At 36.5% G+C, this 72,089-nt stretch overlaps 3 protein-coding genes across 4 annotated transcripts in view; 1 reads left to right on the plus strand and 2 right to left on the minus strand.

The window, feature by feature from the left end:
* Positions 1–17,943: 17,943 nt before the first annotated feature.
* Positions 17,944–40,030, plus strand: LOC110800530 (valine--tRNA ligase, mitochondrial 1). Of its 2 annotated transcripts, none has more exons than XM_022005845.2 (21): positions 17,944–18,110; positions 18,555–18,614; positions 19,096–19,158; positions 19,309–19,478; positions 19,558–19,630; positions 19,826–19,891; positions 20,005–20,088; positions 21,823–21,900; positions 21,998–22,081; positions 22,183–22,262; positions 22,953–23,010; positions 23,085–23,387; positions 23,528–23,698; positions 25,440–25,639; positions 26,323–26,725; positions 27,792–28,043; positions 28,139–28,639; positions 28,798–28,904; positions 37,173–37,272; positions 39,148–39,293; positions 39,565–40,030. In XM_022005845.2, exons 1-21 carry the CDS (start codon positions 18,108–18,110, stop codon positions 39,749–39,751), a joined length of 3,189 nt encoding a protein of 1,062 aa, XP_021861537.1. In that variant the 5' UTR covers positions 17,944–18,107; the 3' UTR covers positions 39,752–40,030. The 2 variants fall into 2 exon arrangements, with proteins under 2 accessions (XP_021861537.1, XP_056695958.1); XM_056839980.1 differs by lacking the exon at positions 17,944–18,110 and adding an exon at positions 18,296–18,394.
* Positions 40,031–44,829: 4,799 nt separating this feature from the next.
* On the minus strand, positions 44,830–49,824 carry LOC110778190 (uncharacterized). The gene is made up of 11 exons (XM_056841249.1): positions 49,447–49,824; positions 49,133–49,348; positions 48,778–49,047; positions 48,273–48,665; positions 47,907–48,167; positions 47,490–47,814; positions 47,231–47,410; positions 47,034–47,138; positions 45,422–45,491; positions 45,210–45,308; positions 44,830–45,108 (listed from the first exon to the last, which is right to left on the minus strand). The coding sequence occupies exons 1-6, from the start codon at positions 49,729–49,731 to the stop codon at positions 47,506–47,508; spliced, it is 1,734 nt and encodes a 577-aa protein (XP_056697227.1). The 5' UTR covers positions 49,732–49,824; the 3' UTR covers positions 44,830–45,108; positions 45,210–45,308; positions 45,422–45,491; positions 47,034–47,138; positions 47,231–47,410; positions 47,490–47,505.
* An 11,455-nt stretch (positions 49,825–61,279) lies between these two features.
* LOC110800542 (chromatin structure-remodeling complex protein BSH) overlaps positions 61,280–72,089 on the minus strand; it is an 11,809-nt gene continuing 999 nt past the window's right edge. Inside the window, exons 3-10 of the mRNA XM_022005860.2 lie at positions 70,067–70,161; positions 68,315–68,386; positions 68,181–68,228; positions 67,999–68,082; positions 62,964–63,002; positions 62,794–62,876; positions 62,638–62,700; positions 61,280–61,675 (exon numbers count right to left, since the gene is read on the minus strand). Of these exons, the coding sequence (XP_021861552.1) occupies positions 61,576–61,675; positions 62,638–62,700; positions 62,794–62,876; positions 62,964–63,002; positions 67,999–68,082; positions 68,181–68,228; positions 68,315–68,386; positions 70,067–70,161 (584 nt within the window). The 3' untranslated portion in view covers positions 61,280–61,575. The remainder of the gene's footprint in view (positions 61,676–62,637; positions 62,701–62,793; positions 62,877–62,963; positions 63,003–67,998; positions 68,083–68,180; positions 68,229–68,314; positions 68,387–70,066; positions 70,162–72,089) is intronic.

The raw sequence follows: 72,089 nt of genomic DNA on the forward strand, positions 1-72,089 counted from the left end.
TAGTTTTAGGCTATATTGCGGTTCTCAGAAACTAACCACTTATCTTTACCCGTTTTCGTTTTACGCAACGTACTTTCCTTGACTTAACTAGACTATTGGGCAAGATCCAGGCTTAGTTTGAGTGATTATACGGACAAAGGTTTCGCTTATCAAGAGTTAACACGGAGGAACTACGAAGAATCCGGGATGATTATAAGGACGTATTAAGGCTTAGACTTAGGCTTAACTTGGATATAGTATAGAGATTCTGATTTGGTGGCTTTAATCCGGAGGTTTAAGGTCCTATATATAGTGAAAAGTGCCGTAAAATATAGAGATTTTTTTGCAGTTCCAAAACTTGCTAAAACAGGCCTGTGGGCAAGAAAATTCTTGCGCACAACACCTGGGCGTGATAAATTTCTCGCGCACAAGCGTATACGCCAGATTTGTCAGGCTGGCATTACATGAGATTTCAGAGTTTGTATTTGGATTGGACAGAAATAAGGGCGTGAGAATAATTCTTGCGCGTGGATGTTGGCGCGAATATTTAATTGCGTTGGGCCCTGTGCGCAAGAAAAGTCTTTCGCATGTTTCCTTTCCACACGTTTTATCCAATTTAATCCTGTTTTATTCCGGATTAAAACTCTTTTTTACGCTTCTTAATCTTATTTCGATTTATTTCCAACTAAAACTCTTTTTATGCTTTTTGATCTCCTTTAGGGGTTTAGGTGGAGTGCAACTCTTCCCCTTTGACGTAAATCTTTCTTGGACGGTTTACTATATTTAGCAGATACTTAGAATGGCATCTACTATAAATAGCAGTTACTATAAGGGGAAATATGGGTTTGGGGAATGAGCAAGTCAGTCTTAGAACGTTCGTTGCTTAATTAGGAATACGTTGACAAGTGGATGTTTTGTTTCATCAGTGAACTTATCGCTTCTAGCTTGTGGTCAAATGTAGGCGTCTGCAATTAGCCCCCACTTTGATTGACTCTGATTAAGACGAAGATCAAAGTATTTGTAGACGGAGTGCGTCTAATGAATCTAATTTTTGGGAAACTGATTTGGGTGCGAGGGTCTTACGATCCCCCGGGTGATAACATTTGACTTAAGAGTCGTCACTTGGAATGTCAACAATTTCTCCTCACGAGTCATTGTAGATTTGTTGACTGAAATTATACCTCCTCACAACTCTATTGAAGGTGTTCATAGAGACGGAACTTTTCGAAAACAGATATGTAAACTTGTTCAAACTAAGATAGATCGAAAACTTGACGATCCTGCTTTTTGAGAAAGAAAGCGAAAAACTTACTTGACGGTTCTGATTTTTGAGAGAGAAAGCGGAAAACTATACTTGATTGTCCTGCTTTTTGAGAAAGAAAGTGGAAACTCCATACCTTATTTTTTAGAGAAAATGGGGAAAAATCGATTTTCTCTCTCGCTTTTAGAAGCGGAAAACTTTACTCTCGCTTTTTAAGAAGTGGAAATTTGGTTTAACTCTCGTTTTTTAGAAATGGAAACTTGAATCTGGCTTTTAGAAGCGGAAAACCTGGTTTGACTCTCGCTTTTAGAAGCGGAAAACTTTAAATTTTGAACTTTGACTCTTGTTTTTGGAAACGCACATCTGGACATGGCTCTCGTTTTTTGGAAAATTTAAATTTAACTCTCGTTGGTTTAGAAAACGGAAGCTTTAAACTTAACTCTCGTTTTTTAGATAACGGAAAAAAAATTTAAACTTAACTTTCGTTTTAGAAAACGAAAACGAAAATTTTAGTTTTAGAAATAACCTGGGATTTATTTTTACTTTTTAGCACACCTTGACACAACAACGCAGACCACAGAGGAGGCCACCATTCTTGAAGAACATAACTTTTTTTTAGTTTCTTGCATGTTTATGATCGATCTTTCATTGTTGAACTTCGTCCTTTTGGAATTGTGGAGGAGGCGAGTTGTCCAATGCTTTGGAGTCAGTCAAGGAGGAGGTGTTGTCTTTGTTGCAGCCTTGACAGTGCTACGGTTTATCGCCTTCACTCTTACGTATACTATCCTTATTGTTCGATCATACGAAGACCGGAGATGGAGTTGTTTGAAGACACGGTGGAATAACAACCTAGTGGGGACCAAAACTGAATCATCGCCGTCATCGAAGAGTCTGATAGGAGCTGTTCGTTTGTCCGATAGGAGCTTGTCGAAGACACGGTCCTACTCGCGGAGACCTGAGTTGCCAAGCACTGCTTAATGTCCATGGGACTGTCCGTGAGTAAGTCCAAGAAGATTGAGTTGTCCTCGAGTCCAAGTAGCTTGATCGTGTAGAGGCTGGAGAAGGTGTTGTTCTTGAGTAATTATCCTGGTCTCCGGTGTACTATCCTTGTTCTTGGAAGATCCTAGAAAGAACCGTTTGTGAGTCCGAAGATCTTTCCTTTGAGTTCCTATTTGAATACACGACGGAAGAACGACCTAGTGGAGATTAGCACCGAGCCATCGCCGTCGTCGAAGAGTCCTCTACCGTGAGATACACTCGGCATAGTATAGTCTTAGGTACGTCTTTCTACGCCTATTTTTTTAGAAACCTCGAACTTTCAATTTGATTTCCATGGCTGCTTGTTCGTACCCATTACTAATGAAAAATGATGGATGATAATGGCGGACCCCGCACCTCTTTTGTTTTCTCTTTTCTTCCTTATTCACGTGAATGTACTCTTTTAATTTTTTTTAATTTTTTTTAAGAAAGAATGAACAAGATGAATGATGATTGGTAATATGCTCATCTCTAACTTCAATTGCACCTTCTTCCATGATGATACGAAACTGATTTCTTTTTTTTAATTTCATTGTACCATGCCCCCTATCGAGTCATATTGTTTACTTAATTGACCGCAATTTTCTTATTAAGCTTGATCGTACTTGAATTAAAGCGTCTTACACTTTTGCGTTGTCAAGAATGCAAAAGTCAATCCGCAATTGATGGGAGACACTTTCGTTCATTTCCTCTTGTGGCTGGTCCTTTTCCAAAACTCAATCCTCGTAAGTACAGAGTTCTCAGGCCTTGTCCTTCCATACGCTTCCTATGCATTTGTCCCGCAAAGAAACAAAATGGAGTCCCAACTCATATCCTTGATGTCGATGAGCGATTTGGTGCTTAATTGGAAGCTTACTCTAAATTTCAATGTAGTTTTCGCAAACCCCTGGTGCTTGGAGGCTTTCTCCATATCTCTGGTTCGAGGTGTTTGGTGCTTTTGTCCAAGAAATTTGACGAATATTTCAGGTCTTCAAGAAAATTTGATGAAGTTTTGGTCCTTTTTATTCGTGATGGTTCTTGGAAGCTTTCTCCATCCTTCAATTTATCTCTTTTAAAAATTTCTGGTGCTTGGAAGCTATCTCCAGATTTTAATGTAGTTTTCGGGAACCCCTGGTGCTTGGAAGCTTTCTCCAGATCGTGGTTCTAGGTGCTTGGTGCTTTTGAGCTTTCTCCAAACTTTGAATAAATGACGACAAACTTTCATGGTCATTATTTTACAAAAATAGTTTTTGAAGAGAAAGTAAAACATTTTTTTTGTTTTTTTGTTTTTGCTAATTCCCCCGCTGCGTACTTTGTTTTAAAAACATTTGGTGTTTAAAAAACCTCTGTACCCATTTGAGTTTTTTTATGGAATATATATTTCCAAATTATACTACAAAATTATTTCATTTTTTTTTTGATGTGGCTGGCCTTGAATTTTTTTTATTATCCAAGATGCCTACGTACCAAATAAAGTGATGATTTTTTCACTTTTTTGGATCAAGCCAAACGTAGTTCAAAGTTTTTTGCAATTTTTTTTAATGCAGTTTAGGCTTGTGCTTAGGAGCTTTGAGGACAGTATTTCTCACCTTTGCCCTCAGGATCATTTTTGAAACTCTCCATTTCATGAGCTTGAGTTGCCAAATCCTGGAATGTGTTTAGGCCTGATTCCTTGCAAGATGTAGACCAAGTCCCAATGCATGCCTTGGATGCACATGTCAATTGCAGAAGTTTCGTGCAAATGATCCTTGCATTGAAGACTTAATGTCCGCCAACGATTGATGTACTCCACGATCGGTTTATCCTCCAACTGGCTTGTTTGTGTCAACTCCATCACGCTGACAATACGACGAGTGCTTATGAAGAGATTCAAGAATGATTCCTCCATCTGGTCCCAGCTATCAATCGACTCAGGTTCTAAATCGTTTGCATACCAATCAAAGGCAACATCTTTTAGCGATCGAACAAACTGCTTCACGAGCAAGTCTCCTTCGGTGCCTGCGTTGTTACACGTTTCGATAAAATGTGCCACATGTTGCTTCAGATTGCCTTTCCCATCAAACTGCATGAACTTTGGAGGTTGATAAGCGTTTGGCATCTCCAAGGCATCAATCCTTTTCGTGTAAGGTTTGATGTAATGGCCACTTTCGTCAGGATTTCCATCAAGTTGGTGTTTGATAGTTTTTGCTATCATATCTTGAATTTGTCGGAAGCAAAATGAATCACCATGTGGATTTCTTCTCCTTCTTGGCTTGGACTTCACTGTCGATTTAGACTCATCGCTTTTGCATTCACTTTCGGTTTCACCATTTTTGTATGATTCGCCAATGAGACGTTTTTCCAGCTTCTTGGTCAAATTGGTAATTTTTTCTTCTTGCTGTTTGATTTGGGCTCCCTTTTCTTCACCGTCCTTGACAAGTTTTTCAAGTTGTTTCTTCATGCTCGTCAATTCTTCCTCAATGGTGTTTGCTTCAATCGCCATGACATTTACAACCACGACGTTTATTGCTCCATTGCTAGTCTCATATGACGAACCTTGGACCGCAGCATTGCGTGCCTTCTGTGACGGACGTTTGATTGATTTTGGAGAGAAGAACTTGTTGTTGTTGTAGCCACCTTCTGAGTTTATGAGCGATGGTAAAGTTGCATCAAAATGAATGGATATTTTCTTGGCCACCATGATTGGATCTTCTTTCTTTATCGTCATGCTTTTGTGGCTCGGAAGTGCTTCGGTATTTTGATTTGGGAGAAAGAGTTGAGAGGTAGAAATCGTCCCACCGAGCGTGCCAAATTTGTAAACACAAATTTCAAGTCTGCAAAATAATAAACTCAAAATAACGTGAACAAAATAATTTTATTGATTTTTAATGAATTTGGGTACAATCTCTAATATTTGCTCATCTGATTCGATCTCCACTTTGAATTTGACTTGGCTGACGGACTGTTTTGATTTGGTTCATGAACTGGTTTTATTTGTACTTGAATGAGGGCATTCGGGCTTGATCTCGTCCAAGGATGTTGATGTAGAATAGAATTGCACGTCAGTTTTGTATGCTTGTTGCTCTTCTTCCACCGGGATGATTTGATGTTGTTCACGAACCAATTTGATCTTCTCGAATAAGCGCCTCCAGGCTTGATCTCGTCCAAGGTTGATTTTCTAGAATGGAACGACATGTCGATTTGAATGCTTGATGTTCTTCTTCTAAGGAGAGAGTTGTGATTTGACTGGCAGGGAGAGATTTGAGAGTTTTAGGTTTTGCCGTCCGTTTCTCCTCTCCCCCAAGAATGAGATGAAAAACTTGTATTTATAAGGTGAAGTAGGCTTTTAGAGTTTGATGTACATTGGGCTTTTTTTTTGAAACTTGGTAGACAAGACCCATTTATAACAGTTTACCCGTTTTGTTGGGTTTAACCATTATAAATAAAAGAGTTCAATAAAAATAACTAAAATGAGCTAAATTATTTTGTTTACCCAAATTAATTTAATTAATTTTCATTGACTATTGAATATATACCGAGCCAATATTTTAAATTTTGACCCAAACAATATCCAACGTGGCCCAATAATAAAATTTTCGTGCCTCCATAAGTATTTGCGTAATAAGACATTTTCATAGGATTTTGACAATTAATCGATCACGTGCATCGCCCTAGTAGTCCATAAGATTTGCATTCATTCTAATCCAAAGATAAGTGAATATAATCTATATAATATATTAAAAGGCGTTGTGAAAAATGTATATGTGTCACATAGTACTCTCCCCTTTACGCCACATCATCCACTCACCAAGTGTTATGCCATGTCATAGACAACCAAAACTAATGCAATGAGATTTGAACACAAGACCTCATGTGTAGAAGTGAAGTTTCATTACCATCTTAACCAACCACTAATTGTTGTTTATCCATGCACGTTAATTTATAATACATGTTAACATGAAGTCTAAAACAACTAAATTTTTATGTTACTTCTTATTTCGTATGGACTATATTAGAATGAAAAAAACAGTTACATATTAGGAAAGCCGTGAATTAAACAATTAAAATATTAGAAAAATTACTTTGCATGATGAAGGTAATGTACATGTGTAGATGATGAACTTAATGAATCTTTTCACTTTTATGGTCTACATGTATCTTAGTCAAATATTGAGTTGAAAAAAAAAATCGAATTTTAAATTATTCAAAGTAGCAACCGGGGCATCGCCCGGGCTACACACTAGTTATGCATTAATCGATTGCAAACCACTACTCTCATTTAATTGATTGTTGAAACATAAAAGTAATGCATATAATCAATCAAAATTATTAACACAAAGGGCACGCTTTGTAACACCCCGACAATTCCCTTTTTCTAAAACAACCCTTTTATAAATATAACTATAGAGAATTATCAAGGCATTATCGCCCGTGTGAAAACGTAACGGCTTATTCAGAATTTTTGCAGCGGAAAACATAAAACTAACTTTTAGGTTCATAAATAATCGATTACATATTAATATTAAGTCCAAAACCAATTAACGGAAATAAGGAAATACGAATAGTACGACAACTTTCAAATCTAAGTTAACAAACCAAATCACTTAATAAAACAAATATAACTACGAGCTCTCTAATCCCGATCCCAATGATGTATCATCTTCAAACCTGCAGATGGACAATGCTTATTGATCCTTAGAGAGTGCTCACCAAAGATTGGGTCATCACAGGATCAATAAGGCATAGCCATGATCAACATGCACAAGCAAAAGCACGTAATCAGCAAAGCTGAGTACTACATACTAAATCAATAATAATCCTAACATGATTCTATTAAACGAACAACCCTAACATGATACTAATGAACATAATTAAGGGCAGACAAAACATGATAATTTGACGACCATACTTGACTAGACTAGGCTAGACTTATAACAATAATATTATTTTAGTTGAAATAGACAATGGACCGAGTTTTCTAGCTAGAGGCTTCACTAAGGAAGACGAGGTACGGGCGCGACTCCGTAACCTCAGTGACCTGCGATATCGAGGAACGTTTGAATAAAATAGGACACGGTGATCAATCCGGTCCGAATTAAAGGCCATGGGCTACCACCATGAACCCCAACTCCTGTTTGTCCGTCACTTTAGACGTGCACAGTCTAAAGCTATTGCTACTCAGTTTCACTTTACATGATTTACAAATTAAGACCCTGTTATGACTCAACAATCACATAAGGCATACAAACCACATGTATTCACAACTGTTTTTATCTTGGAATTAAGTAAGTGATCATAAAGGGATCAAACAAGACTCATTCCAATTAAATCCAACCTTTCCTTTAATACTGATTAACCCTCTATATGGGTACAAGGTTTCAACTTACTAAACAAGGTCCTCGGCCCTCATAAAGTAGTGAAAAGCTAAAAGGGAACAACAATCAACTGATCTGAATCAATATATACAAAGTAATCTAGTGTCCCCAATCAAACATGTTTGCATCAATCATCCATACTAACATGTTATAATTCTCATTATGCAATATAGGATCAATAGGTCCATGCAACAGTATTAAACATGCAATTTCAACCTGACTAAGTTCGTCAATAATATCAACATCACCGAGTTCAACAATACTATCAACATAGTTTCAACAATTAGCACACATTCCAAGCACACAGGTATGTACGTACCTTGTATAAATAACTAATAGGCCACTTTAACACTTTCAAATATCGCCTAAAGAAAATTCTCCGCCTAAAACAACCAACAAATAATCCCAATCAATTTCTAATCATTCGCAACCATAATAAAGCATTCTAAATGCATCCTAAACATATTTACAACTTTCCCCAATATCAAAACTTAAACATTTGCTTTCCTAGCATCATAGTTATTGAACTAGTGATTGAAATTCGTTGAAAACTTTTTGCAAACATCGTACTTTAAATTTTCAGCAATATAAATTCATTTAAAAGCTTCACCAAGGTCAATCTACGTTCCCAGTATCCCAAAACAACCAATTCAATAATCCATACTCAACCTACCATGATTAATAATTATAAAAACCTTGAATTTCATACTTTAAACAATCAAAAACCAATATTTCAATGTAATTAGATAATCTGAAAATTAATAACTTTATTATAAAATTCATATAATCTTAAATTTATAATTTAAATCACAAAACCCATAACTTTAATTCAAGAAAACATAATTCAAATTAATAAATCGTGATAAAGCCCTAACTTAATTTTAATTACTCAAAACTAAAAATTAATTCGTTTTTAATCTCAACATCAAATCTGAAAATCATATTCACCATAAAAATTATAAATTTTATTTAAGAACATAATCTAAATTACAAATTTTAATTTAAAATAATTAGTTACTTAGGGTTTAAGAAAGTAACCAATTCAATAAGGAGGATAGAGGGTTGACCGGCGGACGGTGGTGGCTCGCGGCAAGGGCTGGGCACGGTGGTTGCGTGCGGTGGCTGCTGTGCGAACCGGGGTTGCGTGCGTGGTGCTGCGCGAACGGGGTTGCTGCGAAAACGCAAGGATTAAGGGAAGCTCGAAAACAAACAGAGGGGAAGGGGAGAATCGAAAGAGGATGAGGAGAGGACAGGGCTTACCGGCGGGAGCGGTGGTGGTCCGGTGGCTGGGCAACAGCGAGGGCGACGGCGTGGAGGAGAGGAAGGAGAGATGGCTGAGTTGTGCGTGAATTGAAGAATGAGGGCTTCTCTTTTTTTTTTTTTTTTTTTCTTCTTTTGGTTTCACGTAAGAGTAGAGGAGAGAAAGGAGTATTTGTTGGGTTTATTGGTTTGGGCTATGCCCAATTGGGCTAGGAGTAGGAATTTAGGTGAATCCAAATATTTAGTACTTGTTTTCTAATTTCAATAGAACGTGGTTTCGTAATTCGAAATCGTTTTAACGTACAATTCGAAAATACATTTTGATTTCGTAAATCATTAAAAGTATTCCAAATGAAATAAAATAATTATATTTTAATTACATATTCATTTCTAAAATCTGCAAATTATATTTAAATATATTAATATACGTTAAAATATATAAACAAAATGTATAAAATTACGGGGATTACAATCTACCCCTCTTAAAAGAAGTTTCGTCCCGAAACTTGACACGAGAAGTCACGCATTTTTCAAGAGTTTTCAACTTATTCTTACTAGGGGAGTACTTGTGCCACTCATGTGCACTCTTTTGCCAACTTGAAGTTGCTTGTGTTACTCATGAACACCTTTTTCTTATGCGGAGAACCTATTTACTTTGCATCAACATGTAAAGGTTGCTAAAAATAAGCATAAAATGCATAAAAATACCATAAAAATAGGTAAAAAGCGCGAATTTCTATCGCATTCTACCCCCTTAAAGAAAACGAGTTACGCCCTCGTAACTCATCCCAGGGAATAACTTTGGATATTTCTACTTCGACGAATCATGCCCCAAAGCTATATTTCCACTAAAATCATAGCAAGTGGGATTTCTACACTTCTATCCACACAATGCCTCAATAGGTTCCATCTTAAAGCTCGCATAGTAACTATTGTTGAAGAAGTTCAATCACTCTAGTTGGTCTTTTCAATTACCCTTAAATTCAATAACACAGGATCTCAACATGTATTCCGTTAGTAATCTCAATCTGTCTATCGGTTGCAGGGTGGAAGGCAATATTCACTTTCAATGTTGTCCCCAAGATTCAACTGGACCTTATTGCAAAAATTTTAGACTTTTGTTCCCGGTAAGGATCTTACATGTTGCCCTATAAAGGTAATGTCTCCAAATATTCGTAGATAACACCATAACAGCTAACTCTAGGTCATGGGTTTGGTAATTAGCCTTATAAGGTTTCTATTGACGCGACAATAGCTAAATCTAGAAAGCTTCCTTACATTTCTCACTTCACTTGAATTTCGATTCCCTTTTCAACAAGTTGGTCAATGGTTTTGCTCTCTTCGAAAAGTCTTTCACAACCTCCCATAATGGTCATCTAGGCCTAGAAAACTTTAGATATCAGACACGTTCTTGGAATAGGTCACTCACTCACCTCTCTAATCTTAGCAGGATCTACAGAGACTCCTTCTGGTCAATTTTTCCTTTTTACCAAACCTCATTATGCCTTTCATGGATATGTATAACTTTTGGGCACAACTCCTAGCTCTTTCACCAATTCATATATTTCTTTTCATCTTTTTAAGACGCCAAATGATTTCTAACGATCTTGGACCACTCGAATCTTCTCTTAATTTTATTCCCTTAAGTAACGTAGTTTTCAATCAATTCAGTCATTCACTTTTCCGCCAGTGTCACTTATACTCACCTGACATCCAGATTTGTATACTTCATTCATATAAAACTAGATTCTTTCTAAGCGTCTCCAAAATAACTCTCAAGTGTTTACCATGCTCTTTCTCATTCCTTGCTATACGGTGTTTCAGATATAGGTGTCGTCTCAGGATTTAACTCTATAGTGAACTCAAATGCTCTAGTTGGTGACATACTCGCAATTCCACTCGGAAACACATCAATGAATTCATTCACACTGGGAACATCCTCGATCTTCACTCCAACTTATTTACTCCCAACTAGCACACTACAGAAAAAAAATAGCTCACGCTCTCTATTCGTCCATTTCCTCACTCGCATTACAGAAATAACTAAAGGTTCTTGGACTTCTCAAAACATCTACATGAGGTCAATTTCCCAACAAGGTTCCTTAAAATTACTCTCTAAATTTCACAGTCCATCTTAGCCTTGTAAAAACTTAGTCAATCCGTCCCTGGAATTACATCTAGGTCCCTAAAATTAAACTTTTGTCAAATCATAAGGGAAAACGCAATCTTTTGTCTTCAAAGGCAAGTTCTTAAATAATCTTATACACCTTATGGTTACACCGGTGGGCATAATAACAGGTAAATGATACATTCAAAATCTACTAATTTCAGACTTTTAATAACAAATGACAAAATGAAAGAATAAGTTGCTACCGAATCAAATAATGTTTAACTAGCACAAAATTAATTAAAAAAAAAAGTACCATGAACTACGTCTGCAGAACGTTCAGCTTCATTTCTACTCATCACGAATAGTTTGCCCGGAGACTTATCCTGGTTGTTGTTATCATTTGCAGGCTTATTATAGTTCTCTTGATTGTTTTGTGCCCCTCCAGGCTTTGAATTTTGATCTCCAGACTGGTTAAACCTCTCTTGGTTCCCACCTCCATTACTATTTTGTTCCTTTCTGTGCTTAGTGAAGCACTCAAACTCTCTATGCCCCCTTTTCTGACAATAGTGGCAATTCACCAATTTCCCTTTACAGTCATTCCCAGGGTGGTTATTGTTGCACCTCTTGCAGTGATACACTCTCTCGGATTTACTCCTATTGTTGTGCCCCTGACTGTTTCCTCCTCGAAAATTTCCATTTCCATTTTCATTCCTATTCTCATTCATATTCCTCTTGAAATTCCCTTGGTTTTCCTGGACATTAAACTCTTTTCTTTTCTCCCCAACAACATTTTTCTCGTCCCTTATGGACTGCAAACCGTAAATATGAGCGGTTCTTTCATACACATTATCTAAAGATGTAAAGGTTTCTCCACCTAATCCCAACTGGATCTCATCGGTCAACCCTTGCTCAAACCTCCGAGCCTTTATCTCTTTTGTGGCTACAACCTCAGGTGTGATCCTCGACATCGCTATAAATTTGCTATAATATTCAGCGATGGTCATACTCCCCATCCCAAGGTTTATGAATTCCTGCGCTTTTCGTTTTGTTATAAAAGGAGGATAAAACTTTTCCCTCAATGCAACAACAAATGAGTCCCAATTAAATCCTTCCACAACACTTAGCTTAGTTCTATTTTCTTTCCACCATAGATCGGCCTCATCTTTTAGGTAAAGGACAGCTTGACCTACTTTCATATTTTCAGGACAATTTACCGCCCAAAATAGTTTTTCAAACTCCCTAATCCAGTTTTCTAGGAAGGTCGGGTCTGCTTGCCCCTTGAAGTATGGTGGCTTAACTTTCGCAAACCTTTCAAACATGTCCCCTGCAGAATCGGGGCGCTCAGTTCTTTCCTGGGCTAGTTTTTCCGCCAAGAGGCGAATAGCAGCAGCTAGGTCATTATTGTTGGCCATCCTAAAGCGCGACCTGTAAGTAATATATTCTATTTTAGGTTCGAAACTTCACTTAACATTATCCTAGCAATGTAATATCACACCAGCATCTAGAATTCACATACCTAAACAATCATTTATGAATGATATTCGCATACATGACATTCAACTGAGAAACAAGGAACAAATTCAATCATCACGAATAATAAGGCAGAATAAAAGAAGAAAACATTCTCTTGCGTGCCCAAAATAAACTCTTGATCCTTTGGATAATCAATGATCTAACTCTATTCCTCAAAAGAATGTTAATAACAATCCTAAATATCCACAACACACCTGTCCTCAAAATAAAATTAAAAGTTCTATGATATAAACATAAACTATTGTTGGCGAATTATGGAATTTCACATTGGAGACGAATACTTTAACTTTTATTGCTAATTCCATAAAGGTTTAATACATCCTTGAAAAGAATAAAGAATAACTCAAACTCCTATTGCTTTAACTTTAAACTGTTGTAGCTTTGCTACTTATTCTCCAAAACATTTAAGAACAAACTAACTATTACAACTTCAAATGTTTAAGGCATCTTGTCTATCTGTTCTTTCCTTGGAAATTTGTAAAGTGAAATCTAGATCCTCAGTATTCGTCGATCTTCTCAAAGGATCCTATGTTGGTGTACTTGGAAAGGAGCGGTTTATTCATGAAACAAACAACTTAAGATCTTACTAACGATTTCCCAACCAAAGCATAATCAGAATTCAATAAAACAATAAGTTTGGTGGAATCAAACAATTTCTATGCACATTTACATGCAATAGTTAAACATTTAACACATGCACATAGCAATTAACTTCTTATGCTAGCAATTAACTACTAATGCACATATAATTCTATCCTATATGCCCTTTCCTATATTACCCATCTCTCATAATAAATCATAATAGGTCAAACATTGAAGAATTTAAAGAATAAAACAAGAACGATTAGTAAGAAAAAGTTTATTAAACGAATTAATAATAAACGAATAAATAAAATAAAGAAATTTTATTATTATTATTATTTTTTTTAACGAATAATTAATAAGAAATTTTTATTAAACGAATAAATATTAAACGAATAAATATACTTAAGGAATAAGATTTTTATTTTATTTTTTTTCGAATATATTTAATTTAATTTCGAAAATAAAGAAAAACGTACTTAATTCACATAAACGAAAAGTTTCGAATAAATAAGTTAATCCCGAACTTAAATAAGAAATGTTAATATACTTTCAAACAAAATAAAATGAATTTGGTCCCCAAAAAAAAAAAGTACGCATTTTTGAATGATATAATAAGTAGAAGCTCAATTCTAGGAAATTCGTTTTAGGAAACTAGCTAGTTTAGGCGCCTAAAAATTTATTAAAGTAAAACCTTAGCTCTGATACCACTTTGTAACACCCCGACAATTCCCTTTTTCTAAAACAACCCTTTTATAAATATAACTATAGAGAATTATCAAGGCATTATCGCCCGTGTGAAAACGTAACGGCTTATTCAGAATTTTTGCAGCGGAAAACATAAAACTAACTTTTAGGTTCATAAATAATCGATTACATATTAATATTAAGTCCAAAACCAATTAACGGAAATAAGGAAATACGAATAGTACGACAACTTTCAAATCTAAGTTAACAAACCAAATCACTTAATAAAACAAATATAACTACGAGCTCTCTAATCCCGATCCCAATGATGTATCATCTTCAAACCTGCAGATGGACAATGCTTATTGATCCTTAGAGACTGCTCACCAAAGATTGGGTCATCACAGGATCAATAAGGCATAGCCATGATCAACATGCACAAGCAAAAGCACGTAATCAGCAAAGCTGAGTACTACATACTAAATCAATAATAATCCTAACATGATTCTATTAAACGAACAACCCTAACATGATACTAATGAACATAATTAAGGGCAGACAAAACATGATAATTTGACGACCATACTTGACTAGACTAGGCTAGACTTATAACAATAATATTATTTTAGTTGAAATAGACAATGGACCGAGTTTTCTAGCTAGAGGCTTCACTAAGGAAGACGAGGTACGGGCGCGACTCCGTAACCTCAGTGACCTGCGATATCGAGGAACGTTTGAATAAAATAGGACACGGTGATCAATCCGGTCCGAATTAAAGGCCATGGGCTACCACCATGAACCCCAACTCCTGTTTGTCCGTCACTTTAGACGTGCACAGTCTAAAGCTATTGCTACTCAGTTTCACTTTACATGATTTACAAATTAAGACCCTGTTATGACTCAACAATCACATAAGGCATACAAACCACATGTATTCACAACTGTTTTTATCTTGGAATTAAGTAAGTGATCATAAAGGGATCAAACAAGACTCATTCCAATTAAATCCAACCTTTCCTTTAATACTGATTAACCCTCTATATGGGTACAAGGTTTCAACTTACTAAACAAGGTCCTCGGCCCTCATAAAGTAGTGAAAAGCTAAAAGGGAACAACAATCAACTGATCTGAATCAATATATACAAAGTAATCTAGTGTCCCCAATCAAACATGTTTGCATCAATCATCCATACTAACATGTTATAATTCTCATTATGCAATATAGGATCAATAGGTCCATGCAACAGTATTAAACATGCAATTTCAACCTGACTAAGTTCGTCAATAATATCAACATCACCGAGTTCAACAATACTATCAACATAGTTTCAACAATTAGCACACATTCCAAGCACACAGGTATGTACGTACCTTGTATAAATAACTAATAGGCCACTTTAACACTTTCAAATATCGCCTAAAGAAAATTCTCCGCCTAAAACAACCAACAAATAATCCCAATCAATTTCTAATCATTCGCAACCATAATAAAGCATTCTAAATGCATCCTAAACATATTTACAACTTTCCCCAATATCAAAACTTAAACATTTGCTTTCCTAGCATCATAGTTATTGAACTAGTGATTGAAATTCGTTGAAAACTTTTTGCAAACATCGTACTTTAAATTTTCAGCAATATAAATTCATTTAAAAGCTTCACCAAGGTCAATCTACGTTCCCAGTATCCCAAAACAACCAATTCAATAATCCATACTCAACCTACCATGATTAATAATTATAAAAACCTTGAATTTCATACTTTAAACAATCAAAAACCAATATTTCAATGTAATTAGATAATCTGAAAATTAATAACTTTATTATAAAATTCATATAATCTTAAATTTATAATTTAAATCACAAAACCCATAACTTTAATTCAAGAAAACATAATTCAAATTAATAAATCGTGATAAAGCCCTAACTTAATTTTAATTACTCAAAACTAAAAATTAATTCGTTTTTAATCTCAACATCAAATCTGAAAATCATATTCACCATAAAAATTATAAATTTTATTTAAGAACATAATCTAAATTACAAATTTTAATTTAAAATAATTAGTTACTTAGGGTTTAAGAAAGTAACCAATTCAATAAGGAGGATAGAGGGTTGACCGGCGGACGGTGGTGGCTCGCGGCAAGGGCTGGGCACGGTGGTTGCGTGCGGTGGCTGCTGTGCGAACCGGGGTTGCGTGCGTGGTGCTGCGCGAACGGGGTTGCTGCGAAAACGCAAGGATTAAGGGAAGCTCGAAAACAAACAGAGGGGAAGGGGAGAATCGAAAGAGGATGAGGAGAGGACAGGGCTTACCGGCGGGAGCGGTGGTGGTCCGGTGGCTGGGCAACAGCGAGGGCGACGGCGTGGAGGAGAGGAAGGAGAGATGGCTGAGTTGTGCGTGAATTGAAGAATGAGGGCTTCTCTTTTTTTTTTTTTTTTTTTCTTCTTTTGGTTTCACGTAAGAGTAGAGGAGAGAAAGGAGTATTTGTTGGGTTTATTGGTTTGGGCTATGCCCAATTGGGCTAGGAGTAGGAATTTAGGTGAATCCAAATATTTAGTACTTGTTTTCTAATTTCAATAGAACGTGGTTTCGTAATTCGAAATCGTTTTAACGTACAATTCGAAAATACATTTTGATTTCGTAAATCATTAAAAGTATTCCAAATGAAATAAAATAATTATATTTTAATTACATATTCATTTCTAAAATCTGCAAATTATATTTAAATATATTAATATACGTTAAAATATATAAACAAAATGTATAAAATTACGGGGGATTACACGCTTGGATTGAGTGTAATGAATTATGGGGTAATAAAAGTCAAATCACCATAATAAAAGGACAATAAATGTGAATTGAGGTGGTTGCAAGGGGGGTGGTGTGGTGGTATTGTGATGAAAAGTTGTGGTAGTGGGTGTTGTGAGGAGAAGGGAGGAAGGGGGAAGTAATTACCCCCAAATGAGGGTAATAATCACCCTAGTGGGATGGTGGGTAACTATTCCCCCCATGATGAGGGTATTTGTTCCCCTTCCCTTTTACTTTCTTCTTGCCAACACTAGCTTGTTCCCTTTGCCACCACTTCATCCCCTCATCATCACCTTCAATTACCTTAGTTTGACTTTTACTACCCATTTAATACATTACTCTCAATCCAAGCATGCCCAAAGTCAAATTAATACGGAGTATATTATTTTGATATACCTCTGTTTTTGTTGTATTACCGGAAATTCCTTGTCCGAATCTTGTTATTAACCAATGCTAAATCTCCTTCAAAGCTTGCTTCCATTAATTCATGTTACCATCATTTGTATGAAAAAGGATAAATTGTTTTCTACCACCTAAAAAAATCGAAAATTTATGTTTTTTTTACCACCTAAAAAACTAAAACTTGTATTTTACCACCTAAAAATAATAATTAAAAACTTATTTTTTACCACCTGAAAAATGGAAAAATAGATGAAAATGTCCGGCGGCCCACCATAACGGTAATATTTCTGTTATGTTATCTTCTTCCATAATTTCATGTAGTTAACTCTCTTTTCTCCCCCCACTCCCTTATCTTCCCTAAATTCACATAAATTTTCACCACCATTAATTTTCACAAATTTAATGGAAGTAAAGAGAGAAGGGTGAAAGAGTTAAAGAAAATCACACAGGGAGTGTAAAAATAAAGAGGAAAATTATTAGGTAGCCAGACATAAATGTTTCACCTATTTTTTCGTTTCCAAGTGGTAAAAGCAAGTTTTAATATTTTTGTAGGTGGTAAAAAATAATTTTTTGATTTTTATAGGTGGTAAAAAACAATTTGTCCTATAAAAAAATATTGCCTATTTTTAATATTCATTGAAAACGTTGTATCTATATAACCCTAACTCCTAGGATGCGGTGTTGACGTAGAACACATTCAATATTCAATATTTTTTTTGGGTGCAAATGAGCCACAAGGGTGGGGATGAGAATCGATCCCAGGATCACCAGGAATCGGGATTGAAACTCTAACCAACTGAGCTATCCATCACTCTCACGTAGAAGACATTCTTCGTTTAATAATTTCTTTATTAATAATTTAATTTTCTGCATCAAGTAACCCATAGATCAAACTAGATCGGAAAATATTAGACCAGATCACAAATTTTAAAAAATAAACCAAATCAGATCAGGGCCATCAGGCGAAAAACAGAACCTAAACGGTACGGACTACGGAGTGAATAGTCGAGTAGTGGCAGAGTCCAGTATACAAGACTACAAGCTAAACCAAAGTTCTGAAATTAAAAGTTCTTTCGAACAGCCGCTTTTCTTCATCGTTCCTGAGCCGATAGCAATGGTAAGCCTCCACTCTTTCGTCGTCTTCTTTCTCCTCTGCTATTGTTCTTCTCTCTTCTATTTTATTTTTGGTAATCTCAATCTGTTTATACGGACCTTTTGATTTGAAGTTTTGCTTTCTAATTAGGGTGCAGTTTTTTCTCAATTTTTAGTGTGAATATACTTTTAATGTTCCAGCATATTGAGTTGAAATGGATTTCGATGATGTTTCGAGCTCAAAGAAAACAAACACAGCTTCGAATTATACCCTTTTGGACGCCCACATCAATAAGACTTTTTTCAAATGTATATTTTTTATTAATTTATAATGTTTCCAATCATAACAAAATGTTTTAGTTTATCCGTATTCAGTTGTTAGTTTCTGGTGGAATACAGTTTGATTATCTGGGGTGTGAATTGTGTGTTGGGATATGAACTTTTTGATCGTTGAACTGGATAATGGCAGGATTCCGGGGTACCTCTTTCGGCCGAAGAACTTGAGAGGAAGAAGAAGAAAGAAGAGAAGGTTGGTTGTACTCGCATATTTGGTTATGTGGTCAAGTTTTTATTTTTTTCTGAATTTTTAATGCCTGTTAATGTATCGTAGCTTTTTGAAGCCATAAAATCTTAATTGTAGATGATATCTGTCTGATGCAAAAAGTAATTTGGGTATGATGTTTTTGCTGAGTTAAGGTATACCATTATGTGCATGCTGTTGAATGTCCCTCTCGTTTAAGAGAAATAGCAAAATAAGGGGGTTATGGTGGCATTTGAGGGTGAGGATTAGCGTATTTTTTTGTCATAATTTTCCCTTCTATTCTTCATCTTTCCACTGCTCTTCTTCGTTTTAGCGTTGCCTCATTTGCGTTTGTATATCCGCTGCCGAGTGTGTTGATTTGTTCCAGTCTCTCTCCCTTTGTCTTTTTCCTCCTTTTAAGAGTTGGTCATAGTTGTGATCTTTCATTGTGGTATTATGCTGATTTGCAATGATATTTTTCCTATTGCAGGCAAAAGAAAAAGAATTGAAGAAACAGAAGGCAGCGCTCAAAGCAGAAGCTGCAAAACTTCAGGTATACACTTCTAGTTGAAATTGTATTCATGGAAAATGTCAAATTGCTGCAGAAGACAAGAATTATTTATAACTTCTAAGGGCCTAGGTATGAATTCTATGGTAAATTTATCTGGCTAGCCCTCTTAATCATGTAATTCAATTGTGCTAGGCACAACAAGCAAGTAACACCTCTAAGAAGACTGAAAAAAAGAACTTGAAGAAGGATGTAAAGGAAGAGGATCCTGTGAACTTTTTAGATCCAGAGACGTCACTTGGTGAGAAAAAACAGCTTTCACATTTGATGGCAAAACAATATTCTCCTGCCGCAGTGGAGAAATCGTAAGTATCAGTTTTCAAGGCTTCAGCTGAACAAGCTTTGCTCTTGCACTGACCTCTCTTCTGTGAATTGTTTGTGCAGATGGTATTCTTGGTGGGAAAACTCTGGCTTTTTTGTGGCAGAGTCCAATAGCTCAAAACCACCTTTTGTGATTGTGAGTGGCCTGAGTGCTCATTAACTAGCTGTTTGAACTCTTTGCTACTATCTTATAGATTTGGATTTCTATTAAAGCATTATGGTTTGCCACGCCAGCGCTTTGTTGGTGGAGTCGCCCTTAGGCAGACTTACCAACATATTTTTTTGGAAACCTAATTTTTGAACGTCATTTATTTGATTTTGTGTTTTGCAGGTTCTTCCACCGCCGAATGTGACAGGGGCGCTTCATATTGGTCATGCTCTTACTGGTGCAATTGAGGTTCATCTTTTATATCTTTCTTCTCTCTATAGTTTTCTTTTTTTACCTGAGATTTGTCAATTTTCCGTGGCTGTGTGTTTTGTTAATTGAGGGAGTAACCTAATTGTATGCAGGACACAATTATTCGCTGGCGGAGAATGTCTGGTTATAATACATTGTGGGTTCCTGGAATGGATCATGCTGGGATAGCAACACAGGTTAATTTTGTGATGCTGTCTTTTTGTTCGATAAATTTCTTTATGAGCTACTTGGAAGAGGTTGCCTTATTAGTTTATGGAATAATGTGATAAGGAAGTTGTCCCAATTTATTTGTGGTTTTCTTATAACGGTCTCTTTCTGTTGCTGCTGGATATCTTCTTCTTATTATATGATATCAAACTGGTAGAATACTGTCTACTCTTCCTTGTGTGTGTGTGTGGGAGGGGGGGGGGGGGGGGGGGGAGGGGGGTTCGGGTTTATCTTACCTGCTTTTATGAAAATATTTTTTACTATGTTCGGAAAATAATTTTTTTATCAGCATATAAGTGTTTACGGTTGGTATTTTGAACTGTAACTGGTTGATTAGCGATGAGGTGAGGAATAAGGGGTACAAGTTTGCACTCTCTTACAGTGAAGTTTCAGATATGTGAAAGAGTAGGTTAATGTCCGACCTACTGTCTTAGATAGGTCCTTCTTCTTTGGCTCGTTCATTATTTTCCTCTTACTTACCTTGGTCTTCATCTTTGGGTAATTCTTGGAGGAGGAGTTTTGGGACTTAGTTGTAGAGAATGATCCTGAAAAGTTGGATGATTGAAGAGAGTCCCTTGTAATTGGATAAAGGGATGCCCAAAATCTGAAATTTGGAATAGGGCTTGTGTTTTTCCAGGTGATCTTATGAATCTCATTAGATTTCAATGGCTGGACAAGTGGACATAGTAGACTGGAGTGGCTTATAGGGGTTTTTTGTTGTCCGGAGTAGGTGAATAGAAGAGGGATTATTTTGTGAGATGGAGTGCATGTAAGTCAAAAGAGGAGGGACCTGGATTTTGGTAATTTGGTGTTTAAAAGCATCACTTAGTGGGGAAGTGGTTGTGCGTTTCTCCCAAGAGCCTGGTACAGTGTAATTTGGACATGGTATGTTCTTCAACCCTCTGTTTTCTTTACAAACTTGGTGAGAATCCTCCATTCTGTTTCTTTGTCAGACTCCCTGGACTGGAGAGTGGTTTCCCTTAGCTCAATTTATGATAACCTACTGTATGTCTTGTACGTGGGGAGACAGAGACCTTTTGTTTTCGCATTATTGCGCGATGTTTAACTCTTGGCTCTAAGCCTGTCTCTTTTCTTTGTCGTCTTCTCTTCTGCTGTTTCTTTGGCTCAAATACTTCTGATTTTCTTAAATTCTTCCGGTTTCACTTTTTATATCACAACAGCTTCCTTCTAACTGAGATACGATTTTATCTAAGTCACTATTTGCTGTATTTTCCAATATATACTACTATTATAAAATAGGAAGTTTACATGCCACATGTGCTGTCCTTGAAAACGCCTTCGATTTTTTTTTTCTTTTTAAAGAAAAAAACTCTGCCCCATCTTGTGCGCTCTCTCTTATTTCCTGTATTTGTTCACTAAATATTTATTGATTTAAGGAGACTTGGGCAAACCACACTTATGGCTCAAACAGCTAACCTTTCGGTTTCCCACATTTCTACCACCGAGACGTCAAAGAAATTTTAATAATTTGTCATTTCATCACTTAATTTTTTTTTACGATTTTACTATAAACAGGACGTGCGTCGAACAAGCCAAAAAACTAGTTAAAGAATGGCAACTGTAGTGCATTGTGAAGAGCAATTTCCATGATTGGTGCACAACTTTATAGTTTAAAACATCTGAGTTTGTATGGTCTTCATGTTTTCGATGAAGCTTGAATTTTGATTTGTTAATTTCTGTAGGTGGTTGTCGAAAAAAAAATTATGCGTGAAAGAAAACTGACCAGGCATGATCTTGGACGAGAAAACTTTGTCACAGAAGTGAGATTCCTTCAATTTTTTTCCCATCTAAACAGTATCATTGTCCATATGAATCAAGGTTAATTTTTGTTCTTTCTTTGTTTTATTGTTGTAAAAGGTTTGGAATTGGAAAAATGAGTATGGTGGCAAAATCTTGAAGCAGCAGCGTCGCCTTGGTGCATCCATGGATTGGTCCAGAGAGGTGTGGTTGTACTTTGTTTTCTGATTTTCATTTGTCTAATGCAATTAATATACTATGGTTGTTCATTTTGGTTTTTCTTTTCCCTTTCCTTCCGTCTTCAGTGTTTCACAATGGATGAGAAACGATCAAAGGCAGTATCAGAAGCATTTGTGAGGCTGTACAATGAGGGTCTTATTTATAGGTATGTTTGACTTAGATGATTCACTTGGCATCTATGGTGCATTGTTGACTCCTCATTTTGAATGATAAGTAGTGGTGGTTGTTTCTAGTTGAAACACTAGCCTTGATGTAGAAATCACTTAGTTGAATGTGAGGAAATCTTAAATTGGAGCTTGAAGCCAAACTATAAGATGATTATTGTTTATTGAGTGTTGTAATGAATTAGCCTAATAGTAAGGGCCTAAGGGGTAGTAAAGGTACTGCGTAATAAGTTTGTTAAGGGTAGCTTGAAGAGGATGATAGCTCGTTAATTTTAGGGAAACGTGAATCAGTATTCTATAAATAAGGGAGAGTAGGAAAAGAAAACTATAAGAGGGCATCCACAATACTGAGCTTTTGTTATGCTAGTTTATAACAAGTATATGTTAGAGAATATAATTTGTAAAGAAGTCCTTTGGTTAATGATTGGAGATTGGATCACCTGTTAAAAGTCTGACCTAAGGTTGATCCAACTGAAGATTAGGGAATTTAATTTGTTAAGAAGCAAATGTTGATGATATTTCAATGGCCTTAAATCTAAATAAACATTAGCTCTCCGCCTTCTACGAGCTCAGTACTTTTGGGGTCTTTCATTCATTTGGAAATGAACCAGTATGAATATTTCTTCCCCCTCTTTTTTTTTTTCCCATCAAGTGTCGTATTTTTCTTGCAGGGATCTTCGATTGGTAAACTGGGATTGTGTGTTAAGAACTGCAATATCTGATATTGAGGTCTGTTCTCACATTAATGATTTAAAAATTTGGACATGCTCAGCCAGTTTCTGAAAGATGTTTGGTATTTGTAGGTGGACTATATTGATCTAAAAGGAAGGGAAGTTAGAAAAGTTCCTGGATATGAAGATCCAGTGGAGTTTGGTGTCTTGACATCATTTGCGTATCCATTAGAAGAAAATCTTGGTGAGATTGTTGTTGCCACTACTAGAGTGGAAACAATGTTGGGTGATACAGCAATTGCTGTACATCCAGATGATGCGAGGTACAAGCATTTGCATGGAAAATTAGCTATACATCCTTTTAATGGAAGAAGGATCCCGATTGTTTGTGATGCAATACTTGTTGATCCAAAATTTGGGACCGGTGCTGTCAAGGTATGGAAGTCTTTTCATCTTATGTTTTCTACCTTAATCTTCTCTACCTCCCTACACCACCACACCCCCCCCCCCCCCCTTTCCCCTCTCCTCCAACTGATTTCTGTGAATTTGAAATGCTTCATTTCACGCTTTTGCAGATCACGCCTGCCCATGACCCTAATGATTTTGAGGTTGGAAAGCGCCACCAGCTAGAGTTCATCAACATCTTCACAGATGATGGGAACATAAACAGCAACGGGGGCCCGGAATTTGCAGGAATGCCAAGATTCAAAGCTCGTGTAGCGGTAACTAAAGCATTGGAAGAAAAGGTATTGTTACTCTGATCTCTTACAGGCTTATCGTGGCTGCTTCTATTGAAGTGTTAATGTATGTGTATAACATTTGGGAAAGTTTGTCTTACCTTAATGCCTTCTTTGCACTAAGCATTCTCAGCAAGCTTTTTTGAGAACTGGGCGGCTGGGCCTGACATCTGAGATGTCACGTTTTGCATCATTTTTCTATTTATTTATTTATTTATCTGTAAATGTCTCTGCCTACTGTGAAGCAATATGGGCAGAACACAATGGAATTGGTTTCCCTGAGGTTGTGTTGATGTTTTGGTGTCCTATGTTGCTTGAAAACTGCAGAGACATGGCATATGTCATATCTGAAATGTTTCCAAATTGGAAATTTGAATAGACCATTAAGTGGTACTTATAGAAATGTCCTAGTAATGTTTTCCTATTCAGTAAAATCTTTGGGAAATGGGAAACAGAAAGATCTCATGATATATGTACGGAGTGGAAGTAAGATGTACAAGGACATTCCAACTTCTTCCAAAAGAGAAAAGTAAAAGAAAGAATAATCAGACCACCTCCTCCATTCTCATCAAACCCCAAACATCTCCTACGCGAGCCAAAGCAACCCAATTTCTTAATGTTGTTTTCCCATTTATGTCTGAAAGCCAGATGCTATTAGGTGAGTAGGAAGTGTGAAATATAGATTTTGATTCTTTTAGGATGGCGACATCTTTCTCAGTTCAAGATTCCATGCCGCCTCTTCTCTCTACTTTGTTTGTGAAACAAATCTAATAATGAAGTGAAGTCTATGTTTTCAAACTATTATAGCCAATGTTTTTTGGACTCTTCATTCTACCTAAGTACCTTTTTTTATGTACACTCACCGCTTTGTCTTTGGGCCAAAGTTGTAATTTTATCATAAATATCCACGTTTGACACCTAAACACATATCCATAGTTGACACGGCACTAGCAGGCTAGCAGCCATGCATTGATGTGCTAAATCTTTGTTCTCTGTTTTCTCATGTAAAATCTTTAGGGTCTGATTTTGTGAGAGGTAGGCTGTGAGGTTCCTCATTGTATTGTACTTCCTAAAATAAAAAAACCCGAACATCTTTGTTCCCTACATCTGAATTTGTCTGATACGAAGATATTGCTAATATCAAATTTCCATATATTATGAGTGTTCCCTTATTACTCGATACAAAAGTTCGAGGTATAAGTATATGTTTGTTAAAGCTGAGACTGAGATAAGAACTATTGGTTTAAAACTTTTAAAAAACCTTTGCAAACTGTTTCCAATGTATTATTGTGGTATGGTGAACATTCTGTATTTTAGTGTAACAGTCATCAAAAATCTACTCTGAAAAGGAATTAACTGTAGCAGCTCTCTTATCTGCTTCTTTGTAGTCTTTCCATAAGGGTGAAACGTAAAAGATCGCTAACATTCTAACTAAAACATGGAGCAATGTGGCAATTTTTCTTTGATGTATTCTTAAAGTACTGTTCTGCCATATCAACGTGAAGTTTGCAACCATCTTATGGTGTTTATCATTTTAACATGGTTTGAACGTCTGCTAACTCGTGTTATTATTCATTTGTCTTATTGCGATTCTTCCTTTTATCTTGACCTGTAGTCTGCTCAGCATATTCAGTTGGATTTACTATACTTCCCAGTGTCAACTGCTGTCTTCTTGCATGAATTTCACTTGAATATATTTTGTGGATACATATTTTAAAATTATCATATCTTAGATTTCTATGTATATCAGGGATTATATAGAGGTGCTAAGGACAATGAGATGCGTCTTGGCATTTGTTCAAGAAGTAATGATGTTGTGGAACCATTGATAAAGCCGCAGTGGTATGTCAACTGCAACACTATGGCCAAGGATGCTCTTGATGCTGTTATGGATACTGAAAACAGGAAGATTGAGATTATCCCAAAAGAATATGAAGCTGAGTGGAAAAGGTATGCCGAATTTCTTTCTCTGTGATGTTGTCAACAGAGTGACTGCAATGATCTCATGGGAGGTGGTGGTCGTACCATGATCTCAATCTAGGGACTGCAATGGTCTTTTGTTGTTTCCTTGGTGCAACATTATGATTATGTACAATATGTTAGGCAATTTATTTAGTAGTCACTTTTTGTCCTTTTCTATGTCAGATTTGGACGGCCTATAAGCTTTAAAACTTGCTAGTAATCTATCTCTCCTGCAAAACTTCTGCAGAACTTTCTGTATTCCCAAAAGTACATTCTTGACAAGGTGTGTAAATGATCAAATTTTGCACCAAAAAAAAAATTGATCAAATTTTGTTTTCAAGAAATAGAAAAGGGAAGCATTGCATTAAATGGTCTCTTAAAATCCTTTCTAAGAATTAATAGAGGGGGAATGAAGGAAAATAATACTTCCTCATTCCGTTTAATTACAACCTTTTGACTTTCAATATTCACATACTCAAGTTTGACCATATCAATGATATCCTCAACGTGGCGTAGACTGGAACCACGAACCTGGTATCATGGTGAAGCTGAAACTTGTTTATGATATGTCATCATCGTAATGCTGGTGCTCTTACTTTCACTACATTTTTTGTTTCTTTGTGGGTTTTCTAGTTTCTATGTTTCATAATGGGTGAAGTCGAAATTTGCAGGTGGCTCGAAAATATTCGAGACTGGTGCATCTCAAGGCAACTTTGGTGGGGCCACCGTATACCTGCTTGGTATGTCACTTTGGAGAAAGATCAACTCAAGGAACTGGGTGCTTATAATGACCATTGGGTAGTCTGTCGAAGTGAGGAAGAGGCACAAGCTGAAGCTACCAGAAGATATTCTGGTCAGAAGTTTCAGATTAATCAAGATCCTGATGTCCTGGATACCTGGTTTTCCTCCGGCCTCTTCCCGTTGTCTGTTTTGGGCTGGCCAGATGAGACAGATGATTTGAAGAGTTTCTACCCAACTTCAGTTCTTGAAACTGGACATGACATCCTTTTTTTCTGGGTTGCTCGGATGGTGATGTTGGGGATGAAACTGGGAGGTGACGTGCCGTTTAGAAAGGTAAACCTGGTTTATCTGGTCATGCGTAGTGGACAATTACGCTGCATGTTGACATGAATTCCCTCTTTGTTTAGCATTTAAATTTAATAAAGCTAGAACTTGTATTTGGTGCTTTTTATCTTCTTCCTGGAGGAGAGGAATAGGTTTTTTTTGGTGCATAGGTTATAAATCTTCCACTATAGTTCCTGCATTCATCTCTGCCATGCACTTTATAGAAGACTGATTCCATCCTCAAACTTTAAGTTCTAGACTTGTAGGCTTGTAGCTGCACCACTTCATGGTCAAGTATATATGACGAGGATTTCTAGGATGTGTGAAAGAAGAAAAGAAATACATGAGAGTGGAAAGAGGGATAAAAGACATTAACTTTTCATCTTCTTCCTGGAAAGGAAGAATAGGTTCTTTTGGTGCATTGTTTATTAAATATACCACTATTGTCTCTGCATTCAGCTCTGCCATGCATTTTACAGAAGACTAATTCCATCCTCAGAGTTTGTTCTAGACTTGTACCTGCACCACTTCATGGTCAAGTATGAATGTATGATGACGAGATTCCTAAGATGTGAAAGAAAAAAAGAAACAAATGAGAGTGGAAAGACTGAAAGAGGGATAAAATACATTTTTTTTAGAAATAGTGGAGTTCCTATAGTGTTTTCTTAATATTTTTAATTGACACAACTTCTGCTTGTATCTTAAGTTGTTCTGTTTCAGGTAACTTTATGTTGATTTTTTTCTTAAGATGGGAATGAAGGTAGAAACTACTAGGAAGAAATGTGAATATAGGAAATTAGTTGGTCTGTATCTATGTTATTCTAAAGAATACCGTTTGTCTTATTTTAATATGTTGTCTTATTAAATCATTTATTAATGGCGGAGCTTGGATTTCAGTGTTGTGGCGTTGTTCTGTTTTCTCATGATAAGGAACTAAACATTTGCACATGACGTGTTTGTTTTACACTGATCATAGCAGATTGGTCTCTTGCTGATTGATCCAGCAATGACATGATTTGTTGTGTTTTTTTGTAGTTCTGACTCTATCAAGATTATTCATTTTAACTTTTTGCAGGTTTATCTTCATCCTATGATCCGTGATGCACATGGGCGTAAGATGTCAAAATCATTGGGGAATGTTGTAGATCCTCTTGAGGTTATAAACGGCATATCTTTAGAGGATCTTCAGAAGAGGCTGGAGGAAGGAAACTTGGATCCCAGTGAGCTTTCCAGAGCTAAAGATGTACAGAAGAGAGACTTCCCTAATGGAATTCCAGAATGTGGTGCCGATGCTCTCCGTTTTGCGCTTGTTTCATATACTGCTCAGGTCTGGGCAAAATGCCATATTCTATCGTAGAGATTGAAATTTTGTTTAAAAGGGGATTTTATTATTTGATTACTGATTATATGTTTTTGTTTCAGTCCGATAAAATAAACTTAGATATTCAACGGGTCGTTGGGTACCGTCAGTGGTGCAATAAACTATGGAACGCTATCAGGTTCGCTATGAGCAAACTTGGAGATGATTATTCCCCTCCAACCAGTGTAAATCCCAATGTGATGCCATTCAGTTGCCAGTGGATACTCTCTGTCCTGAACAAGGCTGTTGCTAAAACCGTGTCCTCACTTGAGGCATCTGAGTTCTCTGATGCTGCTACTACTGTTTACTCGTGGTGGCAATTCCAACTTTGTGATGTTTTTATAGAAGTAATCAAACCCTATTTTTCCAGCAACGTGGAGTTATTTGTTTCTGAAAGAGGTTTTGCTCGCGATGCATTATGGGTTTGCCTTGATAGTGGGCTTCGACTATTACATCCATTTATGCCATTTGTGACAGAAGAGTTATGGCAGAGACTTCCTCAACCAAGAGGTTCTACTAGAAAAGCATCTATTGTGATAAGCGAGTATCCTTCTGTTATACAGGTAAGGTCTAATGTATTTCTGGCTTCCTAGTTTGGTCTTAACTAATTAACTAGTTGCATCCTTTCGTACCTGTAAATATTTTCTAATAATCAGTTTCATCTTCTGTCATGTGACTGGTTTTATGTTGAGCTGCTTTCTTATGCAACACAATATTGCAGTCCTGGACCAATGAAAGTGTCGAGCGGGACATGGAGTTGATTGAGTCTGCTGTAAAATCTCTAAGGAGTCTAAAATCATTATTGCCGGCTAAAGAAAGAAATGAGAGGTAGGTAACTTAAGAGAATTTCTGGTTCATTTTTCTTCATTTGTTGGTAGAATAGTGCTCATTCAAGTTGGCTACAACTTCCTTTGTGATAACTAATAAAAGATTTCAGGAAATTATGTGGAACGCTCTAGTTGTCTTACATTGACCATTTTGAAAGAACACATAAATGTGGACATGCTACACCATAATCCTCCGTTCTAGTCTCTTTCAAACTTGTTTCTGTAATTGTTTATCGACATGTATCATCTTTATTTTTATCATCAAAATTTTATAAGGTATTGGTTAGATGAATGGGACTTATCCACTAATCTTTCGTAATCATATGGCTTCTTTTCTCAATATCAAAGAAACATAATTAGCAGGGGCGGATCCAGGAATTTACAAATGCGGGTCCAAAAAAAATTATAGAACATCATTCTTAACGCTTATGGGGCATTATGCTATTATATACGAAGGAATTAATTAAGCCTCTAAGTCTAAGAAAACATCCAACTATAAGTCTATAAAAGTGGAGTATAAAAATACATTACTATAAGTATATCTTATGAAAATTACTAAATCTTTTTGAAGAAAAAATAACATTACTACGTATTTTTTTTGTGTTTTTGTAAACGCAAAATCATGAACCATTATAGGAAAAAGAAAAAGCGATGAAGGAAAAACGACTTGCAAAGGAAAAAATAAACATGCATGAAGAATTTAGATGATCAACAAAGGACAAGTGAAGGACAAAAAGACGGGGGAAAAGTCATATTTAACGTCCTTTTAGGAGGATTTGAACCCAAACAACTTGTGTAGTATAGTATTCAAGCAACCATTATGCTACAAGTGTATTTCATTGTCATCAATATAAGTTAATTACGCATAAGTTAACTATTCAAGTGCAATTAATTACCCCAATATCAATTGTACAAATTTTTTCCAAAAATAATGGGGGTCCCTTTGGACCCCTCCGGTCCTATATAGGTCCCCTGATAATTAGTATTTAATGGAAATCACGTATTAAGAAATAGTGATTTAAGTGAAACTCCCTCATTCCCAATTTAATCGTCACACTATGCTTGTCCCATTTTAATCGTCACACTATGCTTTTCACAGAGTTTTATGCGATAAGTTGTTGTAGGCTTATCTATTATAGTTTAATAGAAAAGTAGGTGGGGTAGGAGATAATGAAAAAATATTTTAATTGAATGTGAGAGGATGTTGGATCATAATTTTGTGTTTACGGAGTTGGATTATCATTTTTTGGGTGAGCAACACTATGTATTTAGCATCCATATTGTTTGAAAGATATGTCTTTAGTCATGTATTAACTTTTTATTACTCCTTTTTGCAATTTTGTAGGATCTTATGATCCATACGATCCTATGATCTGATTCCGCCGATTCGAACCTACCCCTTCACCGATCCAAAGTGGGATCCCGATCCTCTTGTTTACCTCAGATATAATTTGACCACAACAATTGTCCAAAACTCACTAAAATTTATTCATATTATGATTTAAATGAATAATAACTTAATAAAAGATACTTCCTTCATCTTTACTAAATTTAGATCACATATAATCTAACCACAACAAGTATCTTAAACTTGCCAAATTTGGGACACACAACCCTCGGAGCATTGGGCCAGTCACTAGTGTATTTTTTTATTTCTATTGTTTGGGTCTTAAATTTTAGTGCCGTAGAGACTATATTTTCTCTACCAACCTCTTGTTAAATCTTTCTCCTATCCTTTTATAACAACATCAAAATCATTTGAGAAAGGTTTCTCTATTCAATACCATAGTGGGGTACCATGTGGTATGCCCCCTTTCTTTTCTTCCCTGCTCCACTATGTTCTCTTTCACTGCAAGTCTGCAACATCCTTGTATACCAAATTTCAAATTCGTATACCAGTACCAGCACTCCTCCATTATTCTGTTTCTCCAAAACCGAAACATATTTGTTGATCAGAGGTCGTTTTAATCAAATTGCAGATCTCATACCCCTAATATCTTATGCTAGGTCACATGTTGTCATTCCTATCAATGCATTTCATACTGGATTGCTTGTGTTCTGCGATGAAGATTTGGGTTGAGTATAGGTCATTTTGCGATCCCTATGGTCCTCTATAGCTTGGGGATGTGTCTCGATCTTCTACGTGCGAAATCAGAAGGACTAGTTCCTACTTGAGATACCCTTGGTAAATGAGGGGTTTGTGAAAATTGAGGAGGAAAGAGAGAGAAGTTGGTTGGGGAAGGGGTTGGGTTAGGAGAGACTGATAGAAAGGAGAGGTTAGGGACACTTGTGGAGCTGTGTTGCCAAGCGCCACAATGTGTCGGAATCTGGGGGACTCGTGTATTGTTCTGCAGACTGGAGTAGTAGGTGGCAGTGTGGGTAATCGGTTGAGGAATTGATAGGAAGAGAGCAACAGCACTTGCTGCCGCTGCATTCTGAGCATTTTTCTCTTTAATTCAAAGGGTATGTGACTCCAAACATAAAACAGATTCGATTATTAGGTCTAGCTATGAATACTGTCGAACGGTAAAAGAATTTAGTGAAAATTGAGAAATGGTCACATGGGCTAAGATAGGGTCCGTCTGACAAGGTTGTTGTACTTCTGTAAAATTTTGTTAAAGGCAATAGAATTTTGAGCAAGTTTCAAAAGAAATAAAGTAAGACAATCAAGTGGAGCTCAATGGTTAAGCTGTCCTCTAGGTTTGTAATTGGGGTATTGTAGATTTGTCGTGGTTTATTTTTGGGTTAAACTTTGGGTTCTAAGGGGTCGTTTGGTTCGTTAAAATTTAATGGAGTGGTATGGAGTCTCATACCAAGGAGGTATGGATTCTATTTCCCATACCACTATGAAACTGTTTGGTTTGATATAAGAATGGATTCTATCTCCCATATATTGTTTGGTTCATTCTTGGAATGGATTATGTATCTGATTTTTTAAAATATATACTTCATATGTTAATTATACTTTTATGTATTATAAGAACTATATATACAAATAACTAGTAATATATCATTATCAAATTTGAAAACTATGATGCCACATCGAATAACCAATAATTATACAGATAGATGTGCGTAACTAAAAAAAAAAAGTCCAAAAATAAACCTTTCCACAAGCACAGAATCAATCCGAGATCCAAAATTTCTATGGTTACGCTTCGAGATATACCAAAGAGACATAAGAAAGAGGAAGATAACAATGGCGACACCCACTGAAACACCAACTGTAACCCATAACCGTATCCCGAAAATCGAAAGTTGCTAGAAAGAATGTTACCGGTGTTGGTCATCCGATTGAAGGTCGCCAATTATGGTTGCCGGATCGAAAGGTCTTCGTGATGGTGGTCGGTTGAAGATGGTGGGCGGCTGTCTCCACTTTCTTGTATGAGTTAGGGTTAGTAAGTTTGGTGGAATGGATTGTGAATCCTAGGGTAAGAGGTGGGTATCAAATTCTAGGGATATGACTATATGAGGGGGAGATAGGACCCCTTTGGTATGAGACTCCATTCCAAAAAAGCCCAACCAAACAGTTAAAATAGATGGAATGAATTCCCAACCCATTCCAAAATGCCCAACCAAATGACCCCTAAATGGTTGAGGTTTCCTCTGGCTGGATTCCTCTTTTAAAAAGAGAAAGAAGAAGGAAAGCAGTTTGAGTACCTATAAGTCAACTTTGTGTTATCTAATTCGCTAAACCCCTTCATGAACCACAATCCGAAACGTGTGAACTGGTAGACTTGTAGACTAGTTTAACAAAACTAGGCAGCGAATTGTGTTCCCGCACCCGTTCTGCATACAAACGTATCCCGATTTCTGTAACTTTGTTCGGTTTGTTGCAAATAATATCATCATTAAGAAAACTACTCAGTAGTTGAAATTGGGAGAATGTCGTCCTCTTGAAAGATTGGCTAGGCTGTAATTGGTGAACTTCAAATACATTTCCATCAATAGATTTCATTTTTCTTAAATTCTCTTGATAATCTCTCATCTAGTCTCCCTTCTGTTTTCTTAGTGGAAATCAGCTAAGGATCAACTTGATTCTTTGAATACTGCTAAGAAACGGAAAATTGAAGCATAATATAAGAGAGATATTGGATTGATAAACTAGAAAGCAACTGAAGGGATAATTTCTGGCATGCAAGCAATTTAATCAAAGTAAATGAAAACATCACAAATCAATTTCTTGAATCTTCCAATTCTATCTATTCATAACCCTTATGATTTTCTCTCCTCTCTCCATAACTATCTTCCTAACAAACTCTCCTTTGTGCTCTTTGCCTTCTTCCTCAAGCCCCAACAATATACTTTTCCCCTTTGAGCCAATGTTTAGCAAATACATCCGCATTTTAGGTTCTCTTGGGATATGCTAGGCTTTTTTACAGGCAAATGGTTATGTTTTGAAATTATAGTAAAGATAAAAGCGTATTATTTTTTGTTGTAGTATTTGTATTAAATACTAAGGGGCGTTTGGTTTGCAAAGGGTATAAAGGATGCTAACAAGAAAGGGATGGAGAGAGAATGAAAAACAAAACCCTTTCTTATTTTAACTTGTTTGTTTTACCAAAAAGAAATAAAAAATACCCCATAACTAGTGGTGCAAACGAGCCGAGCTGAGTACTACCTTGTTCATGGTCATTTAATTTAGGCGAGCTTGAGACCGAGCTTTCAATCGAGCACAAAAATCTGTTCAAGCTCGTTCGTTTGAGAGATTTTGTGTTCGTGAACGGTTCATGGACGTCTCGTTTATTAATCGAGCCGAGTTCATAAACGAGCTTTGCGCTTTAGAGTTTAACCATTGGAAAACATAATTTTGAATGTGTAATTTAGCCTTTTAAATTCAAATTTTTTTATTCAATGATATATTTTTTTGATGTTTACAGTCAAAATACGATTTTTATCCATAATAAAACAATTATGTATGGCAAATTTGATTATGAACACAAATAGACGAGCTTGTTCATGAGCATAAATAAACGAATTGTTCATGAACTTAAATTAACGAGCATGCATATGCTCATGCTCAAGATCTTTTATTAAAAAAGCTTCAAAAGCTGTTCAAACTCGGCTCATTTATTAATAAACGAAAATGAACGTGCTTTAACCGAGCGCGAACCCGAGTAGTTTATTGAGAGTCTCGGCTCATTTGTATCCCTACTCATACCCACCCCTCCTTCCACCACTGTTGCCCGTACCCTCCACCGCTGTACGCTGCCACTCCATGCCTCCTCTCTCTCCTTTTCGACCTTTTTCTCTCTTCACCTTTATCTTCATCTCTTACATCTAGTAGTTTGGTGGGTTTTATTTGCAATTGGTGATATTTTTATGGTAGGAACTGTGTTTTCCAAGTGGTTTAAGTAGTGGGTTGGGTGGGTTAGTTTTTGAAGTAGGTAGGTATGGTGGTTTTTGCGGGAGGTTAGGGTTGTTCTTGGGGGTGGTTGAGGTGACTTTTGAGGGGAGGTGGGTGGATTTTGATGGTTGGTGGATTGTTTGGTGGTAAATTGGGTAGATTTTCGGTGGTGGTAAGGTGATTTCATGGTGTTGGGTGGGTGGGTGTTGAGGTTGGATTGTGTTTTGGTGGTAGTTCTAGAGGTGTCCGTGTGGTTTATGGGTAGTTGGGAGGACTCGCCGGTGGTTGGGTTGGTGCTAGCCAGCTGGTAGTTGCCGATGGTGTACTCAAATTGGTAGTTAAGAAATTCAAGGGTAGTCAAAGTGGTAGTTAAGGAGTTATGTGAGGAGGCCTTTGGGGCTAAGGATGATTCCTGGGCCGGGGGTGATCAAGGTAGAGGAAAGTTGGGGAATCATATGGGTAAAGGAAATGATTAAATTAGTGTAACAAACAACATAAAAAGGAATCAAGGTAGTTGATTGTCCTTCCCTTTGATAAATCCCCAAACCAAACTCCCCCTAAGGTTTATCGTTTGCATGTATCTTGCCTTTGTATAATTTCAATGCGTCCTATGACCATGTCATAAAATTGTTGGTTTAAAATAGTTTTGTAGGACTTTAGCGAGTGAAATGTTAATTTTGGAGATTACTTTTACATTGTTGTTCTAAACAACTGTTGATTTTTATGGTATATTCTGACTAGTATATACAGTCTGTCAATTAATGAGTTGTATATCATGCATTACAAGTAGTTTTTCTTATCACCTTCAAATACTGTACTATGTACTCCGCTGTTCCAAAGTACTTGCTGCATGTTACTTCTTGGGACTTTACAATGTAGTTGTTGTGTACTACTTCCTTCGTCCCACATTAGTTTTGACACTTACCAAGGCACAGAGTTTAGGAGATAAGTTGTTGTTTGGTTATCAAATTTTATTTTATTGGAAAAGTAGACGTGAAACAAGATAGTGGAGTATTTTTTAGTTGGATGTGAGAGAGTAGGGGTGTTAATGAGCCGAGCCGAGACCGAGCTTAGGTAGGCTCGGCTCGAGCTCGAAACTCTTAAGCATAGGCTCGGCTCGAGCTCGAAGCTCGACGAGCCTGAAAAATTGAGCTCGAGCTCGAGCTCGGTACAAGGCTCGACTCAACTCGAGCTCGACTCCGCTCGAGCTCGAAACTCGACAAGCCTATAAAAACTCAAGCTTGAATCTTGTAGACCGCTTAGCTCAATTGCTTAATTCAACCCAAGTAAAATTTTAAGGCCCAAATTGTTGCAATTGAAGCAGGTTGTTTGATTGCAAATGTATTGGTTATTTTATAACTTCTCATTTCTCTCACTTTTAGATATACAACCGATGTGGGACATGTTATTTTGTTTTTTTTAAGCAACTCTTGAATACTTTTTTCTATTTGCTACCTCTGTATGATTATTTTGTTTATGATAATCCATGAAGAACATAACACCAAAAAAATAAGAAATCTAAAGGTAATTAAACCATAATCTGCACGAAAAAAACTCAATAATTCAAATCACAAAATTACATTTTAACTAAACTGAACAAATAATTGTGCGCTGTTTTGGCAATTGAAGCAGATTGATTTGCGAGAATCGGGTTTTCTATTTCTTCAGACATCAAGAATAAGAATTTTTTGGTTCATCAAAATCAAAATCAAAAGTTTTCATTGCTTACAAGACTGCAGTAATCAAAGAAGAAGGATACACAAAATCTTCAAATTCAACATTTTAGGCAAAACCAATAACATTAATTGAAAAGATCATACTAAAGTTACTAGCAGGAGATAAAGGAAGAAAACATAGATGTTTATCAATCTATTTGTAATGAAGAGGTTGCCATTGATGCGTAAAGAAAAAGACATCTTTCTCTTTCACCAACTTGGTATACTAAGGAAGCCAATTACAAAGTGTATAACAAACTCCTAATAATCAAGAATAGGTAGAGATCTTGGGTAGATGTTAGATGATATGGATAACTGAGTAAGGAGAGGTCAAGCGAATTGGTGGAGGATAGAGTTAGGTCGGATGAAGGGATAGAAAATGAAGTGCAAAAAATGAAGAGACAAAAGATGGGCGTCTAAGAAAATGGTAGAATATTAGTGAGAGAGCTTAATTAAGGTTGTGGTTACCGAGTTGTATCAATTAACATTATACTCACATGTAGACCGTAGTATAATAAATGAGTCACTCATCTATTAAAAATCGTGTTATGACTTATGATAAAGGTGCCTTATATATTCCACAAAACTTTTCAACATATGTATATCCACCGATGTGGGACTCTAAGTCACAAAATATTTTTACACTATAAACAAAGTCGAGCTTGTTCACGAGCTTTCGAGCCGAGCCATGGATAGCCCGGGCTTGGCTCGTTAAGATCTCGAGCCGAACTCGAACTCGAGTCGAGCCCACTCGAGCCGAGCTTTGACCGAGCTTTGCCGAGCCGAGCATCGAGTAGTTCACGAGCAGGCTCGGCTCATTAACACCCCTATGAGAGAGTGTGAGACCCTAACTTTTTGATAGTGGGGGAAGATAGAAGTATTAAAATAATTGTGGGGTCTTTCCTAAAAAATAGAAGTGTAAAAACTAATGTGGGATGGATGTAAAAAGAAAGTGTAAAAACTAATCTGGAACGGAGGAAGTATTTAGTACATACTTTTTTCCTACTTTTTTCTCCGAAGTTGGTTCCTACACGCACCCACCCACATTCTTCTCTCTCCTTTTCCCTGTCTTTTATAAAAAACTTTGCAAACTATATGTAGCAACATTGTTGGGATGGAGGGAGTACTTAATTGCAATTCATTGGCAACTTTATAATCTTTGTCTTGTTCGTATTAACTAATGCGAGTACAAATTTATAATTTTCAGGAGACAAGCTTTTGGAGTTTCCCTGAATGAAGAAGTCGCAGACAATGTTCGGAGTCATGAGTTAGAAATTTTAACTCTTGCTGGGTTGTCATCTTTAAAGGTGTGTTATCTATTGTGATTGGGATGCTTCTTATCATCTTCTTAATCAGATATTGGTTCTAGTTTATGCATGTGCTTTATTGTCATCTTGATGGGTTGTCATCTTTATGCATGTGCTTTATTGTGTTTCTTGATAAACCAATTTAATCCTGTCTCTTTCTGTGAGGATTGATGTATGTTATAAAAGTTTCCATTGCTTTTTTGTGTTAAATTTTCATTTTTTTTTCAAACTAAGGAGTTCAGGTTTTTGTCAGTTTGCTGAAATTGTACATGGCACATTCGCACATGTGAGATTCACAAGGATGATCTCCTAGGAATGAGTTTATTAGATCCTGGAATATTATTTCTAGTATCTTTTCATGTAGGATGCATCGCATTGTTTCATCCTCTGCCTTCGAGATTCCATTATGATTTTCCACCTGCAGAATACCTCCCTGGTCAACGTGACCAAGTCCGTTTAACCCTTTATTTTCTTCTGTCTTTGAGGTTTTGTACTGTTTTTTAATCTTTGATGCACAAGCCACTCTCACCTTTATAGCTCAATTCACCCCACTGTGGCTTAGAGGCACGGTTCCTAATAGTTCTAATAAACGACCAGCATATTGTTATCTGGAGTCCATGGAAGGGTTGCTCGTGTAGTGGTACTATTACTGCTGTGGACTAACAGGTCAGACCATAATTTATATCACATGGCGAGTTTTACGTGCACTAGAGTTAGAAATACAACGGAAGTCTTGAGTGAATCCTAATAGATATAGATTATATAACACCTTGTATATATTTTCATAAATTAGCTTAGCCCGCAGGCTGGAGCAGTTCGAATTCCTGGTTTCTGTGGCAATGTATAGCCAGACTGGTTATGGTTTCCTGTGTTTTCTTCTTTGAGCATTGAACTGTTAAGGCAAGTCCTACTTTCTTGACTGTTTTCAAGACGTTGTTGGTGAGCAAGTGTCAGTGGTATTGCATTTGGGTCCATAAACATGAGATCATCCCATCGGAAAGTGATGGTTTTGAATGTCAGAAAACGATAGTGATCTGACTCATCTAAGGCAAGAAAATCCTTCTTACTCAATGGGCTAGCTTGATTTGAGACCTTTCATGTGGATACAGATATCAGAGCTGCTAAACTAAAGAAAGTGACATAAAACCTCCCTTGCGCTCTTTTTGACTTGTCGAACAGGTTGAACCTAGATAAGTGAGAAGAATTGGACAAATAAAGGCATATATGCAGAAATAGGAGTATAGGAAGAAGCTGGTTTTTGTCAATTGTTGGAGCTGGCCATTCATGTTTAAATAGACCAAAAATAGAATTTCTTTTATTTCCTGCTGACTAGCTGGACTTGATATGTGTATCTATCATGCGCAAATTCCCGATTTCTCTATCAATGGACCAGGCCGTAAAGGTTCATATTGACGCTCTTCCTGGAAATTGACTGGGTTGGATCTGGATGTAGTCCTAGAATGATAATACATCTTCATTTTGAGGTTGTATGCTTACTTAGTAACTGTTAGGTTTTCTAAAAAAAGTTGGACCCATCGGATGGCTGGGACAAATATGTCTTCCTTGATCTTGGAAATGATTTCCTATTTGAACTTTGCAGTATTTTCTTTCGTATTCTGAATCCTGCTACTTTTAGTTTTAACAATTTCATTTGACTGAACCAACATAAGTTGGTGGAGTTGGTGGGGAACTCACCTTGTGACTTGGAGGTCACAAGTTCGAGCCCCATCAACTGCGAAATGCTTGGGAGTGGCTCAAGCGATGACCTGCGGAGCTGGGCTGGTTCACCTGTGCTAGGTGCTGCTTCAGTTAGGGTCCCTTCTTCTTACCTAAAAAAAAGAAAAAAAAAAAATTCATCTGACTGGGATTTCGCAGATTGTGAATGAGAATGAAGCTGCTCTTGCCAGATGTTCACGAGATGTTGTAAATGCGCATCTCAGTGTTTTTCTCGAGCTTAAAGGAACAATTAATGCAGAAGTAGAGCGTGAGAAGCTGAGGAAGAAGATGGAGGAAACAAAGAGGTGAGAGACTGTGTTCGATTACACTTAGAATGTTTTCATCAGTTTGGTTTCAGCTTATTTCATATTTGTTGTTTCTCGCTTTTCCCCACTTTATTTTATACTGATATTGAAAAATCAAGTAGTGTTTACATGCAGTTTTTGCGGTATAAAGTGCAACACCTCTAAAATACTAGAAACTATCAGATTTTTTTTCTTCTTTTCATTAGGATTCCTGCTTGTGAATGATGCTCATGTTTCCTTTGTGATTCTGTGAACTTTGGATAATGTACAGGCAAAAAGATACTCTAGAAAAGATGATGGAAGCTTCTGGATATAAAGAGAAGGTTCGGCCTCAAATCCACGAGGAAAATGTGGACAAGTTGACCAAACTCAAAGAAGAGGTTGTGTCACTTGAAAAGGCAAGCGAACAACTTGAAAAAGATGTCGCTGCCCAATCAGCAATGGAGAAGAAAGAATAGTTTTCGCTCTGGAAACATGCAGACACAAGAATTAGAGGCAAAACAGAGATTACTTTTTTCCTGTATTCTTCCAGTCATTGTGTGAGACTAACCCGGAAGAGATGTATTTAAGATTAAAGAATGTTGTTGGTGAATTTAAGACTATCGTATTGCAAGATGCAGTTTTTCCTAATTAGCTGCGGCTTTAAGTAGCAGAGATGATAGGTAAATTGTTAATTGAAATCCTGCAATTTTCCTTTTAAGTATGAAATAGACCAACAGAAGTTTTGAGTCTTTTGACCTTGTGAACATAGCTCGTTGTTGAGCCATTGTTATTGTCTTTAGTAGTCACAAGTTTCCGAGTAGATTTCTCAAAGTTCTACTACCTACTAAAGTAGGAGCTTTGTCAAATGCTACATTTTAAAATTAAAAAAAAAATAAAATTATTGTGAATTATTGTACTACTTTTTGATGACTTAAGTTTGAGAAACGTCATGTTATTATTGTGCTGTGGTAGACTTAGATTTGCCTATCAATATTTGACATGAGACCTTGTATGGCGTATTAGGGTTTGAGAACATTTCCTCGATTAAGGCCAGCCGCCTGTGAATCTTTAATGGATGATTTGTATCCTTTTAAGGTTTTGATCAATAAACTAGATTGATTTAATGAAACAAATAACACTAATTTAATAGGGATATATATCTTCAATTAGTAAAGATAGCTAATCTATTTGTCCATAATTATCTAATTTATGTGTGATGAACGACTGACCGATCCTTATTAGCAATCGAATATAGTGATGAAAAACAATTAAAAGCACGATACATATATCAATGACATGAACAATGACATAAAATATACAAATATACAAATACATTTTTTTTAAAAAAACATACAAATATACAAATCATGCAATTATAAGAATTCTACAAGCAATAAAATTATACAATATTACAGAAGCAATAAAATTATATAAAAAAAGCCTTTACCTTGCTTTAATTAATTTCCATATTATATAATTAGTGATAATTTGATAATTAATTATGTTTATACAAGGAATTTTCAGAATTATGTTTTAATGTTTAAAGCATGAATTTTTACGGGGCATAAAACTAGTTATTAATACGAAGTATTGTTTTATCCTATGGCTTTGAAGGAATAACTATGGTTGATTAACTATTATAAAATGACGAATTTTCAGATTAATTAGGAGGTCTTAAAGTGATTAAAAGTTGCTGGAAATTTATTGTGCATACACTTTGATTTAGTTGATTCCCAAGCAAGGTGACTCCTTATATTACCTATTCAAGGTACGCATATATGTAGGGTTTGATTACACGATAATTGTACCATATTAAAACGAATATTTGTATTTTTGTAGTGTCATGACTACGTTGTGGATTACTTGAATTGGGTTTTGGTTGTTTTTGTTTAATTTAATAACAAGCATGTTAATAGAAGTGATTATGCCTTGTTGATTTTAACAGCAAGTATGCATGTTGAAGCAAGTTTATTTATGTCTTATACTTTTAATTTTAAGCATGCTAAAGAAGTTTAATATGTCTGGTACTCTTAATTATAAGCATGTCAAGGAAGTGAAGGGATTCACTTCAAGGAAAGTGTAGGCAATGAAATTAAATTATTCCCAAGGCAAAACTCTCATGATAATATTAACATGTTGAACCAAGTAAGATCAAAAGTGAAAGTCTATTTGTGTTTTATGATCATAAGTCCTAAAAGATTAAAAAAGATGTTTGGTTTAAGTGTTGGTTTTATTGTTTTATTGTTTTATTGATGAGTCATTGAGTCGGCCTTTGAAAAAAATTATTAAACGCAAAAAGTGAAAGAGGATAAGCTTCAAAACTCTTGGAACGTATGCACCTCAAGTACGAACATATGGGGGAGTACACGGTCGTAGCTCCTGGATTCTGTTGTGATACAAGATGTTATGTTATCAATTATGTTTTGGAATCCCGTCACTAATAAGTGACACAGGTTAATTTTTTAATAGTATTTGGGTAGATCCTAAATGCTAGTCCATTTTGGACACTAGTAGGTAAGAAACACGTTCTATGCTTTATCCAATCTTATAAAGTAAAATGGAAGTATATAGTTAGGAGTGGTGTCAAGATCAAGTCTTGTCAATTAATTATTTATTCATGTTAAGGTGATTTAAGGAAGTGAATTTTGCATGTGACATTTGTTATTTATTTTGGAGAGAAGCACACTAGTTTCTAGATACTCCTATTAGTGTGCATGTGATCAGCTTTGTTGATTACGTGATTTGTTTGTTCTTTTGTCATGACCTATTCCTTAATGACTTTGTGACAATCCATCTTTACACTTGCGATTTTGGTGAGTAGTCACACGGGATTATTAGAGAAGAGTTACTTGCAGGTGAAATAATGTCAACATTTAGATTGGGATGTTAGGAGCTTTTTATTTCAATGCATTAATATTTTAAACTTTAAGTTTAAAATAATGTGATTTGAAAGTATGTTGAACTATTTCATTTGGATTTAAGTACCTTGAGAACTCTTGGATATTCTTTTCTAATCTGCTTCATTCATACCACAACATACAAAAGCTAGCAGATTTACCTTTATTAGCAAACAAGCCAGAAGTTTAGAAAACAACTAAAGACGCCTGAGCATTAATGTGGTGGACTTTATGTCTCATTTACAGAACATAATCACATCATCAGCAAAGCTAAGGTGTGTGAGTTTCATAGCTGCACACCTAGTATGAAAGTCAAATAAGGAGAAAAACCTTTCAATTGAACAATGGAAAGTACTCCATTCCTAACACTAAAAGAATGGGAGAAATAGGGTATCCATGTCTTAAACCCTATTTGACTAAAAGAACCCATTCAACGAACCATTAATGAATAATAAGAATCGGGAGGAGGAAATACACATATGTGAGGGAGGTTGAAAAGAGTGATGTAATCCCAGATGCATAACCTATCTTTTACAAGAATGGATTGCGTACTGATATTGATTGTCTTAATTATTCCCTCATCTTGTGGCAATCTATTAAGTAAAAAGGATACGCCTAGGTGTCCATAGCCTCCATTCACTGGATTGTACAGACGACATTCAGTCTTTCCTACGTTCTCGGAGAAAACTAACAAAATCGAGTTATCGTGACACAAGAGTACCGCAGATGTTTAATCCACCGAGGCTCAAGTATTTGACTACGACGACCGCAGGTTCCCTTATGATCCTTAATTGGAGATCTCCCAAGATACAACCGCATAGTAGATCGAGATTGGGGGTTTGGGGGACATTTACTAATACGGGGAGTGCCCAATATTAGCCCATCTGTCGGTCCTTACTAGTCTAAAACATCGTAACGAATAACATGAAAGGGCGTTATATCTACATTACTAATCTGAGTTGATTTTAATGCACACATAATTAACTAAACAATGAGTAGAAAGATTGTTTAGATTAATTAAAGGTACCTAGCAAGATCCAATTATCCAGAATATCTTATTAGGCGTGATTAATATATCTGGATTATGTTAGAAATTTATAACGGTGAGGAAAGCAAGTAAAATATTAAGCACGTTACAATACAAATTTGGCTATATTGTGGTTCTCAGCTACACTTACCACTTGTCCTTGCTAGATCTCCTTTTAGGCTTGGAGATCCCTGTTGGCTGACTGATTGCTCCCGAGTGTTGGTGTAACACCCCCGATATACTAACTAGAAATATATAACAAATATAAAAGACTTTATAAAAATAGCGAAAGCTTACACCTAAATCGGAGGTATCACCGCCACACTTGACCACATTGTCAAGTGCTAAGGCTTACAAAACTCAAAATATTACAACTCAATTACTATGTGATCTATTTACAACTGTAAAACTGTTATAAAAGACTAAACGGTAACACTTGAGCTCCTTTAACTTCTAACTGCAATCCTTCACGATCAATCTGTTCCAATCATCTTGACTGCTCACCATAGAGGACAAATTCCAAAAGGATCGTCGTAGGGCCACCATAAGAAAAGACATGGCCGCAAACACACATAGCAAATAAACACACACATCAGCAAAAAGCTGAGTAATCACCTGTGACAAACAGAAACATAAAATATAGAATAATAAAGGCTCATGTAAACAATGTAGTATGAAACTACATTTCAAGTATGATCCCAAAATAAAACTAACTCCACACTCCATGGAAACAATAAATCTTCTCTATATATGAACCTCAAATATATTGATATGATCTTTTCCTCTACTAAACGTACTCAAACCAATAGGTGCCATGGTTGCTCTTTGTTTTATACCTAGCCTTGGACATGGGTAATTTGAATAAATAAGCCAACAAGTATAAAAACTTGAAACTCTCAATAGCTACTAGAAAGACTCTCTGAGTCAAGGCCACTTTTGGACCAAATCCCACTTTTGGAGATATTAAGAAAATAATAAAGATTGTATCTTGCTCCTCTACTAATGGTTATCATCTCCTTAGAGCATCTCCAATGGTTGTAGCTAGGGACTTGCTTGCAATTTTTAGAAATTTCAAGCTACTAGCACTAGTGGAAAAAGGGTCATTTGCATCGCACTTTTAAGCACATTTGCGTCGCACATCGTGCGTGGCAAAAGCTCTCGACGCAAATGACTAAAAGTCAAATGTGCGACGCAAATGAACCTTATTTGCGTTGCACAATTAGCTAATGTGCGACGCAAATAACTTTTCAGGCATGGTGCTGAAAAGTCATTTGCAACGCACATTAGCTAAATGTGCGACGCAAATAAGGTTCATTTGCGTCGCACATTTAGCTAATGTGCGTTGCAAATGACTTTTTAGCACCATGCCTAATAAGTTATTTGCGTCGCACATTAGCTAAATGTGCGACGCAAATGACTTTTAGGCGCAAAAAAAAAAGTCATTTGCCACGCACAATAGCTTAATGTGCGACGCAAATGACAATTTTAGCGCCAAAAGATTAAGTCATTTGCCTCGCACATTGAGCTAACGTGCGTTGCAAATGACTTATTTTTTTTAAAAAAAAAATTCGTTTTTTAATATTTTAGTTGGAAATTCCGACATGATCGTCTTTGAAATTAGACGCTTCATTCCCAATACCGGGAATACATTTATAATTAATACCTGTCACTAAAGTTTACAACGTAATTAACGTTCCCAATAAAAGGCAATTAAATTCGTCATAGATCGATCAACCAACATGTTACAACAAACATAAAATTATTACAACAAAGGTACGTAGCTAGCTAGAGATCAAGTTCATATTACAAATTAAGCTAAAAATTCGACATTGTTCATGAAGTAATCTGCCCAAAAATCTTTCACCTCATTAATCTCCTCCGGTGAATAAGGCAATGTTCTTGAAAAATCCTAAAAAAGTGTAAATAATTCAATTTATCAACGATTGATCAATATAATAGTTTTGTGTACTTCAATTTATTATATAAAGTACGTAGTTTATGAGAACATACCTTAGTAAGATCTTGACTATTACCATGATTCATTATTATGTCGTACATAAAACGCATGACGTAGTAGCCACAATCTAGTGATCCCGGTTGTTGAGCACACTAAATGCATTAAAATAAATAACACAAGTAAAATTTCTATCACATTGTATGTTATAATTTTGAAAAACTTATTTCTTAGGTAAATAATAAACTAATTATATATATATATATACCTGTGCTGGAATCCATGTTAATTTAGTTCCCTTAGATTGTCAACCTAGTCTCTTGTAACTCCGAAAAGCACTACACATTCGATAAAATATGCAATTATATATACTTTGTTTACACATGTAAATGCAAAGAATATTTTACATGTAAGTGCAATTATATACTTTGTTTACACATGTAAATGCAATTATATACGTAGTAGTCACATTTAAGGCTAATTGGGTCGTTCTAGGTCATTTTTAGGCAAAAATGATGTTTTCGAACCCAACTTTGAACCAAAGAACCTAAGGAATGTTTTCAAACTTATTACACGTCTCATATGCATAGTTATAACTTTCTAAGTCTCTTTACAATCTATTATTTCACATTTAAGGCTAATTGGGTCGTCCTAGGTCATTTTTAGGCAAAAATGATGTTTTCGAACCCAACTTTGAACCAAAGAACCTAAGGAATGTTTTCAAACTTATTACACGTCTCATATGCATAGTTATAACTTTCTAAGGCCCTTTACAATCTATTATTTCACATTTAAGGCTAATTGGGTCGTTCTAGGTCATTTTTAGGCAAAAATGATGTTTTCGAACCCAACTTTGAACCAAAGAACCTAAGGAATATTTTCAAACTTATTACACGTCTCATATGCATAGTTATAACTTTCTAAGGCCCTTTACAATCTATTATTTCACATTTAAGGCTATTTGGGTCGTCCTAGGTCATTTTTAGGCAAAAATGATGTTTTCGAACCCAACTTTGAACCAAAGAACCTAAGGAATGTTTTCAAACTTATTACACGTCTCATATGCATAGTTATAACTTTCTAAGGCCCTTTACAATCTATTATTTCACATTTAAGGCTATTTGGGTCGTCCTAGGTCATTTTTAGGCAAAAATGATGTTTTCGAACCCAACTTTGAACCAAAGAACCTAAGGAATGTTTTCAAACTTATTACACGTCTCATATGCATAGTTATAACTTTATAAGGCCCTTTACAATCTATTATTTCACATTTAAGGCTATTTGGGTCGTCCTAGGTCATTTTTAGGCAAAAATGATGTTTTCGAACCCAACTTTGAACCAAAGAACCTAAGGAATATTTTCAAACTTATTACACGTCTCATATGCATAGTTATAACTTTATAAGGCCCTTTACAATCTATTATTTCACATTTAAGGCTATTTGGGTCGTCCTAGGTCATTTTTAGGCAAAAATGATGTTTTCGAACCCAACTTTGAACCAAAGAACCTAAGGAATGTTTTCAAACTTATTACACGTCTCATATGCATAGTTATAACTTTATAAGGCCCTTTACAATCTATTATTTCACATTTAAGGCTATTTGGGTCGTCCTAGGTCATTTTTAGGCAAAAATGATGTTTTCGAACCCAACTTTGAACCAAAGAACCTAAGGAATGTTTTCAAACTTATTACACGTCTCATATGCACAGTTATAACTTTCTAAGTCTCTTTACAATCTGTTATTTCACATTTAAGGCTAATTGGGTCGTTCTAGGTCATTTTTAGGCAAAAATGATGTTTTCGAACCCAACTTTGAACTAAAGAACCTTAGGCAAAAATTTAGGCAAAAATGGCATTTTCATATGCATACTTTACTTACTTGTTTAGTGGCTCCTTAATCATCAAATTTCTCTTCTTCTGTTGAGAATCAAATATGTAGACCTCACGTTTAGACAAGCAAAGAACTAAAAGCATCCAGTGACTCCTACATACAAACAATAAACGTATGTAGTTAGAAAAAAAAAAGTTAAATTTATAACAATCAATTAAAAACGAAGTTCAAAGTAATTTTCATACTTTTCGTAGTATGGACATAAGATGAATGTCTTAGAACTAAGTGCACTCATGGACCTCGTCATGTACAATAGAATTCGATCTGCATCGGACTTTAACATGGTGGCCGAGATCATCTCCGGGCACATGAATCCAATACTATTGGGGTGACAATCATCGTGAAAACACAACTCACTCAAAGCCCTATAATATAGAGTGTAAGAACGTTAAGACAATCATAAAAATCAAATTTAGGGGCAAAATATGAATTTAGGTAACTCACGTAACAAAAACTTGTATTATTGATATATTGAGCCATGCTCCCGAGAGAAGTTGATCGGTGTCTTCAACGGTGACACTAATTTCAAGTCCTTTTCCATATTGAATGTCCTTTTAGTGCAATGTACCTTAACGTGCTCCCCTTCTTTTAATCCCAACATCATAGTTTTCATCACATTGCACTTACCACTCAAATTTTGCACTTTATAATTTTCAAGGAAATAGGTTTTTGATTTAGTGTTGGACGCTTTTGTTCCACTTCCCCCAACCACTATCTCTTTCCCTTTGTTCCCTTTCCCTTTAGGCTCTTTACTTGTAGGCTTGTTTACCTGAGGTATGATTTTCAAATAACGATATACATATTAGTGAGCATACATGGTATAATAGTTCTACTTCAAATTATCATGCATATGTTAGTTACCTCCTCATTCGTAAGCGACACCAAATGCTTTGGCCACTGAGTGAAGGTACCATGAGCTTGAGCAAGTTTCTTAATATATTGAGAAGGCACGGGGACGGGAGCTTCTTTGTACGCGGGCTCAAAATCATCAACGCTCACTTTCACGTTATCGGACGTGACGTCGTTGTGGTGATCAAGGAGCAACTCTGGACATATGGTACCATAGGCAACAAAGACTTTCTCAGAGCCTATGTTCAGGTATAGATGGCACGGGACAGGTTCCTTATTATTTATTTTGAACAATAACGCAAATACAATGTAACATGTTAGAAAAGTTCAATAGAATTAACTAGAAACAAATTACTTGAAAAACAAAAATTATCATACCGTAATGTCGGCAAATGGATCTAAACCTCCGGAACGACAACTACTATGAACATTTGCGTCTATCCTCATATGGCTTGGTATTTGGACACCAAGTTCTTTAGCAAATGTGATAAATTTCTCCATGACCATGGCATCCATCTTGGAGTTCATCTCTTGTATTGTCTCATCTTTGACCCTTTTGGTCACTCTTGCTTCCATTTCCTCCATCTCCGCATCTCCATACCGTCGAAAGCTACGCCGCTCTCCGGTCCCCCACACAGCTTTGATGCCTACTCCACCACCAAATGTTAGTGGTCTCCCTTCTTTAGTCTTACCAAGTGCACGAGATAAGACATCATCTCGTGCACTTTTGGGAACAAATTCCCCTTCATCTTGTTTCCTTTTCCATTCATCCTACATGAAATCAAATGGTTTTGAGAAAAGTTCAACACTTGGTTTCATATTTAAGAACATATATGAAATTAGAGGAATCACAACATTACGCAAAATTGTTAAATGAACTTACAATATTTTCTTTGACCTTTTGTGTGCCCTCATCCGGCAAGTAAGGATTTCCTTTCTCATCTGGTACCGATCTTGCAAGAAGCCATAAACATGTCCTACTCGGCAAACTTGAAGAAATTGTAGACGCAGAGGAACCTTCAGATGACGAAGAAACTGAGGGAATGTACCCTTTTCTCTGCCATTCACTTGTCATTTCAGCATATGATTTCTGTCCCATATGATGAGGATATATGTTGAAAGATTGACTTTGTCTTGCTTTCTCACTTATTTCCTAATTTTAGGGGGGTAAAAGAAATTATTACAACAAAATAAAACTTAGATTATAACAAGACTTTAAATAAGAATAATTTTTATACCTCAGCTTCTTCGGAGGTACGTATCTTCACAAATTCCTTCCATATATCCTTAGTTATATAACTATACAAATCATATGGCATCTTTTCATCTTTTGGCCTTTTTCTTGTACCCCGGATCCAACCAGTCGTCAATCTTGATTTGAATTCCCTCCAACGCTTATCACAACTCTTTAAGACAACTTCTTTCTTAGTTTCATCTGTGATATGAAATTCTCTCTAAATGAAAGAAAAAGAAAAGGAACAAGAAAGTCTTTTAGCACATGAAAAAGACACGTAGATATGTACAACTGAATTTCCAAAATAAAACCGGTTACCTTGACGTCTTCCCACAAAGTGTCTTTTATTCCTTGTGAAACATCTTCCCAGGTTCTGATCAATATTGAAACCTTTGCGCGACTTATCTCGCCAATGTGATTCTTGTAATCCGTTGCCCATTTCCCTGTGGGTCGGTCCAAGTGATCCCATTCAATTATTCTTGGAACCCCGGGCATGGATTTTATTCCTTTTGTAGGGCCTCTTGGCTTCTTTTTTTGCTTTTGGGGCACTTGATTTGGTGATTTGTTAGAAGGACCTGAATTTGCGTGTTGATCTTCATCCATGCCTGACGCTACTGCATTGGAAAATCATCAAAATTACATACCTTCAAAAGCAGGATTTTAAAATAAAAATAAAGAACTGACCAGTTCTGTGCACTGATCTGCACAGCTCAGATCAGAACTGTGCAGATCAGTGCACAGAACTGATCAGAACTGACCAGTTCTGTGCACTGATCTGAGCTGTGCATATCAGTGCATAGAACTGGTCAGTTCTGACCAGTTCTGTACACTGATCTGCACAGTTTTTGATCTGAACTGTGCAGATCAGTGCACAGAACTGATCAGTTCTGATCAGTTCTGTGCACTGATCTGCACAGTTCTGATCAGAACTTTGCAACATTTTGGAACAGATCGAAACCCATAAAAGACACCATCAATCATGCATGTTGTCATTATTTCGATTCTAACCCATAAAATGACGTTTTCCTAGGTCATTTTTAGGCAAAAATGATGTTTTCGAACCCAACTTTGAACCAAAGAACCTAAGGAATGTTTTCAAACTTATTAAATGTCTCATATGCATAGTTATAACTTTCTAAGCCTCGTACTAATCTATTATTCCACATTTAAGGGTAATTGGGTCGTTATAGTACATATTTAGGCAAAAATGACATTTTCGAACCCAACTTTTAACCAAACAACCTAAGGAATGTTTTCAAACTTATTACATGTCTCATATGCATAGTTATAACTTTCTAAGCCTCGTACTAATCTATTATTCCACATTTAAGGGTAATTGGGTCGTTATAGTACATATTTAGGCAAAAATGACATTTTCGAACCCAACTTTTAACCAAACAACCTAAGGAATGTTTTCAAACTTATTACATGTCTCATATGAATAGTTATAACTTTCTAAGCCTCGTACTAATCTATTATTCCACATTTAAGGTTAATTGGGTCGTTATAGTACATATTTAGGCAAAAATGACGTTTTCGAACCCAACTTTTAACCAAACAACCTAAGGAATGTTTTCAAACTTATTACATGTCTCATATGCATAGTTATAACTTTCTAAGCCTCGTACTAATCTATTATTCCACATTTAAGGTTAATTGGGTCGTTATAGTACATATTTAGGCAAAAATGACGTTTTCGAACCCAACTTTTAACCAAACAACCTAAGGAATGTTTTCAAACTTATTACATATCTCATATGCATAGTTATAACTTTCTAAGCCTCGTACTAATCTATTATTCCACATTTAAGGTTAATTGGGTCGTTATAGTACATATTTAGGCAAAAATGACGTTTTCGAACCCAACTTTTAACCAAACAACCTAAGGAATGTTTTCAAACTTATTACATGTCTCATATGCATAGTTATAACTTTCTAAGCCTCGTACTAATCTATTATTCCACATTTAAGGGTAATTGGGTCGTTATAGTACATATTTAGGCAAAAATGACGTTTTCGAACCCAACTTTTAACTAATCTACAAATTAACTTGGTGAAAAAATAGTTGCCAAAATAGTACCTATCTCACTATTTCTCTTTTTCAACATAAAATCCTTCATCATGATCTCGGCGTGTATAACTCATGTCAACATCGTCAATCATTTGAGGGATATGCCAGGAGGAAGGTGGAATCTCATTAAACTGCTCATCATACTCTTCTTCATCATCTACATCCTCAACGCCAAGTATTCTTCTTTTGCCTTCCAGAATAACTGACCAACTACGATCGGCAGGGTCAACCATGTAAAAGATTTGTTTTGCCTGTGATGCTAATATGAAAGGATCTGCAAGATGCCCAACTCGACTAAAGTTTACAAGTGTCAGGTACCCATGTTCATCCTTTTTGACACCGCGACTAATATCAACCCACTTGCACCGGAATAGAGGAATCTTAAAATACTTATATTTCAACTCTAATATTTCTTCAATGACTCCATAGTAAGAGTTCGTCTTATCTACAAGTGTTCTATCTTTTACACTAGCATACTCTGAAGACAAACATATTGCCGTAACACCACTATTTTGCATCGTCGTTTTGTCATCTTGTCGCTTCGTGTAAAAAGAATAGCCATTGATGTCGTACCCCTCATAAGATATGACTTGACATTTAGGACCATATGCCAACCATCTCACCATGTCAGATACCTCATTAGGCGTGTCGGAAAATTGATCCATCACTCGACGCTTGAACCATGCGAGGAATGAACGATTATGCTCTTTTATCAGTTGAGGACCATTTTTTGAAGGATATTGCTCTCTAAGAAAGTTCATGTGCTCAGCCACGTATGGATGGACTTCACTAAGACTTTGCACCACAAACAGCTCAACCTTACACATCATTTCAGAACTGATTGATATCCTTTTCTTGCCAATTGTACCTTGACCCCCAAGTCTCCCATCATGTCTAGACTTTGGTACTCCGACTTCTTTCAAACGTGCCATATATTGAGAAACCCATGCAGCAACTTCCTCCGCGACGGTTCGTTGGACAATACTAGCTTCAGGTTTGGCCGGATTCATCACTCTATCTTTCAAGGTACCCATTTCCCGTTCAAAGGGATACATGTACCTCATACAAACTGGCCCACAAAGCTTAATTTCACGAACAAGATGAATAATCAAATGAGGCATCATGTCAAAGAATGATGGCGGAAAATACTTTTCAAACCGACACATGGTCTCAAGTACATCAGCCTGCAAATCATCCAGTATTGTTGGATTGATCACCTTGCTACAAATTGTGTTGAAAAAAAAACACAATCTTGTAATGGTATACCTCACTTGTGGCGGCAATATCCCTCGAATTGCAACCGGCAGCAATTGTTGCATCAACACGTGACAATCATGAGATTTCATTCCAACTAATTTCAAGTCAGACATGGACACAAGTCTACAAAAATTTGAAGAGTAACCGGCAGGGACCTTTAAGCCATGCAAAGACTCACAAAAGCTAACTTTCTCCTTTTTAGACAAGGTGAAACAAGCTGGGGGAAGATACCAGCGTTTTCCCCTTTCTTGAGGTGCCAACTCGGAGCGACCCATAGCAGCCATATCTTGTCTAACTTTAGGCCCATCCTTCGTTTTCCCTTGCATATTCAACAATGTCCCAACAATGGCATCACAAACATTTTTCTCAATATGCATTACATCCAAACAATGCCTAACTTCCAAATCTCTCCAATATGGGAGATCCCAAAAGATAGACCTCTTCTTGTAACCACCACTTGGCTGACCTTTATAAGGCTTACCAAACTCTGTCTCAATGTCTTTAACCCGTTCATAAACCTCACACGCACATAAGGGGGCAGGAGCTTCTCTCATCTCCAATTCTCCATTAAAAGCTTCCTTCTCTTTTCGAAATGGGTGATCTTCAGGAAGATACATCCGGTAATCCATGTACACATCTTTCCCACAAAATTTTAGGCGCCTCGAGACCAAATCATCATGACAAACTGGACATGCCTTCTTTCCCTTTACAGAATACCCTGACAAATTTCCATAAGCCGGGAAATCATTTATCGTACAAAAAATCATGGCACGTAAAGTGAAATTGGTTTTGGTGTATGCATCAAACATCAACACCCCTTCATCCCACAATAATTTCAAATCTTCAATGAGTGGCTCTAGATACACATCTATGTCATTTCCGGGTTGTCTAGGCCCAGAGATTAAGAGCGACAACATGATGTATCTACGCTTCATGCATAACCAAGGAGGCAAATTGTATATGGTGAGAAGAACCGGCCAAGTGCTATATTGGGTACTAAGTGTCCCAAATGGGTTCATTCCATCCGTGCAAAGACCAAGCCTGAGATTCCGAACTTCTTCCCTAAAGACCTTGTACTTTCGATCAATGTTCCTCCATTGTGGAGAATCAGCAGGATGCCTCATTAACCCATCTTTCTTCCTCCCTTCGGCATGCCACCTCAAGAGTTTTGCAGTTTTCTCTTCTGAGAAAAGGCGCTTAAATCTTGGTATAATTGGAAGATACCAAAGCACCTTAGCCGGAGAAGGTTTCTTCTTAGTTGATGTTGCATCATTCTCCACGATCTTGTAACGGGACAATCCGCATCTTGGACACTCATGCAGATTTGCATACTGCTTTCGATACAACACGCAATCATTTGGACACGCGTGTATCTTCTCATAATCCATACCCAAAGGACACATAAGCTTCTGGGCCTCATAGTTAGACCTTGGAAGTTTGTTTCCTTCAGGAAGATTACCAGACGTGGCCTCCAAAAACTGTGAAAAACTCTTGTTGGTCCAACCGTTTTCCACCTTTAAGTTGAAATATTCGATGACGGCACCAAGTACAGTTTGTGTAGAACCAGGATATAATGGTGTTGGGGAAGCTTTGATTATACTATCATACATATGGGGACGCTCAACGAAATGATGGTCTTCCACATCATGCATCATATCATCTATCCTATCTTTCTCCTCTTCTTCCTCACTTTCAACACCAATATCATCCTCAATTTCATTATCATCACCATTATCACAATGATTATGCTGACTCGAGCTCGGCATACTAGAACTTGCCCCATGATCTATGCTCTCACCATGCCATGTCCACGTCGTGTAGTTACCCTTAAAACCGCGACGAACTATGTGATCAACAATATCATCAATATCCCGATACCCCCTTGAATTATTGCAATCACAACAAGGACACAGAATTAAACTTGATTCATGTTCTGATTGATGTTTCAAGGCAACCTTAATGAACTCTTGAATCCCTTGTAAGAACCTTGTAGAAAATCGTTTACTACCATACATCCAACTCCGATCCATTTTCAACCACTAAAGATAAAACAATATGACCAAATTTTGTCAAAGGTTAGAATATAAACTAGGCTATTCATATCATTATAAATCCATGGCTTCCAACAAAACCTACCATAACTAATAACAAGTTCCCATAGTACAATTCATTTCACATCACAAATTCACAAACCCGAATTTTGTAGCAAACCCAAAACATCATTTCATAACCTACACAAACCATCTCATAAACCTACACAAACCCAAAAATTCATTTCATAACCTTAATTCAACAAAACCTAATTCTAATAAACAAATAATTTCAACAAAACCAACTATTACAATTCATCAAAAACTACAATTAAAATTCAACAAAACCTAAATCTTAAATGTGCACAATTAAAATTCAATTAAATAATATCCACAATTAAAATTCAATCTTAAAATTCAACCTTAAAATTCAACTAAAATGTACCATTAAAATTCAAACATAATATCCACAATTATAATTAAAATGCACAATTAAAATTCAATTAAATAATATCCACAAAATAAAATTTAAATGTACCGAATTAATCGATGGAGCAATTGAAGAGAGGAGGGCCAGCGGCGTGGCAGCCGACGGCGTTAGCAAGCAGCGGCGACAGTATAGGAGGAAGCGGCGACAGTGACCTGTGAAGAGGCCGGGGGTTGAACGACGATCAGGGGGCGGCGACGAGCAGGAAGTTGGAGGACAATGAGCTGTGCGAAGAGGAGGTTGACGCGGCAGGAGGACGAACAGCAGGTCGAGGAAGACGGAGGTTGACGGCGGAGGACGAGGTTGACGGCGGAGGACGAGGAAGGCCGAGGAAGTTGGAGGAAGGAATTGAAGCAGTGAAGGGGTGAAGCTTTTGTAATTGGGTTTCAATTTAGGTCGCTGTGGAATATCGAATTGGAGAGCTAGCGCCAACAAAATTAAATTTTAGAAAAATTCAAAACATCATTTGCGTCGCAGAATTACTAAACTGCGACGCAAATGACTCTAGGATGCCCCCCAGAGTCATTTGCGTCGCAGATTAGTAAATCTGCGACGCACTTGATTGAGTTAATTGCGTCGCAGTTTTACTAATCTGCGACGCAAATGACTCTGGGGGGCATCCTAGAGTCATTTGCGTCGCAGTTTAACAAAGCTGCGACGCAAATGACTAAATTTTATGCTAAAATTTGTCATTTGCGTCACATGTTCAGAATGGCGTGGCAAATGCGGGGATGCAAATAAGCCTTTTTCCACTAGTGTAGCTTGACCATTGGAGTTGGAATAATAAATTAGCTTGGCCAAGCAAATTAGCTTATTTAAGCTAATTTGCTTGAAAAAACTTGTCCAATGAAATAATTTTAAATCAAATTAAATTTAAATATTAATTGACAAATATGACTACATTAAATATCAAGCTAGTAGCTAACCATTAGGGTACTAACTAGCTAGAAAGGAAAATAGCTTGAAATATTATGTGGCATGATAAGCTAATTTAGAAATTAGCTTACCATTAGAGATGCTCTTACCAACATGCCCAGGACTAAGGTCTATAACGCTGAGCCTCAAACCAAAAATATAATAATTATCCTCAACCGTTTTCTCATAATATGATCAATATACCCATCATGAGTTAAATTTATACACTTCTCAATCACGGCACAAGATCCCAAAGTTAAACAGTATATAATTCTGCTGGGTAACTAATAACACTTATCAAGATAAACAATCTAATATTTCCCAAACTAATTGAGTAAAACTCACGCATGCCTAATATTCTCCAAAAGACCATATACATCTAGCATCATCGGTAACTCATATTACTTATCTAAAGAATTTAAACCAAAACTTAATGATATGATATTATAAAAAATAAATAAAAAACTAAACATAATTCCTAAAGAGTAATCGAAACATGGATTACACTCATGTATACTCAATCAATGAAGCAGCACACTTTGAATCATATATCATAACAATATATATCGCATTAGACTAAACAAATAAAACTAAATAACACATTCCAATGCCGCATAAACGAGACCCTAATTCAATAAAACTCCAAGAGATGCATGATTACTCATAATTAATACGAAGAATAACATAAAAATCTCCGACGAGTACCTGTGATTTCACACGATAAATATACACAAACAACTCTAATGTACTAAGTGTGTGTGATTACCTTCTAAGAGTAAAATACCAAATCATAAAACCGGATATGTGTGCAAACATATCGCTCTTGTACTCGTCTACTTTGCTGTAACTCTATAAGAATTGGGTTATGGGTAAACTTAAATAAAATTGGGTGATGGTGGAATTTTGGTCAACTTTTGGCTGATTACTATCTTATAAATGAGATTGAGACTGATGAAGGTAAATGGATGTTAGGCGCATGAAATATGGAGAAGAATAATTGCTATTATCACCTAGGTAGCACCGATACGGATACGGGAACGGATACGGGGACGGAAAACGGCAAAACCAAAATTTCTAAAAACGGGTACGGTATGGATTCGGCAAAAAAAAAAATATATATATATATATATATATATATATATATATATATATATATATATATATATATATATATATATATATATATATATATATATATATATTACTTAAATATATTACTAGTAACTAATGATAAAAATTACGAAGTACATTGTAACTCAGTATAAAGTTTCTACTGAGATGGGTGGTGGCCCCCAATAAATAGAAAAAACTAAAAGCTACAAAGTATTTAAAATTGTTTAAATAATAATAATAATAATAAATAAGAAGAGTGGACCTTTTGACCACTTTCTTTAATTCACTACTCCTTCAATATTTTGGATGTACTAAAGATACCAGTGCACTTTTTGACGCACCCTATTTCACTCACCTTCTTTTCTCTCTCCTCCTTTAATCCACCGACCAGCAGCAACCACCTTCTTTTCTCTCTCTCCTCCTTCAGTCCACCGATCACCAACCACCGACCACCTTCTTTTCTTCTTTTCTCTCTCCTCCTTTAATCCACCGACCACAGCAATCCACCGAACCTGCAAGTCGAAGCCTCGAAGGATCCGAGAACTTAAGAAGAAGGCCGGCCAAGAGAACGACCGGCAAGGAGAAACGGCCGGCGGCGACGAACACCCGCTACCCCAAGTCGCCAACGGTCCAGGTGAGAGAGAATTTGCCTCAATTTGAGGATTTTGAAAAATAAACCCTAATTTATGAATTTGGGCTAACATAATACTCTGGGTACGTGATTTCAAGCCCGAATACGTCCCCACCCGTCCCCAAAAACGAATCCAACCGTACCCATTTCCTACCCGCGTACCCACTATTTAGATTCGGCCCGGGGACGTATTTGGGGCGTACCCGTACCGTACCCGTACCCGGTACGGGATTCGGCACCCGGGCAACGTACCCGTGCTTCATAGATTATCACTTTGTTGCAACGGCGAAGGAGATATGACTAATTATAATTAGGGTTAAAAGCATATATATATGTAGCTCGAAAGCAAGAGTTGTATTAAAATAAATAGGGTTTTAAAACTTGCCGAAAATAGGAACATACTATATAATTTATGAAAGATCATTTAACAAATAAATATATTTTTATTTTGGATATAAATATATTTTATAAAATCATAAAATATTGGGGTATTACAGTTGGTTTGGATCCTCCCGAGTATTCCCTTAGATTGCTCCTTAAACCCCTATTTAGGCTAGAGATTTGACTATAATTTGGCTTAGTAACGCTGCGATTTGAGTATGGACGTTGACAAGGGTTGAGGCAATTACGAGGGTATGAAAGTAAAGTAAGCTTCGTTAATACTTAAGCTTAGAATGGTGTATAATTGGGTTATTGATGATTAGAAATTCGGAGGTTATTTATAGTTTTGTTTGGGTGTAGAAAGATAGAAGTACGAAGAGCTAGAAGCTGGCTGAAACCCGCCTGCAAGCGCTAGAATTAACTCGCGCCTGCCTGGCGTGCGCTGGAAATTAATGGCGCTGGGCAGGATGTGCCGGATCTGTTGGTTTGCGCGTCAGACCTGGAATATTTGTATTTGAATAAAATACAAATTGCGGCGTTGGAAAGGAATTGCGCAACAAAGGCAGCGCTAGAAGTGTGTTGCGCTAGCTTCCTGCCAGCGCTAGAACTGTGTTGCGCTAGCCTGTCAGCGCTAGAAATATCTAGCGCTGGTAGGTTGGCGTCGCGCATTCTAGATTCTCCCGGTTTATTCCAAAATCTATCCCTTTTCTCATAAATTAGGCTCTTTTAAACGACTTATTGGAGTGCAATTCTATCTTTTAGTCTATTTCTATCTTGTTCGGGTTCTATATTAATTTAGTAGCTACTTAGCATAGAAGTTACTATTTTGGCAATTACTATGAATCGAAATCTTGCTTCGAGGGGTATTTTAGTCAGCTATAGGATGCCCGTCTGCCTAGTCAGGAGAGCATGAACAAGTAGGTCATCATCGAACTTTTCACTTCGGGTCAAGGGTCAAATTTAGGCGTCTATAGTTAGCCCCTACTTTGATTGAGTCTGGTTAAGACGATGATTAAAGTATGTTAGACGAAGTGTGTCTGGTGAATCTAGTCTTTGAGTGAACCAAATTCAGATGCGAGGGTCTCACGAGCCCTCTAATAATTACATTTGACTTAAGGGTCATCACTTGGAATGTCAATATTTCTGTTCACGAGTCATTGGAGATCTGTTAACTTGAACTTATATCTTCTCACAAAGTCATTGAAGGTGTTCGGGTGACGAATAGAACTTTTTGAAAACGGAGCACATGGCCTTTTGAAAGCTTAGGAGGATATAGCCTTTTGAAAACTTGGGTGGACTGAACCTAGAGAACTTGGGGTGGACTGAGCCTAGAGAACTTGGGTGGATAGAGCCTTTGAAACTTGGGTGGACAGATCCATAAAAACTTGGGTGGACAGAGCCTTGGAAACTTAGGTGGTTAGTGTTAGAGTAGTCTTTATATATGGTGAGTTTTTGTTGTTGAGAATTATCCGACATTGATAGAATGGAGATGGAAGGAGTTGTTTATATTAGTAGGCCACCTTTTATGTTTGAATAGAAGTGGGCCTACTAGTTGGGCTGGTGTGTGCTTTGGATTTTGGAGTGCTTGTGGTTGGTTATTAATATTACTATATATTAATAATCAAGATTAGCACTTTGCACGAGGCGCGAGCGTGAGATTTAATTATGTTTTTTGCTTAATCACGTAATAAGAGGTTAATTAGCTTCCTCTATCTTATCTCTTTCTGTTGAACAGTTACATTGTTTCAAGTCAGTTTCTCTGGCTATTTATATTCCTAACTGTTCTCATTAATCTTCATCTTCTTTTCTTCCTCTCTATCTCAAAAAAACTGATTTTACGTTCATATGTAGATTATTGTTTTGCTACAATTAATCTCAGCCGGTAACCCATAGCAAGAAATAGTGGGGGCTAATATTACTTTAAGGACAATGATAATCACGACCCTAATTCTTCATCCCGTGTATTTATTTCTAACAGTCAGAGCCTTGGAAACTTGGATGGACATAGCCTAACTTGGTTTAAGATTGTTATAATAAATTACATCTGACTCTGTTAAATAGTTTAAACCCGTTGACATCAATGTCATTTCTGTATTAGTATACTCAAACATATTGAGCTTGTTAATGTATATTACCGTTTCTGTAATTTCTCTGTTGTGTCATATTGTTTGTTACATGGATATAGTCAAACCCTTTGGCAAAATAACATCAAGGAAGCTCTTTCTAGGGGAAAGAGAAATAGGGAGAAGGTAAGCAAGGGAGACGTGGAGGTAGAGAAGCAGAGAGACGGGTGTTTGAGTGAGAGAAAGAGGGAAATGGGGAGATGGGAAGGGAAAGGAACATAGAGATGAGACGAGGGAGAGAAAGGAGGGGAGAGAGTGAGCACTTTTTTTGGTATGTAAAGATTCACACAATTAAATAACACGAATTTCCTTAAAACATGTAAAATTAGAAAAGATGAGCGAATAGGATGAGGGAAAGAAGGAGAGAGATGTAGAGTTATCCAATACTAATGAGAGAAATGGAGATAGACAAAGAGCATGGCTGTTGTATCAAAGGCAATAATAATTGTTATTATAAGTCTGACGAGTCTAATACAATATTTTGAGGAAAGATATAGTAAAAAGTGTTTGTGGTTTGCCTTTTGTTTATGCATCATATGAAGCTCGGAAATTTTGTGTAATGTAATGTAGGTTATCGCATTAGCATGGCTACACGCCTACACGCATGTGAAAGTTTCGGAATAAAGAGAACAAAGAGCAAGAAAAGGTTATGCCGAACAATGATGATTCTATGGAAACTAACTTGGTAGGAAAGTTGAAAAGGATGTGCAAGAAGTCAAGGAAGAACTTCTATAGACTTATCTGAAAATTAATACAAAATACGCACAGAAAGAGATAAAAGCTCATCTCTTTCCAAGTATTCAATTGACGTATCACAAAGGTGTTATATTGTACTAGAGCCCTGTCTTCTACTTATCTTTTGTTATTAAATTCTTCTTAATATTGTCACGTGTATAGGTCATTTCAATTCATAACATTTATATAGACGCACATAGAATATTTGACCGACCAAAGTTGGTGTCATGTAGCTACTCCTAGCCATACTACGCGCGTGCACGCGGTCAGACCACTAGTTAAAAAGAAAAATGCATGAAGTACTTGATGTCCAAAATTCTCACAATCATTAACATCATTAGTTCTATCAAACAGTCAATATAAAATTATGATCGGAGTAATGAATACGGTTCCCTGAAACTCATAAAATTATGTAACTAATACGATCACATTCAGGGAAAACAAGTACTACAACAAGAAGTCGATAATCCTCACTGCTAATAAAAACAAGAACAAGAACAAGAACGACACCGATACCGATACCAATACCAATACCAATACCAATACCAATACCAAACTAAATATTACCCAACACATATTACCAGCAATTCATGTCACCTAATAAACCAAAAAGTTATTACAAATGCTAGTAGTTATTTTCAGACGGTCGCAAAGGAACGATATGAAGAAACCCTAATCATCCAAAATTACAAAGACGTATCTTCTCAACGAGCGGTCCTATCTTCTTTCGCTTCAAGTGCCTCTACTTCCTCATTTGAGAGGATATCAACAATCGGTTCAAACACATCCCAATCTTTCCTTTTCCTGATTTTCACAAAAACTTCAACTGTTAAAATAGTGGGTCTACTTTTTTTTAAATGCAAAATGTGTAAGCAGGTCCTGACCCTGACCCTAATAAAACCCTCAAATATTGAACTGTAACAGCGATAGCTGACATCTTAAGAGTGAGGGTCGGGAACAAACAATAGGCTAGGGTATCATGGGTTATCAACGGGGAAGGAAAGAGAAGAACAAATAAGCCCCATAAAGATTACCGGTTTTCAGGTTTAATTTGGCAAGAAAATGTCATACGGGGTTTGATTGCCCTAATGATAGAAGGTATGGGGCTGATTTGCTACCATTGGAAGTAAAGGGGTTAGATTGCACACAAGACCTAAGTTATGGGGCTCATTTGCCACAAAGGCCTAATAAAAATCTGCATTCTTAATATTGACTTTTGACATCTTTAAAGGATCATCGAATCAATGCCAGCTTCACACAAAATAAGAAAAAAGGTGGAATAATATGAAGTACCTCTTTCTGTTAAAACTGAAGTAGCTAACAGCTATACAGACATCAACCTCTTTCTGTTTCCTCTAAATCAGTTAGCTACTTCAATTTTTCTCTCCATCAACCTCTTTCTCTGTATAGAAACTGAAGTAGCTAACAGCTGTACAGACACACTGGTTTATGGTAGCAGTACGAATCCCATGAATTATTAGGTTTACCATTAGGGAGAAAAATCTGTTTGCATACTATGTCAAGAGGATACAAATACACTGGCAGGCAAAGCTTACCACATGTCAGCATTGTTAGAAACACACTGACTGAATAGAGTGACTTCTATATTTACCTCAACATATCCGCCAATAGAATGGTATCACTAGTTAATTTACCATTCAAGTCTGGAGGTAAAATTAATCAAGCCAGCAGAAAAAACAGATATTTCTTAAGCATTTAAGGGTAAATCGTAAAGATACTTGTATTAATCAATATCGAAATCTTACCGAATGACACTTGATTTGCTGCCAAACAACTTGGCCAAATCCACTGCAGTGACACCAGCTTTACTGTAAAATAAAAGTGCATGTCAATGTTGAAAGTAAAGCTACCCAAAATGGGAAAAGGACCAGTTATCTCACAAAAGAATACATTTATCATACCTAACAGGTATGTACTCAATTCCACGACGACCCTTCTTGTTTAATTTTATCTCCTTTGCCGAGGTTACATTTTGCACAGCAATCTGCAAGACATGATTGATGCCCTCAGCAAATGAAGGAAAAAGGCACCAATAATAAACATGTTTAGAGATTACAGACAATATTAGCACCTCATAAAGTTGCTCCCTTATGGCAAAAGCAATGGCAGGCTGCAAAAAAAATAAACTCAGTGACTTATATTAAGACATGATGACATTTCGAACAGGACTAGAACAAGTGAAACTAAAATAGCAAAGGGTAAAAATATAAGATATCTCACCAAGTTAGCATTGCAAATGTACAGTAGGTTTCATAATTATTTTAACCCTGGTATCAGGTAGAAAGAGCCAGTAAGGGGAATCGTCATTTTCCAAATGTCAAGTGTAACTCGAACAATGTTGGGTAGCTAATAAATATTCAATAAGTCTATATAAGCAAAGTATTCTCTTGGTTTGCTTTCACTAAGGTTATAATAGCAGTCTTTAAATTCACAAGTCCTAAGGACCACCATCGTCTGTAACAATACGTGCCAGCTTCAGACAAATCAAAGACATGTTATGCTGTAATCCCTTTTCATATTCTATTGTTACTGGATTACTGCTCTATCTGTAACAATCCATGTCAGCTTCAGAGCAATCAAAGACAAGTTATGCCATAATCCCTTTTCATATTCTATTGTTACTGGTTTACTGTTTCATCTTCACGTTTGCATATTTGCTACATCCACAGCACCATTTATGTTTTTACTTAGTTCACAACTAGAAATTACACCTTCAACGGCAATATAATAACAACCATGCTAAATTACTGTTGTTATTGACCCATTTTAATGATGACTTTGTCCGGTCATTGTAAATAACACGGCTCAAGATTGAATAGTCCAACTGACAACAATTAGACCATCATTATATGCATACTGATTAAAAAACCAAACGAAAGGGGAAAAGGAAGCCGTGGTTGATGAAATCAAACGTGCTTTTGTTAAATTTTTTGGCGGAAGTTAGAATTTCAAGAGAGAAATATGAGGCAAAAATCTTATGTACCCAACCTCATGAAAGTCATCATTTGATGGTAGATGTCATTAAACACAAATTTTGGGATTGTGAAAAAGGAAACCAGGAAAGAGAGAGAGAACATTTATATAGCATTCCACCCTATTATTACATCTTGGATGTTTGATTGAGCTTTTTTATTAAAATAATAAAACCAACCCTTTTGGTTCTTCCTGTAATAATTAGCCCAAGAATACATGTGTAAGTGGTGTAGCAGCTACAACTTTAACTTGAGTTTTTAAGCCATATAAATTTGTTTGGAATTTTCTGATCTGATATTAATTTTAAGCTCAATTTAGTTTGGTTAGTTGTAGTAGTTTTCTACTTTTCTTCCATGCATATTTTAGTTTGTTCTGTTATATTTTGTTTTTACTTTTGTGGTCAAGAGTTTGTAAGTAGAACCTATTTTCACTCTTGTGTTTTTTTTCCCCTTAAAGGTATTATTTAGGATATCTTTACAGATGACATATGGAAGCTTACAATATCTTTGTTGTCAATGAAATATGGAACAAGAGAAATTTGCATTGAGTACAGGAAACCTAGCTCACATAGTCACATAAACCAAAATTAAGAACTGATGACACAAAGCTAGAAATTTGCTACATCTCGACATTAAACTACCCATCTGGACCTGCTAACAACTACTGAAATAATTATAATTACGCGAATAGTTAGTTTCTGGTAAGAAAAGTTGAAATAGTATTGTCAAAGTGTTCTGGAAATTAATATAGAAGATAATTCGCATTGCATATCTTAATTCAACATACTGGGAACATTTGATCTAATTTGTGAAACCCATACACTAGATGTAAAGTGAACTTAATGTAATTGCAATAACACTTGATTTCAAAAATCTTCTCTGGAGTTCTGGGCTCACACATTATTAATACCTCTGTTCCTTAATGTTGGTTACACTTTTTATTTTCGTCCGTTTCTTAAGGTTCTTCTATTCCTATTTTGGCAAACTTTTTTCTTACACAAATCCCCCTTAGGCACTTACGGCAGTATTTTTCTTTTTCTTACAAAACCCCCCACTTTTTACACCTTCTACTACTCTTTCTTACGCATGTTCTTTATAGTTTATAAGACCTTGTAATGATACGTTAAAAAATAATGAACTAACACAAAGCAAAAATTCTCATAAACCGGTTTTCTTTTGGTGGTGGTGGTTTGGGGAAGGGGGGGGGGGGGGGGGTATAGGGGAAGAGAGGGTGCAAACCTCCCTTTCCACTCTTAATAATGCGTCTGGGTCCTGCCAATTGTGCAATGAATGTTGATCCTGACAAGATCTTTTACCAACTTAACTCTCTGGAAGTTTTCCTCATCTGGTTTTGCAACCACTGTCACTAGAAAGCTATGTATCATGGCATCCCACAACCAGTTATGATTGTTTCCTAGTATATATCTATTTTCGCCCAACCCTAACCATACTGATAGGCTTCCTATTACAGCATTACACCATCATGAACCAAGTGTCCCATTTCCCAGAAAGAAAACCTCTATGACACCATATAATCTCATAGATGCTACAAAGCTCTATAGTGCAAACAGATATGAATGCATACAAAACATTTCCCTTCTCACATGCTCAATATCATGAAGTCCAATAGCATGATACAACTTCACATTGACCAAGCATCCTAAATTCCCTTACGTGGGATCTGGTCCCCTGATTTTGGAGCGCCATATCCCACGAGGTCATTACTTTGAGCTTGTAAGGTCCTAAATTAAGAGACCCATTGGACCTTTTATGGTCTTCAAGACACACATTTGACCAACAATTTCTCTCGGTTTATTTCAAGTTTAGGCTTTTAGGTGGTCAAAAATGGTCTTTCACCCTACCACTCTTTCCTTTGCTTTAGTGTCCATTCATTGTGTCCTAAGCGGTGAAAATTAAAAAGTTTCTATTTAGGCTCCATTTGTTTTGATAGGAAATACTTTCCCGGAGATTTTTCCATTTCCTTTGCTTGTTTTTGTTATAAGCAGATAGGGGAATTAAGGAGGAAATAGAAGCCCACTAACATAACCCAAGTGGGGTTACATCCTAAAACTAGAAGCTCACTTAGGTTATAAACAAGAAGCTCTTTGCTTGATCTTCCGATGTGGGACACAATTACTCACACTTACATTCTAACAAATCCCCCCTAAAGGGCATGCTTGGATTGGGTGTAATAGATTATGGGGGTAATAAAAGTCAAACCACCTTAATAAAAGGACAATGAAGGTTAATTGAGGTGGTTGCAAGGAGGGAAGTGTGGTGGTATTGTGATGAGAAGTTGTGGTAGTGGTGGTGTTGTGAGGAGAAAGGAAGGAAGGAAGGGGGAAGTTATTACCCCCCAAATGAGGGTAATAATCACCCTAGTGGGATGGTGGGTTACTATTCCCCCCATAATGAGGGTATTTGTTCCTCCTTTCCTTTTATTTTCTTCTTGTCAACACTAGCTTATCCCACCACTTCATCCCCTCATCATCACCTTCAATTACCTTAGTTTTCTTTAGTTTGACTTTTATTGTCCCCTTAATGCATTACCCTCAATCCAAGCATGTCCTAAGTGTAAGTCACTCCCCCTTGAACAGAACGGGCTAAAACACCCATGCCCTAGCAACTCAGGAGACACCAATAGACGGGCCATAACTGGAACAAGCCCACATACAACGGTGTTTAACAGATGGTGCAATGGCCCAACCAGCGTTACCTGGTTCGCGGCTAACCCCCGCGAATCTCGAACCGGTTCGCCGTACTGATTCGCGGTTCGTCGGCGATCCAATTCGCGATGTTTCGCAAACCAAACCCTAGGTTTGTTAATTAGGAAGAGGGAGAAGAAATTTCATTTTTTTTTTCCGATGATCAAACCCTAGATCTGTTAGGGTTGAAGATTACCCAATTTCTTGTTGAAAGGTTGGGGCTTTTGTTAGAAACGAAATTCCGAATATGATGGTGTAATTTTTGTCGACCACCCCGCTGATGGAACCCGCCGGCGACAATGAGAGAACCGGTGGTCTATGCATTTTCTGTCTTGTTGGCTTGTTTTAGGAAGGTGAAAATATACACGTGATCAGTACTTTTATTTTCTTGTCCTCTGTACAGCTTGACTTCTTTTTTGGTGGAAGTACAACTGCTATTCTTCTATTAAAAAAGGGAATATTTTTCCCTTGTTACTTAATCTAAATAATTTTTTTACAATGAGAGATTGTGGCCGCCACAAATCCACAATGTATACTTAGTATCAATTTTAGTACTACTATTATTATTTTTTATTTTTTATCGCATATTACACTTCATACTTTAAAGTCCTACAACGGGCAATACATAACAACTAAAATCCATACCCCACTCGCGAACCTAAAATCAGCTACCCGCGAACCGCGATCCCGTGCCCCGTACCGAAGCGAACCACAAACCAGGTAACATTGAGCCCAACTGACCGAAAGCCCAGCTGTGATACCAGTTTATGATACTGGTTTGTTATTTCATATATAACATATAGGAGAATCAAGTAGGAAACAGAAGCCCACTAACATAACCCAAGTGAGGTTCCATCCTAAAACCAATTGGCAATAGGAGGAGTAGCCCACTTAGGTTATAAATTAAAAGCTCTTTGCTTAATCTTCCGACGTGGGGCACAATTACTCACACTTACATTCTAACAGTTTTGTTAAGGGTGAAGATCTATTTTTCAAAAGGTGTAAAACAACTTTCTCTAGGGAAACTAACTTTCCTTTTGAAAAAAAGAAATGCCACATTTTCCACTCTAATCTTTTACATTTTTTTTCTCTCATCTCATTCCCACTTGTATGTTCTTTTTCTTTATAATTTTTCTTGTAAAGAAACAAACAAAGGAAAACTATTTCCCTTGATGTTTTCCGTTGAAACAAACGGAGCCTTTAATCTTATATTACTGGCTTTCTATTTGTACCTTTAAAATGTCCATGTATTTATACTACTAGTACTTTCCATTTTCATGTTGTTTCCATCGTAGAACATTCAGATCCTAAAGAAGTTCATACTCTCAGACATCCATTTCATAGTTTTCCTTTCTTAGATAACTGCAGAAAATTAAGCCAGAGAAATGTAAAGTTGCAATAAAAAGGATGATTATTCTGATTCTCTTACTCCAACTTCAGGATCTTCAATACCCATATCAGCACAGAATGTCTTGGCAAAGTCCTCAGGATCACTCTCTGTATTGTTCAAGTCCTGGCGATGATAATGAATGCCATATCCATATGAGGTTCAGTACAGAAAACTAGCAGTTAGAGAGCAATAACCAGCCAGAAGATCTCATATCATCTTACCCACAAGAACTGGTCCCTGATAAGAGTCTGATTTATTCGAAGATCTAGCTGCAAAATGGTAACAGCTAATCAGTAACAAAAAAGGATTAGCTACTGCATCAACATTTACAGATGCTTCCACTAGAAAATCAAACCTTGATGGGGACAATCTTCTCACCAACAATCATATCTTGGCCTTCATATGACCGAAATTCAGTCAGCTGTGACTGCAATGATCAAATGCCAGCACAGAAGAACAATATAGTAAAGTTTTTTTAGTTAAAATTTTAAAAGAACACATTTCCCACAGTAGGTGAATGATGGCAAGCTGTGATTCCCTTTAAAAAAAAAGGGTGAAGACTATACAAGTTTGAAAAGAAAAGGCACACCTCCGGGGGGAAGTAGAGAAAAGAAACATAAAAATTTGCCAAATCTCAAACTGAAATTTCTTCTTGCAGTACAAAATAAAATGCAACACAAATTAACTTTAACACGAGTATGGAGGGGATATGTAAAAGGATGTTAACGTTAATAAAAACCTTGCTCCCCTGATGTAGGCATATACCATCAAACACACCACATTTTGCGAGGTTTTCAACCCAAGCCTTAGAAGAAAGAAAGGTTCCCTCTTTCCTGATAAATAAATCATCACATAGTTCCATGTCTCTATAACTCAGATATTAAATGTGATTGCCAAAATGCCCTCAGATTGTATTCTCCTTGGTGCTTACTTGCATATGTTGAACACCATTTGGTGCTTTCCTTCATCAACAACTGACAGTGTCTTAGTGATTATGATAATGAGCATGGAAAAAGTTTCACCCTAATTGGGAGTTTTAGGATCCATGTGAATAGTGAGTCTCGCACCATGCCATGTGGTCTACGCCAGCTTAAATGTATGGTTATACTTCCTCCGCTCTTTAATAGTTGTTCCACTTTGACTTTCACATTTTCTAACACACGATTTTGACCATTAATATCTTTGACTATGTACTAGTAAATTCAAATGTTGATATTTTGAAATTTTGCATTAAACCCAGTAACATTTTACATGATAAAATTTGTTTTTATAAATAAGCAAATAACATATGGTCAAAGTGGGATACGTGAGTAGGCAAAAGTGTAAGTGAAACAACTAATAGAGAATGGAAGGGGTATTTCTTACCTACCTTAAGTATATACAACAATAAACGTAAAAAATTATGGTTATATTCAATGAGCTTTTTCTTCTGGACATCTAAACGTATATACAACAATTTGCTGGACTCTTTTTCTTCTGGACATCTAAAAATTATGGTTATATTCAATGAGCTTTGAGCGCTAAATCCTACACCTCCAACCCATTTCTTTCCTCTCAAACACGAACAGATCCACAGGCTCTCTCTCATGGCTTAAATAATGCACCCTTATTAACTGTCTCGCTTCTAGTTATCCAGACATTATCCAAGCAGAGATATCCTTGACTACTACACTAAACCACCACTTGCTAATTTCGTCCCCATCCCTTTCTTTATGCCACTACATGAGATCACAACCGTAGCAAGGAAGTTGGCAACTTTTGTTCCTCCTACAATGATTCATGGAAAATGTACATCCTTCTTTTGTTCGCTTATGAATGTGGTTAGAATTTATGAGTTTCTATTTCATAGCCCGTCTAAAACTTCTCTACTATTACATATGAACTTTAAAATAGTGTCATGGAGTAACAAAAGAGGAGGATAAATTATACACAAAGTATTATTAAAAGGGCTTAAAGCAACAGATTGAGACATGAGGAATGGAAATAAGCAATTTTCATACTTATAGCATGATGCATCATCTATTCATTAATTTTAAAGTTCTCTTTTAATTGTCCGAAGGAAAGAGAATTTAAAGATGGTTTATGCATACAGTAAAACTTCACTCACTTGAATGGATTGAGCAATCTGAGTGATAAATCCAGTAGGAAGCTTCAAGTCCTTTACTGTCTTTTTGGCAAACACTGCCACCTCTGAATCGGGGTCTGCAAGTCAAATCAGCAAGTGGAGGTGAACAGAATTTTGAAAAACACCTCCCTCTTTGACAAAACAGACACACACAGAACACACACAAACTGAAAGTAACAGTAAATGTAATAGTATAGAAAATGGTGAATACGTGCACAAAAATGGAGAAGATTACACTCAAGGAAAACATTGAGCCATTGAGGCGAGCTTGATCTACAAATCCAACATGAAAACAATCAAGCACGATCAATGGTTGGTTTCCTTAAAAGGGTGAAGAGTCAAACAAATGAAAGAAAATTATTTGGTTCCTCCTGCTCCCCCTCCATCTTTAATAAATATTATACTGGTTCAGAATAGAAGCGGAAAGGTTGTCTACATCTACATAGATCAACAGATAAAAATACTATTGCAATGGCTTAAACATACTAAGAACACCGTGAATCCAATCTTCATATATGAGCCAACTAGAAAGTCTAAACATTGGCAGACTTTTCCAAGATTCTTCTAGCTGCACCGTTCTTTCATAGTCTGATATTCTTTCTTGTACTAGCAAAGTCTCTATACATGATCTTCAGAACACAAATTTACAAACAAATGAAGGTTGATAACATCTCCAAAAGTGCACTTTTTGTATTAAAGTTGCAAGGAGCATAAACATCAGTAACCAATCAACATTAAAATCCATTTGTATCCTTTAAAAAAATAAATCTGTCTCCTTTGACATATCTCAACTTGTCAACACTTCCTAGTCATTTTGTTTGGACCTTAAACATAATTTCTTCCCAAGTAGTCTAAGTTTTGTAGTCTTACTCAAATCTACATTATTTATGTTATCAATGACATTATTGGAAATTCAAGTTCAATTATCTCCTATACATCTCCAGTGACTTGCTAACTATTTATGTAAATCACAGCTTCAACAGGAGAATATCACAACACTTAATGTGATAAGCCATAATTTATTAACGCGTTATCAAAATGAGCCTCCCCTTCTTTGGATCACCTTGCTACCTATTGGACTATGTATATTGACATATTGTCCTTTCCCATGTTATCATTCTTCATCATCAAAATGGGTATCCTTATACCTCTTACCTCTTTCTCCAACCTATTCTCTATACCACGAGATTAAAGGTCTCGTCATCCTCACCTCTAAAAGGGCTCATACTAGTAGCATGTCTATCTATCTCAATGATTTTATTAACTTTCAAATGCGGCTTGTTGTATGAAATGCATAGATCACACCTACATCTCAAGCATACAGTTTAAACCTGGCTTTCTGAAACCTACTTATGCTCATAATATCGGGATTTAAAACTCTGTCTGGTCGCCCTCAGCCACTAAACCACCAATGGCCTTTGGAATCTTCAATTACAAATACCCCACCTCCCTCAATATATATACATTTGAAAAAGACAAAAAAGATAATGTTGCTACCTAGTGGACTTCTAATATTCTCCTTTCCCATTTTTACCATTATTTTGTTGTTAGTAAGATTTTTTTCCTCAAAGGGATATCCTAATTATCTCCTTTCCTTCTCCAGGTTGCTCTCTATAATAACAAGAGATTGAATGCTCATATTCTTCGCCCCTAAAAGGGCTCATACTAATAGCATCACTGCCTTTCTCATTGCTTTCCTTACCTAAAAAAAATGTGGCTTGCTGTTAAAAAAACAATGATCACATCAAAATCAATAACCCTTCCAATCACCCGTAAGCCAACAAACCCTGTCCCAACTCTAAAGCATACAATTTAATTCTAAAACCTACTTGTACCGCTCATCCAAAAATCGAAAAATCGAGACTGATAAGTAGACCTGTCAAAAATCAACCCGACTCGAAATACTGGGCCTTGAACAAGATTTTGTGACCCATAACCCGATTTTATCCGAACTCGAACAACTCCAAAAGTAGTGGGTCAAAACCTGACCAATTGTTGTATTTAC

Source organism: Spinacia oleracea, chromosome 3 (assembly GCF_020520425.1).
Source record: "Spinacia oleracea cultivar Varoflay chromosome 3, BTI_SOV_V1, whole genome shotgun sequence".
Taxonomy (NCBI): domain Eukaryota; kingdom Viridiplantae; phylum Streptophyta; class Magnoliopsida; order Caryophyllales; family Amaranthaceae; genus Spinacia; species Spinacia oleracea.

Coding starts and splice junctions, on each gene's coding strand:
- LOC110800530 (XM_056839980.1), top strand. CDS start 18,311: ATGATGTTTCGAGCTCAAAGAAAACAAACACAGCTTCGAATTATACCC. Junction 19,479..19,557: donor CCTGCCGCAGTGGAGAAATC/GTAAGTATCAGT, acceptor TTGTTTGTGCAG/ATGGTATTCTTGGTGGGAAA. Junction 23,011..23,084: donor CTGCAATATCTGATATTGAG/GTCTGTTCTCAC, acceptor TGGTATTTGTAG/GTGGACTATATTGATCTAAA.
- LOC110778190 (XM_056841249.1), bottom strand. CDS start 49,731: ATGGATGAAGATCAACACGCAAATTCAGGTCCTTCTAACAAATCACCA. Junction 48,666..48,777: donor AAAAGGTCAAAGAAAATATT/GTAAGTTCATTT, acceptor GATTTCATGTAG/GATGAATGGAAAAGGAAACA. Junction 48,168..48,272: donor ATCCATTTGCCGACATTACG/GTATGATAATTT, acceptor ATAAATAATAAG/GAACCTGTCCCGTGCCATCT.